This window comes from Botryllus schlosseri, chromosome 2, assembly GCF_051294905.1.
Source record: "Botryllus schlosseri isolate E-star chromosome 2, Bs_hap1, whole genome shotgun sequence".
NCBI classification, from domain to species: Eukaryota; Metazoa; Chordata; class Ascidiacea; order Stolidobranchia; family Styelidae; genus Botryllus; species Botryllus schlosseri.
In genome coordinates this window covers 15,870,860-15,942,948 of record NC_137237.1, presented here as the reverse complement: position 1 = coordinate 15,942,948, position 72,089 = coordinate 15,870,860, and the positions used below count along the sequence as shown (strand labels likewise).

General features: G+C 39.8%; 2 long non-coding RNA genes across 2 annotated transcripts; one reads left to right on the top strand and one right to left on the bottom strand.

Annotated features, from left to right (window-relative positions):
• The first annotated feature begins 26,575 nt into the window (after nucleotides 1–26,575).
• On the top strand, nucleotides 26,576–29,101 carry LOC145433819 (uncharacterized). Its single transcript, XR_013913196.1, has 3 exons — nucleotides 26,576–26,746; nucleotides 27,128–27,235; nucleotides 28,408–29,101. It is a non-coding gene; the product is annotated as an uncharacterized LOC145433819 (long non-coding RNA).
• Nucleotides 29,102–43,457: 14,356 nt separating this feature from the next.
• On the bottom strand, nucleotides 43,458–58,748 carry LOC145433820 (uncharacterized). Its single transcript, XR_013913197.1, has 3 exons — nucleotides 58,558–58,748; nucleotides 49,936–50,049; nucleotides 43,458–44,495 (listed from the first exon to the last, which is right to left on the bottom strand). It is a non-coding gene; the product is annotated as an uncharacterized LOC145433820 (long non-coding RNA).
• Nucleotides 58,749–72,089: the final 13,341 nt, after the last annotated feature.

Genomic DNA, 72,089 nt, shown 5'->3' with positions numbered 1-72,089 from the left:
TATTAATTGGAGGTGATCCATAGCCTCCACAGCCTAAATTAATTTGGGGGCCCTAAGCAAAATGAGTATACAGAAGTGTTCCATAACAATTGTAGGCTACTATTTATTAAATTTGTATCGTTATTAAGTTGAAGGATTTTGGTTACGACGATCCGTTAATAAAGAAATGTAACGCCGTGCGTCGATCGAAACGTATGCAGCATCAAACCGGTAAGTGTTTAGTGTTAAGACGCCACGGAGTTATTTGAAGTGATAGTTACAATATTATCATTGCTAATACTAATATCAGATTACGCATCAACTCGGCTCCAGCCACACCAATGGTTCTCGACCTCATTTACTGACTTGTAGCACGGCCCACTGTTAAGCTTTCAGAAGACACTGTTTAGGCGAATCACGTGGTTAGTTGGAGCCTAGATAAACCTCCGACACTTCAGTAGGAATTCTGTAGTCGACCCCTGTGGGACTCGAACGCGCAACCCATTGGCGTTTCAGCTGTGGATCATATCACTACGCTATCTCGCCACACATATTGCATTAAGCAATGAGTTTACAAAAAATACATTTAACTTCGTTTGTCAACGGATCACAAAGACCGATACCGGAGAAAATATAATGTATTGAGACGTTGTATACAACTTTCACCTACGCACCTGCGTATATAGTGAGCATGAGCGATACAAATAATTGAAGGTAGAAATGAAGATAAAAAATAGTAGACTATATGTTCGTATACAAATATATAATGTGCATGATGGAGATTGCGCATTCCGATGTGACATCGTTTGTCGTATGTAGGTGAATAAATGGATATAATATTAACCAAAACTAACGATTTTTTTTAATCGCAGATTCGACATGAAATATAACATCTTATCTCATCAAGACTGATTGAGAATATTCTTCGGATAACTTACTGGTGTGAATACTCTCAATGACTTATTTCGTAACCACCGTCCATTAATATTCGCGCATGCAGTGGCATCGTCAGGAGGCGCAATTTGAAGAAAGGCGATGTGCATGCATGTATTTACATAATAAACTTCAGAAAAATCACGCATAAGTTGACAGAGATTTATTTAAAAATATTCATCTCTTCATCCGAAATGTCATCTTATGCACAACAGCTGCCGTATTATATATTGCATCAACAACTATTAAATATTATATGTATTTCAGGCGTGTCTTGCCAGATAATGAATGAACTATTTATTCCTTTCCCAACGACGTTTGTCAACTGCCAAGCATGTCATGATCATACGTCACGGTACAAACGGTATGAAAAGTAATGGCCTACTTCGTTCTGGTTTGTTTCATTATGATCAAAATGAAAACGTGTCGAAACGAATTGCAATGGTCTTTCACTCAGTGTGGAAGGGAAGTTAAATTATTAGCAAGTATCCATACATATGCCTACTATCATGAATAATGTTGTCAATGGAATTAACCTACATGAGATAGAACTTCATACATATACATTAAACATATGTAGGTTTACATTAATAAATTCACATACGAGACGCCCATTGATAGGGTTGCCTTTAAAACGAACGGTGTTTTAAAATACTTTGTTAAAAACATGTCTTAAACAACCGCCTTTAAAAAAAGTTGTGTTTCCAACGCTATCTTCTTATCCCATAATTGTATAAATACGTTCGAAAAAACATCTAGTATGAGCTCACGAACGATGTGCACCCAATAAAGTCGACGTATACGATGTGGGGTGGCTGGATCTGTCCAAATCGTTGTCGGATCAACAATTATAGCATTTAGATATATAGATCATTGGTACTGATGATGAAGACCTCCGACCGTAAAAATGCTGCATAGCGATGTATAGTCCTGGTTAACGATATTTTGGTCTGTTTATGACAGTGGTAGGAAGCCTTCTTCGTTGAAGGAGCCATATATATTGGGGGTGACCATATTTTGGAATCGGGAAAGGACGACCAGGGCCTACGATATTCGTATGCCCCGGGAGGACACTTTTTCAAAATTTTCAAACTCAGAATACCGCTGGAAAATCCTGAAAAAGTGGTAAATTTCTACCACTTGGTAGTCGGTTGACTAAAAAAAAGGTCATCTTTCTCGCTCGGTGCCCAAAATACAGTTTTTGCCTTCATATTGTTGGTCGGTGAGGTCAACTTTTGCTCAGCTCCCGAGATACCCGCCGGAGCGTCTCTTCGGTGTTGATTTACGGCATCTCAGTCGAATTTTGCTATAAGTTTGACCAAAATTCCTAAAAAAGAGGACAAAATTTCAAAAAGGAGGACATTTGGGCGTCCTCGGAGGACATTTTCAAAAACCCGAAAAAGGAGGACAAATCCTCCCAAAGGAGGACGTATCGTAACCCTAATATATATCCAATATTTTCAATTGCCAATATCAATCCAATATGGCGTCACAATTAAGGACTCATTTCGTCGTGGCTAAAAAAAACAGCAATAAAAAACCTGCTTTAAACAAGGGCCATGTCTTAAATATGCTTGTATTAAAATAATTTTTGTATGAAATGCAACCGTACCCATTGACATTGTATGTTGTATCAACGACGAAGGCAGTGGCTCCCAAAGTGGGCGCATCGCCCCCTGTGGGCGTTGGCGACCTTGATGGGGTACTAGCTACATATTCGGAGCTCAGAGGCGTTGGCAGTAAATGTCGGCGCTAATATGGACTGCGAAATTGTTTGAGAAAATAGGAAAATAAATAGGAGTCGATTCAGACTCTAGTCAAGATTTTTTGTGACTCCCTTTGACTCTACTCACTTTCTTTAATACGGAAGAGACTCGATTCTATTTGATTGAATTTCTGTATTTACCCATGTGGCTCAAGACTATAGGCGGCTAAAACAGGTTCATTGAAACATCGTTGCAACATTCATTATAACGAAGAATAGTAAAGTTACATTTTTGGTATTTTGTCTATCATGCACTGGCACTTGAACAATAGGGCGGGAAACTGCTGATAGCGAGCGAAATTTGTTTATTTTGTATGCTAGGCAAGCGATATCACCCGAGCAGATTTGCGAAAAGTGGTTTGAACATGACTTGAAGGTGAAACTGAACAGTGGACACAATGACTTTACTGGGTCATAAATTGAAAATGACTCGACCTGACTCGAGTCAAAACTAAAAAAAGTGAGGTTAATTTGTAACTAGGAGCCTTTTTGGTACTTGGTTACAAATCTGGTTGGAAAACATGTCCGATTATAATTATAATAATTATTGCTGACATACGTGGAAGTATGTCTTCATAAAATCTCAAATTTGATAGAAATGTGCTGAATTATACAAGTATTTTATCAATTGCTCAGCATTCGAGTGCAGGCGGATGACATCATCCAGCGGACTGCATGTCTGACATTTCCGATTTAAAATATATATGCTAATAATATACTTGATAGATATTTTCGAGTCAGCCGAAGTCTAGCTGAAGATAGTCGTAACTCGTAAGCACTGAAGACTAACTGAACATAGTTGCTCATCTGTAGGCCTACGCATCTGCTGCACATTGTTCAGTGATTGCAGCTTGCAGTTTGTAAATCCCTTTAGCGATTGCACTAACGGCATGTTTGTAACTCAAACATGAGTCGTCAGCATCACCTCTCCTGTACAGCCATTTGGATATAACCGAACGCGTTTTTAAATCGTCAACGTTTGATAAAATATTCTGGCTATACTTTTTTCTCGTTTATCAAGTCCTAGCCTCATGGTGGTACATCAGCCGTCTGGATTTATTAGGTCTTTGTTTCCAGTATTGTTATTTATTTATACATGTTCATGATATGCGGTCCAGCAGCACTTTAATATGATGAAGTTCATCAATGACGCATCCAACTAAACGGTGACTTGACGTGCGTTTCTGTACAGAAGACGAGGGAGAAGATACTGCACACTGTGGAAATTACAAACTTGGTTAATCCTTATTACCTGTAAAGTTATTAAACGATATACGATATACATATGTTATGGTGCCACCACATCTATTTCAGATACTACTCCTGTGAAACTATAGTATAGGCCAGTGGTTCTCAACCGGGAGTCCGCGAAGCATTTTCAGGGGGTCCGCGAAGCCTCTAAATTTACAAAATAGAAAATAGTTGATAACCTAATTTGTATTTTTTAAACGAGTAAACTAGCTTAATTACTAGTAAAAATACAGAACCCACATCAACAGAGTGGCCGTCGGAGTGGAAATATCCTATTGTGCAGACTCATTTAATTGCTTAATTACCAATAGCCTATTGGGACATATTTTTAATTTTATAGGGATATTTTGTAGGGGATTGTGGAAAAAATGAAAGGTTCGTTTAGTAAGGTCAATCAAGGTGACTTGGAAATGTTTACAAAAATCCATTTTCTCCTTTGTTATACATAACCATTTTCCATGATAACTTCAAGATGAGCTGCTTGATAGAAATGACCAGGCTTGACGTTATATGTTCATTCCAAAAATTGTTTGTCAATTTCGGTGAGATATCTGTTGCGATCATACCCAAATGTGTCGTCGGAAGCGTTAACCGTTATTACAATCACCACCACTTATCATTGTGGAAATGGATTTTTGGCACCCGTTCATATCAAATTGAAGGCGCGGATTTTCAAGAAACGACCACGTATTTCATGAAATGCAGTTGCAAAATTCACTTTGAAACAATATAAGTCAACCCAATTGCTATACATAAATAGTATGATGTTATTTTCAAGAAAAGTCATTTTATTGCTGTTTATCACTAGCCTATAGGATCTTTTGCACAAGACAGAGGACGATGGCGCGATATTTAGCTAAATTTGAAGTAAAAGTTCTGGGGTCCGCGGGGCCCGTGACGGTAAAAAAGGGGTCTGCGAAGACAAAAAGGTTGAGAACCACTGGTATAGGCCATCTCCACTATAATCAAAACTTCGCCTTTCGATGTCCCATTAGATATGTAGGGTTTCATGGGTATCCAACGTACTTCCTGATGATTATTATTAGAGACTCCAGTACGATTTACTACAAGTCAAGGTTAAATATATACAATACAGGAACCGAAACAGCCAGATGCAAGTACAAGGTATATCGGCTATATTGCCGCATGTAAATGGGACAATGCCTGGTTAGGGGAGATGTGGTACCATTGAATCAAAAATTTCATAATGATCTCTGTCCGCAAATCTTGAGCCGTTAACAGCAGATCGTTTGCTGGCATAAAACTTTGATACAAGCTCTACTTACCGCTGATAGACATACGTGAATATACGCCCTTGCAAAACATATTTATAAATATTTAAAATTATCAACGGTCTCCTACCCGGTGGCTCCAAAGGCACAAGACCTGGGGATCTATATGACTGGCACTAAAAAAACTCGGATGCTCCAGCTTTTCTTGCTGTGAAATATCATCTAAGATGCTGCAAGCCCAAGTAGAATTTTGGTCGCAACCGTCAAAAAATATATTATGTAATAAATGAAATGTTGCCGTAAAATCATCATGTTTCGATTTAGGGGAAAAATTCCAGATTTGAGTGTAGACTACATACCATGTTGCCTCTAATTGTTGACGTGTCTGCGCACACTCCCCAACTCACTGCGTGGACCCAGTCAGCGGACAACAGTGCGTAACGACTAAAAAAATGGTCATCACTTCGGATTTTTCGTGCGCAGAGACCGCGTCAGCACTGCGCATTTGCGCCCTTGCTCAGCTTAGAGGGAACATTGTCTACATATAAATTGCACGCAAGTCGATATTTGACTCCCAAAGAGTTCGTTATAGCGATAAAACATCGCGGGTAGTTATTACAGACAGAGTCTCTATATGTGGTCGCATTTCAGTTGTGGCATGATTAGTTAGTCCAACTATTTCGCTTGATTTGGCCATGGTATCATCGGCTTCACTCTATAAATTTTGTAACTGAATTGAAAAAAGTCCACCCATGGACGGTATTGAATAAAAAATATGTGTCGTTATATAGCAGGGGTGGGCAAACCTGCTTCAAGAGAGAGCCGCATATCCAAAATCTTAGCTTTGAAAGAGTCACAACTAGGGTTGCATTTAAAACAAACGGGGTTTTAAAACACTTTTTTTAAAAACATGTTTAAACCAGGGGTGTCTCTGTATTAATCGTAGCGCATACCCAACCCGGCGCTAACGCCAAATTATGACTAAAACAAAAGGACCATAGAAATATGGCAGCTTAGATCGTAGTTAGAGCAACTATTTTAAAGGTTTATAACTGTATTGCAGCGCCAATCATCGTACTTTTGTTAACTCTATTGTTTGTTACTAGAAGAGTTGACTCGAGTCAACTTCGGAAATCGATTAACTCTACGCGACTGGAGTCAAATGTGCAATGACTCGAAATGACTAACGACCCGATCCCAACACTGGAGAGAACCAACTACTCGCGGAGCAGAGATATCTAATGCAGCATAGTATCAAAGTATGTTGACCGGGTACATCATTTCGATACCTTTACAACGGCGGTTCTCAAACTGGGGGCGTGAAAGCACTTTAAAGAGCGCGAGGCTGCCAGGGCGAAATGATCTTTGCTGAACTGGAAATGAGCTTATTTGTGGTGTAAATTTCAATTTTGAACAATGGCAGTATAATCCAAATTATTTTACAATTTTAAATGTCATAATTGTGACGTACCGTCCATACCCCGATGCTGGATTTTGACGTGACCTTGCATTGATCAGATAATATCTATTATTTGAGAGTAACTGCTAATGAATGCTTGTAACTGTTACCTTTTTTTATGCTCTGTAAGTCAAGCATCTGTGCAGAGTGCGTATAGAAAATCGTAAAGATATGGAGGAATAAGATATTACCTTGGAAGGTTATATGCAGAGGTGGTCAGTGTGGTCAGAAGTGCGGTTATGATTTCAGACATTTTCTAGATCTACTTTACAGTTTCAGTTTTTTAAGCAACACTAGGCATAGAATAATTACTTTTTTACTAACTTGTAACATACTAGGCCTACTTCTAATTTTACTTGAATACCGACGATGACTAGTTTGATCACCTCTGGTCTTATGCCATGTTTGATATGCCTTTTGAATCTACGAAAAATTATGAATCGGACTCCAGTTCGGTTCCGGACACAAATAGAACAATACGTCCCAAATCCACCCAGGATCCGATAGGATCCGACAAAATCCGGCACATCACTCCCTGCAAGTACCCCGTTTGTATCGGGAAGAGTGCAAATCCGACTCCGATCCGGTTCCGGACTTACCAGCAAAGGTATGAATCCGGATCCAGCCCAATATAACGAAATCCGCCGGTTATACAGTCCATGGAGTATCCATGCTCGCTACACATTGAGATGTTTACACCTTTCGCGATTTGAGGTTCCATACGAGTCCATGAAGCAGTGACTCGGGTTGGTACCGAAGCACTGCAACTTGGTATTCGACTACAGAAGCATGACAAGGTTGGGGTGGCAGGAAAGTGTGGAAACAATATTTATCGTTGATTTCCTATAGCAGTGATTCGCAAACTAACCTGATTAGGAACTATACTCTCTAAATCTGTGAATGAAAGCAAGTTCAGGCAATCTGAACATCTGGGATCAAAATTATCTCAATAGCACCTTACTATCACTAGAAGAAGCAGTAAAAAATAAATTCAACACAAAACTGAGATGAACCTTGTGTCGTCAAAAATTGTACCTATATAATCTCAAGATATTTGCTTAAAATATAACTATCCTCAATTTGTGGATAAAACGATGATTAATTGATTAGTGTTCGTCAGTGATTCATGCTTGGTCGGGAAAGGGCTGGAGCGAGATCATTGGAAATGCGTTTTGCGCTCTGCCAACAGTGGAATAGTGCGATACAACCGTCTATGATATCATCATCATTGGTTTATTAGCAATTTTATCAGTTCAATACACCACAAAAAATGCGATACAATGAATAGACAGGAAGATGTCGAAGCGACTTGGATTTGTCAATGGAATCGGACACCCACCTTGGCCTAGGCGTAGTAAAGAGGAGGCATGCACACTGAATGAAAGTAAAGAATACAGTATAGAAAAAGAAAGCGACAAGAAATAGGGCGGCATGTCATGAGAAGCGAGATCGATAGGTCAGTCGTGGTCCGGTAATCTTGAGGATGGACTGTATTTATTTAGTAGTAATTGCTTGTATTTCGACTTGAATGTGGACATGCTCGTCGACTGTCGGATGGCCGGCGGGATACTGTTCCACACATCAGGTCCGGCATATTTGATGGAGCGATGATCTTTTCGGTCGATCATATGATATTTGGACGACGTGGACGCGCGTGTGTTGTACTTGTGCGCTTTTGATTCAGAGGTAAAGAAGTCATTGAAATATTCGGGGCAACGACCGCAGTGAAACTGATACATAAACTTGGCGATTTCTAGTTTCCGCATATCTTCTATGTTTAGGACGCCGAATCTCTTCAGCAGCGACTTATTGAATGGGCAGCCAGGCCCCTTTGGGGCCCTAGCTATGATTCGGAGCACTTTATGCTGTAGTTTCTGCAGTGGCTTGAGTGCAGTTTTACTGGTAGCCCCCCAACAGAGGATGCCATAATGTAACTTCGATTGGATTAAGGATTTAAAGAGTATCAGGAGAACCCATGCTGGCATGAAGCGCCAAAGGCTGTAGAACAGGACGCACTTCGGTGATAATTTAGTTTCTAGGGACTGAATATGACTCTTCCAGGACATGTTCGAGTCCAGTAAAACTCCGAGATATTTGGCATTATCTGTGTTGGAAACGGGCTGACCAGCGATATTAACGGTTAGGTTATTTTTTGAATTGACTGTCAGCAATTGCGATTTCGAGGCGTTTATGCAAAGGTTGTTCTGGGCCGTCCACTCATGGACTTTGGGCATTTGGTCACCAGTCAGGGCATCCAGCTCTGCCGTCGAAGATGCGGAAGAGAGGAGGTGAGTATCATCAGCGAACAGTGTGGTGTTCAATGAGGAGGTTTCAAAAATGTCTTTTACATATAAGGTTAAAAGGACCGGTCCAAGTACTGAGCCCTGGGGCACACCACAGGTCACCGGGTGAGGAGAGGACAAGGTGTCTGAGATCGCAACCATTTGTTGGCGTCCAGTGATATTTATGCTGTGTCGTGCGATATTATTCCTGAGCTCGCAATGCTATCTCTGGAGATTTATTGGGAAGCCGCCACGATAAACCGGAGGATTGAGGAACATTGCAGGTCTACCTGATGCAATGTTGAGCTATGTATATATATTTCGTACTTGTACGTACGTACTTGGGCGTACATAAATTTAGTCAGGGGCAATTAACGAACCCAGGGTTCACAATCCATAATTTGATTGAAGTGAATGTGGAAAAACGACGCAATGGCAATCTGCTGTTATGGTGTTTCCGAAAACAACTTTTTCCCTCGTATGTTTTACACATACGCACACATACAATATATATTCTATATCAGTGATTCCCAAGCGCGGCCCCCAGCTAGCCTTCTTGCGGGCCCCAAACAATATTAAGAAATCGAGTTACGACAAAAACTTAAATTTATATTTATAAAGTACACTAGCTTGGCTTGGAGTCGGGAGTTTTTAATTAATATTGCTGGAAAGTCTTGAGTAGACTGCTGTCGTTACGTCCAGTTAAACGAGCAGTAGCTATAGATATAGGTAAAGACAGGACTATAACTGCCGCTCGCCAAACTCCCAATGAAGAGGGGGCGAGCTCGAACGGGGCTCAAAATTATTTCGTGAAATAGCATAAATTAGAGTATTTTTTGGAAAATTTAGCATCTTTTTCAATTTTTATTTTCTGTAGGCGTGATTTCATGCTGCCAAATATCTTCATTTTTGGGTACTCATCATCCCCAAGAAAAAATGCGCAAGATTTATAGAAATGGGCATTGGGCATATCGGCGTTAGCCTTTACCGCGCCACCACGCACCAAGCGAGAAAACCTTGGCCGAACAGGACTGCCCTTATGTTGACCGAAAACGTCGTTAGATAGCCTATACGAAATACTGTCTTGGCAATCTTACCCTCACGAGACAAATACCATCCCGCAGGGAAAAATCATATTCCAGTGAGGAAATACCAATTTGAAATCTTGTGCGTCTCTTAGTTTAAAAGCCTACGTTTGGGCGATTTTATATTTTTTCCTACGTTTGTGCGATTTTATATTTTTTGATATAGCAGACAGGAGGTCACGAAATAACATGTTACGGAATTATACTAATGGGCCCTACAGTTTCCAAGACACCTCACTCAGCTCTACCGGTAAATCTGATTACCGTAATTTTCCGAATATAGTGCGCCCCCATGTATAATACGCATCCTTAAAATGGCGTGTAAATTCTGGGGAAAAGCCTGTACCCATAGTACGCACCCTGCATTCGCAGTACATGAATAGTCGTGTTTTAGTATACGATGTTGTTCTGTTTTGCGATGTCACTGTCGAACTATCATGACATAACCATCGCTAATCATAATACAATTAACGACATTGTCTCTAAACGAGAATAGATAGTAGCCTAAGCCTGCGAGGCCGGCGACGCGATAGTTCAGGCTAGCGACACACGACATCTTGCGCACGAGGCCTATTACAATTACAGATGCGATTGCTTAGGCCAGTGGTTCTTAACCTTTTTTCGTCCAGCGCCCCCTTTCAAAAATTATTGTGCTCCAGCGCCCCCCTCAACTTCATATTGTAAGGAATGTAATAAAGACAGTGAGTAAGAGGGAGGGCCGTAACAGCACTTCGTCAACCCCCGTAAAAACGATTGCCTTGCGCACCCATAGCGTGATAAACCGAACTTCTGAGGGCTTCGCCCCCACGAACCCCATATCGTGATTTTGGTGGTCAGCAAAGTTTGTGTGGCCTGGTCGCCCTAGGTACCAAAATTTGCTATAATGCATGGTAATTGCATATTTTCCATAATGCATGGTAATTACATTTATAAGTCGCTATAAACTTTTTATCCTCTCAGCCCACGTAATCAGATTTACCAGTAACACTGAGTGAGCTGTTCTATAGGAAAATAAGGGGCACGTAATTAATAATTAAACATATTCGGGCGTTCCCGCAGGTACAAATATTCGTTACCAGGGCCGTAACAGCACGTCGTCAGCCCCCCTCCCCAAACATAAAACGTTGGTCCTGGGCCCCCATCGGGTGATAAACCAAACTTCCGGGGGACTTCGCTCCCAGACCCCCATTAGGCTGTCCGCTAGTTGCTGATAGCCTATTAGGTATCTACATTGGGTGTCCATTTACTGAGGGAGCTATTCTCGCCTAGTCGCGCGAAGTGCGAAAAATTTCACTAATTAATGATTGAATTGGTCAATATCATCGGGAATTGCATGTAAATTGAGATCAATTTTTATCCTCTCTTTGCTCACGTAAACACATTTACCGGTAGAGCTGAGTTAGGTGCAATGGTCCCTCTAAGCTGCGCACGTGGGCAGTGCTGACACGGTCTCTGCGCACAGAAAATCTACGTTGCGCACAACAAATCCGGAGTTATTACCTTTTTTTAGTCGTTACGCACTGTTGTCCAAGGGTCAGCGCAGTGAGTTGTTGAGTGTGCGCAGACTCATCAAAACTTAAAGCGAACATTGTGAAGTTTCTTGGAAACTGTAGGGCCCGTTACCAATAATTAAACATATTCGGGCGGGCGAACCCGTTGGTATGACCTCGTTGCATGATGTTATTTCGTGACCCCCTGTCTGCAATATCAAAAAATATAGAATCGCTCAACGGGGATATCGCCCAACAGAAATGTCCCTGTCGCCCAATCGTACTAAACTAAAAGACGCACACGATTTCAGATTGGTATTTCTTCACTGACATATAATTTTTCCCTGCCAGATGGAATTCGTCTTCTGGGGTTCAGATTGCCAAGACAGGAACATTCGGTGTCAGTCATTTAGGCGCCCATGGACAATTAAACCTATATGTATTTTGAAGGCTATATGTAACGAAGTTTTCGGTGTGAATTTGCTCCGAATACTCATTTAGGATATGTCCTATCACCTAATCATCTACTGCGAAGCCATTTTTCTCCAGCGCCCCCCATACCGCCCCCCTGAGCCCAGCGCCCCCCATATCGCCCCCTGAGCGTTTCCGCCCCCCTTCAACATCGCCAGCGCCCCCTGGGGGGCGCTGGGGGCAAGGTTAAGAACCACTGGCTTAGGCCAACGGTTGCGTCGGGCGCACCAGTCCTGTTGGATATGCGACTGATTACGCAAGCGATTATATCTTGCGCACATGTGTATGCGATTGTTAAGGCCTGTCGTTGACGCAGTGAATCAGCAAGGATTGCTTCACACGCTTGTAGCAACCAGCGACCTAATTTCGCTCGCGTACAAACGGCAAACTAACTCAGCAAGAGATCGCCTGCAGTGCAGACGACTCTCGTTAATTGGCAACACGCTTTTTGTTAATTGGCAGCGCGCTTCTATATTTGGCAGCGCGTTACACTCTGTAATATGAGTTACGGGGCACGATGGCTAGAGGTGATGCGTGATTGGAAACAAACATGAAGAAAGGTGTGATTTCAAGTTTTTGATCGAGGGAGATTAAATCAAGGCTTGCTGTACCCATGTATAATACGCACCCCCCTATTTTAGGGCGAAAAATCGGCGAAATTTGCGCATTATACATGGAAAATTACGGTACGTGAGCAGCGAGGACAAGAATTTGATAGCAATATATATGCAATTCCCGATCATATTGACAGATTTTATCATGAATTATCGAAAATATTTGCGCCTCGCGCTGGCTCAATTAACAGTACAACTAGTTTCGTGGCAAAAGCGAACAATGTGATAGGGATAAGTTTATCAGGGAGCCCAAGACCCAATTTACTATTTTTGAGGGGGGGGGTGGGCTGACCAAGTGCTTATTCGTTCCTGCCAACGGGTATATACGCCCGAAGATGTTTAATTATTATTGAGGGGCCCTACCTTTTCAAACACACTTCCCTCGGCTCTACCTGTAAAACTGATTACGTGAGCAGAGAGAGGATAAAAATTGATGACAATATATATGCAATTCCCGATCATATTGACCGATTCAATCAGGAATTACAGAAAATTTTCGTGCTTCGCGCGTCTAGGCGATAAAACCTGACTCACTAAATCGCCCCGAAAGCGGCATAATTAGTAGTCCTATAGCTCACGACCGAAGCGTCCGCATAATTTGCAAATTGCGCATAATAAAATGCAAATTGAAATCTCGCCAGGGCAATGAAACTACTCCGAAATAGTCTCCAAAGGTCGACTCATCTGAACAATGGGAGCACAGCAACACAATGACCATAACAATGGCCAATGGCGTCAAGTGATTGATCGGAACAATGCCAATTATCATATTTTGATGACATTTTGGGTCCGTTTAATTGCCCTGGTATTCGTGCGGCCCCGATCGTGCTCTGAAATTCTAAATTTGGCCCTGACACCGAAAAAGTTTGGGAACCACTGCTCTATATAAATACTGTACACGTATCATTACAGAAAACTAGTTCTGGATATAAGCATTGTGACATCACCAGTTCGTGTTGACATGAACCTTGCAGTACCTTTCAGGGGTTCATATCATAACACCCCTTGAAAACATCGTCTCGAATTCTCATAATAATTACCGTAGGTAGCAATATACTGGTATACCAGCGTAAAACACACAATACTTTGATACTTGACATTTACGGTGACTTCACAACACAAACGCTTTGGTATGTACTGATCGTCATGTTATCGATTAATATCTTTATTGTTGATCGCGTCGATTACCTAGATTACCTGAATCAGCCACCCTCAGTATCCAGTGGCTCAGCCCAGTCAGTGGCTGTAGTAAACATAGAGACTACCTCTACGAAACGTATCGGTAGAGGTGGCGAGGTATAGCGTAGTGGATGACACTAGTCTACAACTTTCGAAAAAAAACTTTGCTTCAAAACTTTTAATGATTGGTTTAGACCAGTGCCTTTCAACCTTTTTGAGGTTCATTCGCACTGTTTTTGTAAAATTAATTTCATTCGCACAAATTAACCGAAAATTGTTACACTAAAAGAAGATGAAGATACAACATTTATTTGTTCGGATAAGCAACAAATTGGCTACTATGTAGCTCAAGCTATCAAGTGTCTCATAAAAAGGCAACTTTTTTGCTCGTTTTGAATTCAACTATTTCACTAAAGCCCTCTTGCACAAGAACGTCTACTAGTGCTTGGATGGCCAGGTCTTAAAATCTGTTCTGCACTCCTATCCAAAATACAGCGTATTTTTCGCGAGTGAAAAATGCTTGCTGGATGAAATCGTTTTGAGAGCTGTCGAAAAATCCAGGTGGCTCCAGTATGTCCAAAGGGTGAAAAACTCACATGTTTGTGTTGAGGCTTTTGCCTTCTGTGTTGGAAAATAAGGTCCAAAACGATCAAGGAGAGTAGGCACATTAGAGCTCGCTACCTTATGATACGTTGATCTAACTTTGTATTCTTTTTTTAGATTTCCCATTTTCTGTCTCGCGAGTATTTAAGAAGAGTAAATAAACTCACGATACTGTGTATTATGCTCATTATCTCAATCTAACTTGAGACTTCATAGCAGTTTAACAACGTTAAAGCAGCTTTTTAGATTACCACCAAAATCTGAGTTTTGTGGCATCTCGCGACCCCAGCCTCACCCATTAAAAGGATTTTATTGTTAAAATAACCGTATAGCATACTACGATTTTACGGAAATAGGCTACAGAGCGCGCACACCAAATTCTATCCAGCACAGCGCTCTACAATACCTGTCTGACGCACGCGATTTCAAATTGGGATGAATTAAATTCCTCTGCGTGTCGCAGTTGTCCTACTGTCAACTCAGATTGCTAGAACGGGACTATGCCGTGCCGACAACGGATCATATCCATATCGAAAGGATTGACCATCCAGGATCGGTCATTTTTTGGCCAAGGTTTTGTCGACGTTTTTGTTTTGGCACCGCATTTTATCAGCGGTTTGTTGATCAAAATTTTACCTCTTAATGCAAACCAACGCAGCAGAAAGAGTTGATCTCGAAATGAATGCGTCCCCAGTCCCTACATTAGTTCATCCCAACGGTCTTCGACCATGTTTTCTAGAAAAACCAGTCGGACAAATCTTATTATGAATTCTCAAGATAAAGCCGTATTTTCTGCGTGTCTCACTTATTGTCTACAGTATCCAACACCGTGATCTTAGATATGTAAATACTATCGCAAGATTTTTCGCAATAAATCCAACAAATATTACATACATATTAACAGATAGCTCTGGCACCGTGCCGACCCAATATTTTACCCTTTGCGGTCCATACTTTAACAACCCTTGAAGGGGTAAAAATTTGCGTTACAGTGAATTGCAAATGCGAGTCTGTAATGATGGTATTTACTACTATCCTCGTGCCTCGCGCTGAAAGAACAGTTATTATGAAAATATGATGATTGTTTAGCAAAAGAAACCAGAAAGTCAGTTTGACGTCATTTTCCAGCCTGTCGCAGGCTCAGACGGGCTGATATACTGTATGTCTGCCACTACACCAGCTTCCAAAGCAGGCTTTTGGTTACGTAATAATAATAATTATATTGCGAAAATATTAATTCACTACTGCTTGTGAGAGCTACGATTAGTGGTATGTCGTAAGTTAAACAAGTTTTTATAATTGTGTAGAAACTACAACAGTTACACTGCCCTTGAATTTCCTATTAGGTTTACTTGAATTATTCCACGTCATAAAAATTACCAATTATTATTCACGGGAAAAATTACCAATTATTATTCACGATTCTCGTTCGCACTCATCCGGGATTTTCATTCGCACCATTCGCACCACCTTCGTCATTCGCACTGCAAGTTTTTTCATTCGCACAAGTACGAACCGTCACACGGGTTGAAAAGCACTGGTTTAGACTAATTTAAGGTTGCTGAGTTCGATTCTGTCCTCAAAATTTCCCTATCACGTCAGATTTTTTCGTTATGTATTTTTCTCATTTTTCTCAAATTTCGACGTTCGTTAGTGACATTACGGTCAGCGTACAACAGCAACAGATCAAATATTGTTATTGAAATCATCTATAATGATGAAACCTGGTTGTTGTAGAAGAGAGTAACTGAGTTTTCGGTGAACTTGAATCCAGTGGTTCTCTATCTTCTTTCGATCAGGACCTCTTTTCGAACCATAAATTTATATGTGGATGCAATTATTTTTAGTCAGTAGCAGTTAAAAGATTGTGATTAGTAGCTCCGTACCTAATTTAGCTCCCAACGTTATTTATCTTCGTACATCTGTCCTGCAGATTTAATCGGTCAATGCATTTTGTGACAGCACACTGCTCTTTTGTAAAACGTAAAAGTTTGCAAACAATAAATATTGTATTGTTGGTATATTATGTAGAAGAGAATTTTTCACTCTGGTACATGACCCAAATATGTGGCACTTTAAGATTGTTTTGAAACAATAAAAGAAACAGGATGCCTGCTTTTCCAAAGAAAAAAGTGCTAATTCTTCCCCTCCAGTTTCCATATGCTGACACATTTTATCGGAATCAACGAAAGCTGTTTCTGAACTATTTTTCTTTTGGTATATTGCCAAGATATAAAGCGCTTCTTTTGCATCGTCTATTATAGACAAACAAATGAATACAGACTGCTTATTAGCGGGCAACTCGAAACGGCGGACCGCGGAACAGCGGAACATGTAATACTAAACGGCGAACCGAGCGGAACTGCGGACCGAGCGGACCATACGAAAATAGCTCAATACTAAACGGCGGAACGAGCGGACCGCGGAACTAGCGGAACTTGCAATACTAAACGGCGGACCGAGCGGAACTGCGGACCGAGCGGACCATAACAAAATAGCTCAATACTAAACGGCGGAACGAGCGGACCGCGGAACTAGCGGAACTTGCAATACTAAACGGCGGACCGAGCGGAACTGCGGACTGAGCGAACTACTACAAAGACCACAATGTAAACAGCGGACCGCTGATCAGGCGCAACTCGCAAATATCGCAATACTCCAATTTCTCGAAGGGTGCCTTTCATTTTGGCAATGAGGCGCAACATAGTGACATCTTGTTTAGGGTAACTATGGGGTGTCTTTAAGTGTGGCAACGCAGTACCAACACACATATCCAAACATACCCCAGACTTGATGTCCAGGTTGCAATGCAGTACGAACACACCTCAAACATACCTCAGACATGATGTCCGGGTTGCAACACAGTACCAACACACTCCAAACATACCCCAGACATGATGTCCTGGTTGCAATGCGGTACTCTGCTAACACAGCACCAGAGGTGGCCAGTAACGAAGTACTTCTACTATTTTGAAGTACTCAAGTAGTTTTCCTCTACTTCTGGTACTTACTCAAGTAGATCAGATTTTTCTACTTCTACTTCGTAATATTTTGTGATCTACTTACTTACTTTTCGCTATTTTCAGTCTGGCAAGTAGAAGTAGTTTAATCCGCCAATACGAAAGATACCCTGAGGAATTTCGGGGCTATTTTCACGGAGTAACAACATTTAATATTCATAAAAGTCAAGTAAAGCCCAGAAATTTTGTTGTGCTTCACGCACAGTAGTTATGGAGTGACAAATATGTTTTCACGAAAGTATCAGTGAATATAATTTAGGTACCGGATTGCTTGGTTCCGCTCAAACCGCATTGTCGCCCATATCTAATATTTCATCACAGTAAATATGGCCCACCATAACGTTTGGAACTACCGTTTCGCAATCTAGCAATTACCTATCATATCGTAATCTAGCAGCCCATGACGTGTCCTGCTGATCTGGGAAATCCGACTTTTTTTTAACGTTACAGCTGTTTTAGCAGATCACCTTTGAAACTTTATGGACAAAAGACATGAAATATATATTTTCCGCTTTTTAGAAGTGGTATTTGTATTTCACTTTCAATTCCGAGTATCATACTTTGAGTTCTAATTACTTTCAATTCTTTTGTCTGCAGAACATACATGTTGAAGCATAAAAGCAAGTGTAGTAAATGTGATAGTAATATGTAAAACTACTAAAATTAATCACGAAATTCAATAGTGAATCTTAAAATAATTCGCGCTTCGCGCGGCAATGCCTGCAGTCCATAACACCAGTGACCACTCGCGATTCGGGGGCGTATTATAGCAAGCCTATATGATTAAATTGATTTGTCCGGAGTCTACCAGTTCACCTATAGTTAATTACGACTATGCTCGGGAATGCGGCCGCGTAGGCTACATAAATAGTTGAAATGCGGCCGTGAATGGCAAAAAGGTTGGCTACCCCTAGCCTACGTGGAAGGGATCTAGTCGTAAAGCATTGGGATTCTTACCTAACCAAATTCCGTTTTAATATATTTGACCACAACAATTCAAAATGGATCCACTACAGAAATCATATACTGCACCTTAAAATGGGCGGTTTATTATCTGCCTCGCCGCTTTCGACAGCTCAACGCGGTGGAAACATTTTTGACCGCCCTCGGCGCGCGTGACTTATGTAGGTGGTACGCGAGCACTGCATAAAGCCTCGAAATAGTATAATTTTTGAAATGTGTATGGCAAAACTGCCTAAGTATGAAAGTATGGAAAAAATTCCATACCATACTTCCATGCTATGCCATACCATACCATATTATACCCTGAATATGCGTTAAGTGCTGGTTTTGGTTTCTATGGAATGCCAACAATCTTTTAATTCAGGGTTCACCAACACCCGGCCCGCAAGGTCATACTCATAATTTTGGTCCGCGACATGATTTGAAGTTTCGTAAGGAACGCTCAGTAAAGCATCTTGAAATGATTTGAAATTGATTTCGGTTTAAACATATTGAAGTTGCTTCGGCGGTGGTACCATCATTCTATGGAGGAGCAATTTTCGGATATGAATTGGTATATTACCTTGACGTGCAATAGCCCGCCATTGCCAAGACCGAGACGCGTGAGAAACGACTCCTGGCTCACCAAAAGACCCAACTGTACGAGAAGATAAATTTCCAGCTAGTGACGTGTCCAGCTAACCCCAATATCAAGTCTTTAGTCCAGGAGTGACCAATCTGCGGCAGTAGATGGAAAATATTGCGGCCGTTGACACTTAATTCAATTAGGATGTGTTGGCGGCCGTCAATCTGCAAATTGGATTTCCGAATCGACTTCCTAATAAATGAGAGGTTTCATTGTTCTTGAATTTTTTTTTTCGATTTACGTGCGGCTTTTCGGTTTTAATATAGTAGTGTCCTTTGCAATCTGAGCCCCACAGTACAGATGCGAACGACAGATGGAAATGATGCGCCCCATAAAGAAATGCCAATTTGTAATCACGTTCTCTTCATCACGAAAGAAATTTGTTACTGGTAAGCCTACGTTTGGGCGAATCCAATATACATCCAGTATCTTCATATGAGATCAAGAAATAACATCATGCAACAAAGGGGACAATAACAATTGTTCCGCCGAAAGATGCAGCACGGCATTAATAATTTCCCTAAAATTCCGAAGACACCCCCTGCGTCGTCTCTGCCGGTGAATCTGATCACATGGGCTGTGAAAGGATAAATATTTCATAGTAATATGTGAAACTATACTAATATGCCTATTAATGACGAAATTCACTCATGAGCAATGTTCCCTCTAAGCTGCGCACGTGCGCAAATGCGCGGTGCTTACGCGATCTCTGCGCACAGAAAATCTAAGTTGCGCACAAAAAATCCGAAGTGATGACTTTTTTTTAGTCGTTGTCCAAGTGCCTGCGCAGTGAGTTGATCAGTGTGCGCAAACTCTTTAAAAATTAGAGGGAACATTGCTCATGAATATGATAAAGTTTTCTGGCTTGGGACGACTGCTCAAGGAATTCCTGTGCCTGTTCATAACATGACTACTCACAATTTCGGTGCTCATAGCAAGCCAATATGAGTAAATAGATTAGTCGGGAGTTCACCCCCAATGGACATGGACAGTTTAACGTGGGTATTTGGCCTCCAGTTCGGTCATTACGAGTATGCACAGGACGGAATGCGGCCGCAGGCTACATAAGTAATCGAAATGTGACCGTGAATATTAGAAAGTTTGTCCACCCCTGTTTTAGTTGCTGAATAGTTTGTCAGGTATCGTGCGCAGCTCCTAGTTCAAAGTTGAATGAAATTGGTGATCGTGATATTTTTTGTTGTATTTGTATTTCTTCAATAAAATGTTATTTCTATTGTGGTAACTATATGCCCGCCGCCTATCTTAGATAGCACAGCGTTGTACTGACGTAGAGTTATCAAAACGGGGTTGTTAAACTGCTTTGCCTATTTTTTTTGTTTTGTTATCTGGACATTGAAGTCATGAGGCCCGCGGCGTCTACGAATTTTGAAAAATGACTCGCGCCCCATTTTGAGTTGGCGACCCCTTTTCTAATTGATACGATAGCAAGTTGAGTTATAAATAAATAAAAATATGTGAATACTGATATTAATCTGAAATGTGGTGGCTGGTCGTCAATAGAACTACCTCAATTTTTAGCAGACCTGGGCATTGCGCGGTACACGAAGAGTTGTTTGGAATTAAAGGCGGTTAATATAAAGGTGGACTATCGCTAAAGTCGATTGGCGTGTTCATCAGGATTTAAAATCCCGGATTAAGGAAATCGGTTGATCGCAGCGCAAAAGGTTACTTTTAATTTCATGATTTAACAAACCGTAACAAACTATATTAGTTATCTACAAACACATCGTACACTGCGTCACATTCTTACGGGTAAATATTTCCGATAATGACCGTGTCGTTTGTCTCCAGGTAATAGCTTCACTAAACAGTCAGACAATCGATCAACGAACTATGTAGGCTACCCACCATTGCAGAGCGATATATCCATCAATATTCTATAATCCATTTCGTCGCTGTATATTACTGATTAAGTACGACTTTCATTACGCGACGATGGTCATTCTACCTATAATAGCCGCAGTATCTTTATCAGCAGTCTGTCGTTTCATTCAATAAATTGACAACCGACAGCCAAAAATCGCGCTTTCGCATTATGATACAATAGATAACACCACTTAATTTAAAACTCGGGACACCTCTAGTTATTACCGCGCGAAACCTTATCCAACTTTATTGGTCGCGGTCAGCAGTTTTTAATCGCACGATTAGAATTCTTCCGGATCAGCCAACTTTATGATCTCCGCCTCATATGCGTCCCGATTAGCAGTTATTAATCACATGATTGGTATTCTCCGGGATCATCTAACTTTATGATCTCCGCCCCAAAATATACTTATTAATGTTAGTGTGTGAGCATAAACTATAGTATAAATAAACTGATCCGCAAACGTGTTTACTTTGAAGTCCAGTTTATAAATGTACCGTGATTACGTAACCTGCGTACGTCGTGTGAGTAATCCTGATTCATCATAAAGTCAATATAGCAAATTATGCCGTAATAATTAAATTTAAACGTCACTGTTTCCATATTCAAGTTCAAATCTTGTTTGTTGCCAGGTCTGTGCTTTAAACTGTAACGTCATAGGTTTCTAAATCCTAATTCGTAAAATAATGCAATCACTGCACTGCACGTGATTGGCGGCCATCCTCACTCACAGACGATGCCATACCGTACAACAGTGGTCGGGAACCTTTTTCGTCCAAAGAGCCATATTGGCCCGATTTTTTCCATTTTAACTCCCAAAGAGCCATACATGTTAATCCTCTGTTACGTCACAATTGAAAGTTCGTGATGTCATCTTAGAACTTATATAAACTCGATCACAACATGGGATTCGTCGTGTGTGCCTCATTTTTTCTGCAAAAACTCGTACTAATCATGCTGGTAACCTTATTCGAGCATGCGAAACTTGAGTTACGAGAACGTAGCTTCGTCGTGAATCGTGATGCTCCTTTTAAATGCGACAACCCATGATCACAATCGTAAGTGGACCCAAACATGATCACTACAGAAGTATATTCCCAATGTAAGGTGTGATACATCAGTGACATGGGTTCAGGGGAGGCAAGCGAGGCAGTTCATCAGCTGTCGCCAGGATTTTGTTTGAAATTGTGAAAATTTCAATTACTATTGGTATTTTCTATCGATGTTAGTGAATGACTAAATTTTGAACATTATCCTCCCAAAAGTAGGCGATTTGCATATTTATTATTCGAAAATACAGCCCGATGAGAGAGGTCAGGCACAAACGCGTGAATTTTGCCATTGATACCGCAATTCTTCGTAAATAGCTTAGAATTTATATTAACTGATATGAACTGAATGTAACTGTCGCACTGATTCCGAAAATCTATATACTGATCAACTTCTCACTTCTCATGGTGTTACAAAGCGACTTACCAATCACGAACGTGGGTAGCTATGGCGTTGTTTGTTATTGTGAATGTCACTTCCACAGCAGTTCATTTCGCGCCGTAGATTAGCTGATCTTGGATGACGGTGCGTTTATATTTGATAGCTGCGTTGTCATTTATGGGCATCGCCATGTCTGCTATAGCCTACTCTTTGACCAATCAACGTTTCGTGCAATCCAAGATTTCGAGTCGGGTACATCGAATTCACGAGTGATATTGGTCGCTGGCGAGACAGTAACTTAAATTTGGGGATTTTGGAAAGAGCTGTCCGAGCCACTAAACCTGAAGACGGCATTGTCTTTACCTCTCAAAGACATGTTTATACTGCCACGAGAATAAATATTCTGGCCGTGATGGAAATTTACCAACAAGTCTCTGCCTGCAATATAGATCAATTCAGTACAACAATAAATATTTGGCAAATAGCCATATCTTATACCCAAAAGAGCCATAGGTTCCCGACCACTGTCGTACAATGAAAGATGAAACTGAAGATCGATATTTCTGCGAGATTTGGAGCACTATATCTTTCTTTACTTAAGTTAGCCGTGAACCGGTCTTTTTTAGTTCATGGTTAGTACCAAGAAGGTCTCTGTGTTCAAGGAATGTAATTTGCGTCGGAATTATCATGCTGTTAATACATACACTCGGCCGACGCGGACCTGCCAGCGAAGCTAGCAAAACAGCAAGGATATTATACCAAGCCACGCGGAGCAAGGGAGCAGCCTAATAATAACGCATCTACTTAGCAACATGTGTTAACAATGTAATTCACCGCTTTCACTATCATAAAGGGGGGCGTGTCTAAAAAAAAGTTGAGAACCACTGCTCTAAACTATTCTGCCCCAACAATTTAGTCGTCTCAGTGTGCAATGTACTATGACGCAAACGGCGCTCTGTGTAATTCCTCATCGTTCGAGCATCAACACAAACTTTGGCATTTTAGGGGAGTTCATAACGTCGTCACACTTCATTGATTTTATGACATCAGACGAGGAATACAAGGTGAAGAGAGGTTTAGGCTGTCTGCAGAGGGCTGGATAACCAAAGAATTGAAATGAAGAAGGAATACTGCGATGTTCCTGGTAGTGATAGGCCTACTAAGTAACATGGTCTGCCAGGCTGAGCTCGTGAGCATGGGTCTGATCAAGCCACGACTTTATCTGATAATATCCATTTTCGCATGCATAGCAAATATTGTTTCTTTTTTCATCATTGTATTTTTCATTCGTTCGGTCATATCTCATTTTGGTCGCACAATAAAATTTGCATTAAAAGGGGGTCGGTCGCGAACTGGAAAAGGTTGAGAAGCACTGGCCAAGACGATGATGCCAAAACTAATCTGAAACGGCTCCAGCCAAACAATTCTCAGTCCCATTATCATTCACAAATTCCCCAACAGCATCCAGCGGAAAATTATCCGCTTTCATACAAGTATTACAATTCGTAAGACGCTTATTCTGAACCTCGAGGGATTTGAGAGTCATCGGCAGACCCTGGATCACTGACTTCACTTGTCATAACACATGCTTATCAGCTTCGTTCCCAGAATCAGTATAGTAGCTAATTGTGCTCGCGTCATTATCATTTTCAAAAGAGCGAAGCTCCTTCTGGGCGGGGCATGAAAGGCTCTGACATTTCTTTTTCGGTACCAGGACTAGAACTCATCACATAGAGATTTTTCAAGAGGGTGCTGGCAGCAACGTTGTGTCCTGCATCTCAATAAAACTGCGAGTACCATCGGTGCCAGTTATTTTCAGGTCAGGCGTGTAGCAGCAGAAATCGTGCAAAGGGCAGATATAATTTTCTAATTTGCGGAAAGTTCTACGTAAATTAAACCGTGTCATCAACAATTGTGCAGGGTACTTGAAGTAAACATTTTCGCAATCCATATCGATGCCCTTCGCGACCCATGTTTTGGACGGAAAAGCATTTGATTATATTAAGAAAGTTGCACTATGAAAAACTGAAAATACCTTGACATAAAGATTACCATATGCCAGCAAACAGAAATTCAGTTTCCATATCACGTTCAAGCAGTACCAGTACTGCGGTTTAAATTTTGTATGCATGTCATTGTTTCTCCGGCACTAGGAAGTTACAGGGAACCGGTATTTGTTTTCCGAGAACTATCGACGAGACCGCGCTCAGCACGCATCGCGTTTTGTTCATTGCTCAAGCCACATGGCGACTGATGTACCGCGAAGCTGTTTATTGGTGTGTATTGAATTTCCCTACCAAAGGTCTTAGGTCTCCAGTTCTCACACAACAAGTGTTGACTGCACTTCAAATGGTGTGACTCCCACCTATAATTTCGAAAACGGGTATTACATTTCTATGGCTTCAATTTGGGTTCACTGACGCCAGTACAAGATAGTGAACTAAAAATTTGAAATACGAGGATGGGGTTACTGGTAGCGTTTACTTTACCAGTGATAATCCATAGTGGAATTCAAAAGCCGACCGATAAACCTGAAGAAGGGGTTCACAATCAATTGAATTTCGGTGGCGCATGGTCAATGCTATATTGAATAGCTGGGGTTTTATGGCATCAAGCATCTTTTGATCATGCTATGTCTAGTCCACGGTGAAGTTTTTGATTTGACGATTATAGTGACACGCTCACACCTGCAGCTGATTTGATCTGAGTAGGCCTAACTGAAAATTATCTCCTAGCGATAAACATCGGATGATACTCAGCATATGCATTGTCGGGAGGAAGATTATAGCAATGTCTGTTATCTAAGTATGCCAATGACTATGTTTCGGTATTTTCATAACGATACAGCTGTTCAAACAACAGACACATGTTTAATGAGTGCGAGAGAATTTTTTCCGTCGGGGATGTGTTGACAGGAAACTGCCGAACGAGCAGAGGATCAAACTCTTACGCTATATTATGAGGCATCCTTGGCATTTAATTGGAATAAAGGGTCCGAGTTCACCTGAAAATAAAACTGACCTTTCAACTTCTATTGCCGTGGATTTAAATCAAAGAGAAAACGCAATTGTCCGTGACGCACAAGGCCGGAAACATAAACGTCGCCACTTAATAATAATAATATTATTAATATTCTGTAGATTCTTTCAGCTCATTAACCTATTTTTCGGGAATTTCAAATTGGGATTCAAATGTAGAAGATGCAAAATAATAACCGCTTATATTTTCGAATTGTATTGGTGCAGTCTGAGTTCAACTACTTGTCCCCATATCTTCATTATATGTTTACCATCAGCAAAGTCTGCTATAAGGATTTTTATTTTCAGAAAATGCAAAATATTATCTGCTGATATTCGCTGACTCTATCGGTCAAAATTGTGTTGAAATAATCGATCTTTTCATCATCTACGCCAGGTCTATTGTGAATATTAAATTTGATTATATGACAAGTTGCCGACTTTAGAACCAGGAGATAACATTTAACCGAAAGGTATCCTGATATAAAATAGATGTGGCGTACTTGATCACCCTTATTCACCTGATCGTGTCATGCTTCAAAATATTAAATCGATTGCTATTTGATCATACCCATTCAAACAAATATTTAGCATATGTCAATTGTGCTTATCTACTTACTTAATATCGCATTTATATCAGTGCTATTTTCACCGTAGCAAGGGAAACGGTTCTTCTTTTGATGTTAACTCTCTGTATCCGAGTGAAAGAGATGCTTAATCGTTCGATGGATTTAACTACAAATGGAATTGTGGGATGCATATATGAAACTATTTTTGTTACATAATACGAAGCTATTTGTAAAATGGCGAAGAGCGAAAAAGGTGGAAACACGTTGAGCTCATATAGCATGAAAGGCAACGTATAACCGTAGTCACACCACCAGATATTACGACGTAGCTGTCAGAAATTCAGACCCAATCATTTTAGCCTGGGGTTGAAATCAGAGAGGTATCGTTGTAACAATTTTCCGATGTATAAGTGGGGGGAGACCTGTAGAACACCAGGGCCCAATGCTTGATAAATTTTCAGTTGGAAACACCCTTGAAATACGGCGCAACCTTTCTGCTACCAGCATGGTGAATGTTTGAAGTCAATTTTAAAGGGGTGAATCTATTTAGAATATTCCATTTTTCGCCGCTACGCTACACCAGATAATTCCAACGTTCATAAAATAGCAAAGATAAGGCAAGTACATGATATATTTAGATATGTCTAGTATCTAGTCGTCATTATAATTACTATTTTGCATAACAGTTACGGTGTTGAAATTTTGGATATTGTTGAAAATGTTATTGTACCATCGTACAGGTGTAGTGTTTTTTATTTTAATCTGATCCTCTCACGACCCTCACTCTAAAACAATGAAGATGGCATTCGTCTGTTTAGCGGTGTCTTTATTGGTATTACGTCATGTCCTGGATGATGTAGGTGCCAGCTCATTTAGTACAAGACAAAACGGTAAGAATATAAGCTACCTATGTACGATTGGAATTTCAGTTGAAATGGTCTTTTCATTGCTCGGGGTAATTTGAGCTATAGACCCATACTCAAATTCCCGATAGTATTGGCTGACTAGAATTCATACTTCGTCGAAAGACGGATAACTGGTTCCGAAATGATGCAGTCCTGTAATATTCTTAACATTCTAAGCTCGGTCAACTATAATGTATTAACCTGATTCTGAACAGAAGCAACGGCCTTCAAATAATTCGCGAATATATCAAAATACCAAATGATGCATATCTGTTTATCTATTTTTTTTGTCGATCAGAAATGATACCCAACGCAGGTGTAAATAGGTAGATATGTCGTTTATTGTTTAATCCATTTTTTGTTTAGTCATGCACGCTTTTCGTTTGATAAAAAGTGCATGCCAGGCCAACTACTGTCGCCGCGCGCGCAATCGGAAAGATTGCCTTGTATTTCAAACGAGGCGCGAACGGAAAAGTAAGAGAATATTATTTTATCGTGGGCTCTTGTACGAAGATGAACTCATTGCTTTGTAATTTATGCTATAACTATATAGGAATGATGCGACACCAGTTGTTCTAACTGCTGCTGTTTTCTTTTCTCTCGTGAAATATGGCGATATATCCATATTGGGACATGTGAATGGCATATAAACTATATGGAAGATGAGCTTGCTTCATTCATAGATTTTCAGAAATTCATGCTTGCGATCGCTTATGCGGGGCATCAACATATTATTCATAACATAATAACGGAGTGGAAATTCGCAGTTCAGTTGTTCTCAACCGTTTTGTCCCGCAGACCCGTTTTAGTCCGTCAAGGCCCATCCCCGACCTTGGGTTGTAGGTTGAATTTACCGCAAATATCATGTTGCCTCCATCTATCTTATGCAAATATTAACTGCAAGCTAGAGTAAACGGCAAAAATTGTGATTTCGATGACAGCAAAATCATATACTGTGTGGAATTGTGGATATGTACGCCAATAAAGATAATCGACCAGATAAAGAGGTTTCAACCCGTTGGGCGGATTAGGAATATACTTGCAAAAGTTACTATTCTTGATTTATTCTATTCCAGTGGTTCTCAAACTTTTTCAAACACGACACCTTTGTGATAGTGAAAAATTTCGCGCCCCCTTATCGTCACATCACAAAATGTAACCAGAATGCTGGCAATCCCAGCGGAGAGTTTGATTGCATGGAAGGTTATGACTGTTGATGAGAGAATTCTCAAATGTGAAATTGGGACTATACACAGAGCAATAAGAATATTAACCGCAGCTTCGCGCCCCACATCAGACGCTTTCACGCCCTCCCCAGTTTGAAAACCACTGATCTATTTCATCTCTTTAACTTTTCCTCAACTTCCAACAATTCATCTTTATATCGCAGAATGTTTATTTCAATAGGCCTATGCATCATTCCGTTGGCTGAATGGCTTATTAAAAATTGAAATGAGTTTGCAGAGTACGATAGTTTAGCTCTGACGGCCATCCATTGATGTGATACTTGAAGTTGGGAGCAGTCACTTCTGGTTGGGAACCGCTGAACTAAATGATAACTAGATTGACAGTATTCTAGGTTGTTCGTAGGCTACTGCATACTGTTTATGGCGATTGCTGTAATACAATTCAGTATTCTTTCACAGTTTGCCGCGTATGCTGCTCTTTGTTCTGTTGGAACAAGCATTCGAAGTCACTCTTCAATACTTTGTCGTGACATCTTTCGACTACGATGGAGTCATATAGCGGAACTACACAGCGCCAGCATTAATGAATGCAGTATAATACGTATAATTGTATATATATAAATAATTCTTTGAGCCTATCCTCTGTGGAGATCTCGCTATACCTTGTAACTACTATCTGGTTGACGTGATAACATCTTCAAATTGTGCGAAAGTCATGTCATTGGTTGTATTGTGTTACTGACTGAAAATGCTTCCAGAGGCTAGCTTTTACACTTATCATTCAATACAAAAGATTTGAGTAGTAATCGGTAGACAGATATGACTCGTTAAGCACATCACAATACTACGTTTTACAGCTGTAATTCGACACTTTCATTCGATTTTTGTGCAGAATCTACAGGTATAAAAAGGAATGCTGTCAAATCAATATGTGAGAATTCCTCGTGAGCGCCCTGTTCACGAATCACAAATTATTTCCACGATGTATGCACAGTGCACACTTGCATACGTATATTACGAAAAATATTGGTCAGACTAGTCCAGATTGAAAACCAATGTCTGCTCACGTTATACGTATATATTTCTCACTTTTGCTTAACAATAATAGCGTACTATCGATTTTAGGCAATAAAACGGCGTCAATCATTCTAAACCTCGACGTACATAGTTACCTATCGCCGTAGTTATGTTTTTTAGATCTCCGAGAATTTCGGTAACAACGTCAACGGCATAGTAGAATACGGACATGTGATCTGTTGGTATCAGGGCAGCTGTAAACCCGGTTAATAAGAGAAACAACAATATGCTTTGGGAATCCGTATTGAAGACAGGATTTCGGGCTGTTAGCAACAATACTACATACCCGGCGTGACAGCGAGCGCTTTTAAAAACCGAACCCATTACGTCACTGTGACACCTCGCTCTATATGACGGAACGAGGAAACTCTATAGCAGTGGTTCTCAACCGGGGGTCCGCGGACCCCTGGCGGACTGCGAAGCATTTTCAGAGGGCCAGCGAAACCTCTAAATTATTCAAAATGACCGAGAATTAATTTGTAAGCAAGCACATCAACAGAATGGCCGTATGAGATTAAAAATCTCAGTGTGTAAAATCATTTAAATTGCCAAATTGCCAATAGTCTACTGACACAAACATATTGATGTTTAAAAATGTTTTGTTGAGGTTTGTTAAAACAGTTTTTTTTCTAGTCAGTCTAAAAAAAGCGATTAAAACCTCATCACGGATTCTATTTTCTCCTGTGATATACATAACAACTATTCCAGAAAATTTTGAAGATGAGCTGCTATATAAAAATGCCTAGTCTGGAAGTGATAACTTCATTGAAAAATCTGTTTTCCAATTTTGGCGCCATATTTGTTGCGGCCGTGCTCAAAGGTGTGGTCGGAAGCGTCAAGCGTTAATATTATACATTCGCCGCCACCCACTTCTGTGAAAATAGATTTTCAGCTCTCGTTCATTTCGAATCGAACGCGTGAATTTTCAAGACAGGACCACATATTTCAAGAAATAAGAAATTCAGCTGCAGAATCTTTTTCGAAATAATAAAAGTCCACCCATATTTCTAAATATAGTATAATAATATTTTCACTAATGGTCATCTCGTTGCTGTTTAACACTAGCCTTCAATTTATATTTGCAAAAGATAGATGACGGTTGCACGATAATTGAGCTAAATTTGAACTAAAACTTGAGGGGGTCCGCGAAGACAAAAAGGTTGAGAACCACTGCTCAGTAGTCTATGGCAGGGTTTTCAAACTCATATATGCTCGCGGGCCAATTTCCTAGTTTTTGATGGCGCCGCGAACCGCAGCACCAATGATTGGGGATTCAATATATTTCCAAGTATGGCTTATTTGACGGGACCTTGTAGACTGACATTCGGCACAAATTAGGAAAATACGATTTACTATTGTGAATTCACGCCTGGCACGAAAAAATAATATTTTTAAACATTTGAAAAAAATTGTTGTTGTAGATTACTTGGCATTGTTCTGTCAAAATAAGTAGTTACAGACACCACGCGACTGTACAAATGAATCGTGACACCGTAAAAGCTGTCGCGTTATAATTTGACAGCTACAGCGGAAATTTGAAGTGCACATTTATAGCTATGGATTATTTAAAAAATTAACAAAGTGTGACGTGATATCAAAGCATTGGAGCAGTATTATACAGCCTAATCCGGGTTACGGGCATTCTCCTGATAACTATAGGTAATTGACCATATCATTACCAAAGTCAAATTAAATCAGCGTTAGATTTACCTTCGAATATTGGAACAGATCAACAGCAACAACTTGAATATACTGAATAATATGCCATAGCAATATAAATGTCCGATCGTCGTAGTATCTATTGCTGTTACAGCTAAATGGAGCGTAGGCTACCACTACTTTACTCGCCACCTTTAATAGGCGATAATCACATGGATAAAGAGACCTAAGATTATACAGGAAATAAGTAACTACACAGCAAGGGGATGACAAAATGCAAATGGTTGTCATACCGACCTGCTGAGACAGCTAAATACGCTACGCCACTTAAGCTACGGCCTTTTGATACATTACTATTTCCGATAACAGTGTGATAGTTTGTTGAGTGCGTGGCTGTACCAAGTCACGGCGATCGGGTCATAAGTCCTTCTCCAATTGTAACGTTTGACAGGACTCAACTAGAGTCATTCTTATTTTATCACCCATTCATTTCGAGTTCGAGCTCGAGTAATTCTGCAAAACGTCGCAAAACGTCCCAAGTACAAATCACAATTTTCAGTCACGAATTTATCAACGGGTCATTGCTCTATCATCATGAACAGATAATGTGACGTGATCGCTGATCTTCCATCGCGTAGTAACTTTTGAAAGTGATATGATAGCGAAGTCTGATGAGGAGTTTCAAGTTTTTTAATAGTTTTAAAGCGAATGTTAAGCTCTTCAATATAAAAAAAAACAGATATGCGGCGGTTAAATATTGTCGAATACTTCGAAATCCAAAATGGCGACGTGGGCCGCACAAAATGATCTCGCGGACCGAATGCGGCCCGCGGGTTGCGTGCATGGGACCCCTGGTCTATGGTGTTACACTTCAGTTATGGTCTTTATGTTACATCTATCGAAATTTCAACTACGATTTGGTGAAGGAATTATAGCTAAGAACGAAAGGGAAACCGACCTTTTTATGCGATGCGATGAACATATGTGCCGATATGAAATATAAATATATATGTATATATACTGGCCTACATCGTTCATAATGGACAATGGCTGGAGAAAAAATTCTAGCGACGGAGAATCATTCCCCTGATATTGTTCCTTTTTCAACTCAGGTTATATGCGATTATTTTAACACAAATACTAGACAAACCAAAAAGTAACCACATCCAGATCACGGTAAAGCAAAGCTGACCACATATTTCGCAAGTATATTATTTTGTGTGAGTGATGATCCCATTATTTGTAAATCGTATAATCGGAGATAAACAAACGGTTAGCGGCTGTCACCTTACATACCTCTGATACTTATTACTAGAGTCATAAAGATATAAGTTGGGATTTTTAAAATCAATATTGACTCGACTTTTGTACTTATCTTTCGATATCTGCTTTTTGCGAAATCCATTGAAATAAAATCAATTACGGCTTATATGTATGTCTAGATTTCATTATTCGTCTTTTGAAACTCGTTGACAGGTATTTGGAGAAGGCACTAAATCCTCATGCGAGATCTTCGGAAAGTGCTGTTGCCGTCGTTGTACCATAACTAATATGATTGGCTATATTGGCATGTTATATTTAAATAACCACCGATAAATATATCGCTGCAGAATTAAAAAGGCGTATCCGCACATACTTGAATTTTCATATACAGTTTCACGAAATTGCTTCGATCAACTATTACTGTTCCTAAATTTGCAATTCTATGTATTTGTAGTTTGGCGTTCATGCATGTGGCTGCATAAATCCCAGCACAAGCCTTCCCCATTTATATATATCACGGACAAAACTTATAGGTTTCTCATAAACTTGATGCTCGTAACACATTTGCGGGCAATATTTCCGATTTGGAAATTGCAGTACAATATTTTGTCAGAGAATGCACTCTTGATGGTACAGAAGTTCGATATATATGAGAATAATATATTCATATTTTAGTAAAGGTGAATAGTTTCGGCTGTCACTGGACAGGGGTAATCGTCAACATATACGAAAGAATTGATAATTAGGCCCACATTGTATATCAACGATCGTATCTCCGAATATGACGTCACCGACATCAAAACCAGATGTTTGTACTATTTTTAGATTATATACGACCTCCTTCTACAGTAAACTATAGTAAAATGCTTGTCAGAAATTCCGTCAAAATCCATGACCTCGATACCATAGTGCAGGGCCGGCCAACCCGTGGCCCGCGGGCCACATGTGGCCCGCGAGAAGGTTTTGAGTGGCCCGCGAGGTAATTTCCGAAATTTCTAATATCATCAAAAATGGATTGCACAGATTTTGAACTTGTAAGGCCAACCAAAAATTTGATTAGTCTGGCCGCAACACTTGAGATGTTATGGCTAAAATATCAGTTCCGACGCATTGACAGATCCATTGGCCATTCACATATTGGTATATATCTTCTTACACTACAATAAAGCAGAATAATTTGCGATAGATGTATCAAAGGTAAAAAATTTCTACAAGCTTAGCGCAATATGTTGTCACTCGATTGCTTGTTTTTAATATTGTTGCCATTTTGTGAAAATGGAAGAACACCTAATGTATCAGATTGAGTCTAACTATATTCGCGATTACGAGACAAAGTGTCGTTCACCTTGCGTTTGCGCTCGCGGTAAGACCGTAGACTTTGAAACCTAGGCACGAAATGCTTGACCCATCTTGGTCGCAGCTTTTGCTATCGATATGTGCATGCGCCGAATATCCCAGTCCTCGCAAACTTAGCCGAGCGATATACAGCAGGCCCGCAATATAATCAAATGACAACATTATTGATCTATGAAATTCAAAAATTTTTCGCGCTTCGCGCGGATAGTGGCCCGCGCAGAAGTTCGTAAATCGAATGTGGCCCTTTGGCCAAAAAGGTTGGCCAGCCCTGCCATAGTGTGTCGATGAGTGGGTGGTACCTTTTGTGGAAATCCTCAGTTGCCGTTCGAAGGCGACTTACCGCGACCATAAACCAAAAGTAGTAAGCCGATGGAACTGAAAATATAACTCTTTTGTTCGATGTTACTTATTGTGTCTCGTTTATGACTCGCATAATGATGGACTTAACTTCGTTAGGGAAATAATGTGTGTGTTCGTTAATCATATCTATAGTTGGTAGTTGGTAGTGATGAAATCGCCCGTAGAGTAGTGCTTCCCAAACATTTTCTACTCGTTTTATACAGCGTTTGTGAACCAACTAAACTGTATCTAAGCATAATAGCGTTTCAAACTCGACAACAATTGATTGTAACTCTTCTTCCCGTGGTATAGATACTGCATTCTGCAATACTACAGCATAAAAGTCGTCAGTTTCCTCCATACGTGGTTTATCAAAAACGAAAGACGAATTCAGTGAATAAGGATCGGAGACGTCCGTACAGCCTGATATTTCGCATATAGGAAATACGTTCTGCTATAGTTAGAGTAAGCGATATACCCTTATCCAAACCAGCAATCATCTGCTACGTTTTGTGGAATTGAGTCTAGAATATTCTGCGATCGGTCGTAATATATGATTTATGGACATTCGAAATTTCGAATTGCAACCCTCCTATCGCTTTGTAACGCGCCACCCGGTTACGGTTTTGATGCATAACACTCGGCTATACATGTGCACAATTCCGTGATAAGAATAAGGTTTATATATTGATCTCAAGTGGAATCTGAATTTAATAGTAACTGATCGACACAAAAGTAACGCGTGGTGACTTATAAAATCGCAGCCTGATCAATGGAAGAGTCATAGAATATGGGACATATGACGTTGGCCTATTTTAGTTCGACAGCTTATAGTGCCCAGTATTTCTCGAACCGCCGAATCGTCTCGATTACCACTTGAGAGACTGTCAGTCACCACGGTTTGGGAACCACTGCAGTAGAGGAAAGGCGGCCTGTGTATAGAGATACCCCCAGGAGTTGAGTTAGTTTTATGTAATTTTTTATAGATGATATCTCCACATTGCTGTTAGCAGTGCGTAACCACACATAGTGTTACATGTCATGAACCTCTGTTGTGATTCCCAAATAATCTCGCGTATAATTTACGTTCCGCCTTCGATGATGAGGCACTGAGGCAGCCTACGACGGTGACATATGAGACAAAGAAATTGGTATAGAATTGGTGCATCAGGGCTGTTTAAATAAATAATAATTTCATCCTAAGTAAGTAGAATATAGCCGCCGAAATATTTCCACACATCAGAGATATAATAATATCTGAGAGGTTATGGCAACTGCGAAAGTATGAAAAACGTATCAAATATGGTATGGAAGAATGTTGCTATGGTATGGAAAATTGTGAGCATGGTTTGGAACGATCGAGTCCGGTTTGGAGCATGGAAATTTCCGATTCCATACCATGTCATACCATACCACGTAACATGTTACAAACTATAGTATCATTGAATGCAACAGACCACACTGAATAACACGTGACTATCACGCACCTAGGTCCTAGGGCTGCATTTAAAACAAACACAGCTTTTTTTAACGCTGTATAATTAGGCCATAATAGTGCAAATACTTTCGAAAAATGTAGTATGAGCCTATGAACGATTTGCACCCAATATATAGTTGACGTATACCATGTGGAGTGGCTGGAACCCTCGCAATCGTCGTCGATGCCACAGTTATAGTAAGTATTGTGCTCTGATGATTATGAACGCTAATAGTCAAAATGCTGCATAACGATGTAGTCCTGGTTAAAGATATTATTGGTCTGTTTATGACAGTGGGCTGTAGCCCTTTTCGTCGAAAGGGCCATATTTACTATAAGAATGGTGTGAACCTGAACTTAATGTTCGACTTCTGTGTGTGAACCCCAGAAACTTAGGGCTTCACGTTCTCAAACGAACTTTGGTAGGTTCTGCACTGTGAACCTTTTTCATATATCACAATTTTTCACGTCATAATAACATCTTTGGTTGAAATTGTAGGCATCTCAACTTCGGGCCATTCTATGCATGGCGCTGGCAGCATAAAAAAATCAACACTGTAAACGGTTATGCACCTTTCCTATATCTTAAAAATTTTACTTGTTTTGTTACAAAAGTTAGCTCGAAACATCCAGTTAGTGACTCTCTGCTGTGACCCGCAATCACACAACATCAAGAGCGAAATACACTAGCCTACATGTAGGGAGTAAGTGAATGATGCTTATTCAACCAATCAATGAAATGTATATAAAGAATACATCGTTGTCTAATGTAAAAGATATATATAGCGGGTTCCATCTTGATTTGATATGTCTTTCGTATCTTGAAAACCAAATCCGTGCCATTGGGGTGTTGGCCAATGTATAGGTTTACCATATATGTCCTCTTTTAAGAGGATTTGTCGTCTTTTTTGACTTTTTTGAAAGTGTCATCGGAGGACGCCCAAATGTTCACTTTTCTGAGAATTTGTTCTCTTTTTTTGAAAATCTTGGTTTAATATATGTGAAAATTCAACTGAGATACAGGAAATCAGTATTCAAGTAACCGTACGGCGGATCTTTCGGGTATTGAGCCAGAAAGACGACCTATATTTTGTTTTGTTTCGTATTTCGGTAGTCGAGTCGGAAAGATGACCATTTTTTTAGTCAACCAACTACAAACTCGGAATAAATTTACCAATTTTTCCAGATTTTACTCCGGTATTGTAAGTCTAAAAAGTGTCCTCTTTTCAAATTTCCAAAATATGGTAACTCTACTACTGTATAACTTGTTAATGGGGTAATAGAGTATAGTCATTAGAAGTATAGAAACTATAGAAACCCGTTTCACACTCCGCTCAATATCAATGTAACAATAGTCAGACTCCGAATACATTGCCCGGTTTGGCCTGGACCAGCAGGGTGACCAACCTTTTCAGCCGACTGGCCACATCTGATTGACGAACTCAGGGATATATAGAATATATAGAGTTCTATATATCCCTGGACAAACTATTGCGCGTTGGACTTAAATGTTCCGATGCAATTTTGTGCTGAAACGTCATCAAAATGTCACGGGGTGAGTCGAAATAAAGCAAAGAAGAAATATCCCGACATCCCAATTTTATACTCGATGAAATACTCCAAACCACACAATACTTCAGTGAAGTGTGAAAGTCGAAACTATTAGCGAATGGAGGGGTATTCACACCGAAAATGTGGTACACGAAAACCGAACATAACTCAGAAATATATATCGCGGTTATAAATCCTCCTGCCTACCTCCGTACCTTCTTAACTTCATTTTTATTCAAATATTGTGTGTTGTTTATACTCTGGTGTAAATCTGATGTAGGTCTTTGTATCGTGTACCACGGGTGTGTATTCACACCCGTATATCTTGAGTGGTACACGGGTGTGAATATGCACTCTTTTCGCTGAGAGTGTAAGCTTCCCTCGCCATGTGATCTGGTTCTTTACCGTGCATGGACATTACCCAGAATGGTCCTTTCCGAGAATAGCCAATGCCGAGAATCTAACTCACTCGGGCGGACGTTATCGAGAAATTTATATCTTAGAATCGACACAGAATTGGCAACGCCGTGATACACATACGCACGACCTGTACATATGCATAACATGCCTGCATTGCATACATTACATTCTCGGTAATGTCCATTCTCGGTGGTGTCCATTCTCGGCAATGTCCATTCTCTGTGGTGTTCATTCTCAGTAATGGCATTCTCGGTATTGGTTTTCTCGGTATTGATCGGACATCTTTGTATCCTCTTTAACGAGTGGCTACGAAGTTGAGAGAATTCATAAGTCAATTCAATTGGTGCAATCGGGAGCGAACTTCCTCGATTTGATCCTTTTCAACTATCGCGGACTTTGATCAGCCATGTATTGTGACGCTATCTCAGTAACATCCATCAATTACACTGGTAAACACGCATTTTGAGGCCAAGAAGGTTTCAACGGTTTTAAGATATTTTTAGGTCGCTGAATCCAAAAATGGCATTAGTTTTTTTGATTTGTGTCGATTTTTTTGAAAATATTCCATATTTTTGGTTGGAAAAGTACTAAAAATACGCAAATTCTGACATAGGTAAATGCTCTTTGTATATTATACGGATCTTTGTATACTTCGGTTTTAGGGCATTCTTATGTCGCGGAATCTGACAATGACATTAGTTTTTGCGAATAGACTCTTTGAGATATTCCACATTTTTGTTTGGAAAAGTGCTCAAAATACGCAAATTTTGTATCACTTTATATGCTGCAACTTCGATGAGTTCACATTTGTCTCTTCAAGTGTGTGCATACAGTATTGTTCTATTTCTGAAGCGATATCGTTGAAGACGCAATCGTTAACACAGAGAACCCTCCATACGCGAGTCCAGTTTTATGTGAAAATCAAGCAAAAATTTTAAAAATTAGGCGATACTATAGCATAAACAACATATTTCTGTAAATCAATAACAGGTGCCGTCAAAGCCCAAACAGTACGTTCAGTAACGCTCAAAGTTCAGTTAGTATGCTCTCAAAGTGAGGCACAGATCGCCGAGAAGATTCTAAATCTGCGTAATTCGAAGTATTTTTCTCACGACGATTAAATAAAATAATTATTGAATAAATATATAAATAATATCAATATCTCAAAACTCAGATCCAATTCAGAGAAACGCATGTCATTTTCGGACTCAGCAGCCCGAACATACCTAGAAGCCAATAAAATATCGTTGGCATTCAAAAAAGTTTTTTCTTTGTTGGTCCAGTGTTATAAATTAAACTTGGCACGAAATTAAACTGTTACTAGGATGAAATTGGCTGAACTTTCGTACATTTTTCCCCGATCGCCCACTTTGGGAACCACTGAACTAAATAATAGGTAGGCCTATATTAAAGGAAGCGTATGTTCCGTCAAACTCTTGGTGGATAATGGGCAGAGGACCCGTACATTTGTATTGTGGGACAATACTAGCAATTGCTGCGTGGTTTAGTCAAGAAATTGTTGTTGAGAAATAATTGGGAGGTAGGCTAAGTATGAACAGGTAAATACAGCTTTCAAAACAGCGTGGACAAAGATTGTGCTGTGCACTCTGCATTCACTGATAATACAGGTAAACCAGCATGCCTCGCATGTTAAGCTTCGTTTAATAGTTACATCATGACCTGAAAGGCAATTTTATTTCGATGCTTAACAAGACACATTCCCAACAATCCCCTACTTAAGTGGAGGAATAGACTTAATGAGTTTAAATCTTCCCCAAATGCCCTTCATGCAGCAATACAACTTTCAGCAAGGAATCCACCACAACAACTGAAGCCGCAATAATTTTTAAGTCATGGCATCGTTCGAAAGTTTTACTAACACTCGTGGAAGCCGCTCCGCAAGAATTTGACGTCATATAGGCTAGGTGTAACCTCAAACTCCTTGTAGCCCAGGTTTATACTCAGCAGTATTACCACAAAACAGTATAATCATTATTTGAGAGCCTACATTTCATCGTGAGTAAGTCTATCTGCATTTTTGAGTTACGGCTCTTTTATAACTATAAGTTTTGAGACATACGGCTTAAGCATGGAACAGTTCTGGCCGGCCCGGTTCTATGCTAATGAGAGTCAAACGATAGCAACGTAGATGAATGAGTAAAACTATGTAATTCTTACAATTGTTTTTATTTGCAACAGGTGGAACCTTGCCATATGGGTGTTGTCCATTTGCCAGTTGACGTTGCTATAACTGGTCATGGGAGTCACAGATTTCCACAAGTTGGTGTTGGTAACCAGTTGTGTTACGCGTAGGTTCCAATACGGCATATGCGGACCTTTTTATCAATAGCTATTTCTGTTGACACGTAGAAAGTTGGTTACGCCACTGCCTTCTTAGTAAGAAGTTCTTACTACACTACTACGACACTAACAATCCCACGTGAGGAAATCTATATTAAATGATAGTCCGGCAGAAGTCACGGCTTATGAAGCATGTAAATGTGATAAGTGAGATAAATTGATAAGCTCGCGCTCTCACATAACGCCGTTGTCCGACTCAAATAAATCCATGGACACAAGTTAGGAAACACTGGCCTGCAATTATATGTGGTATTTGTGAAGTCCTGCGAACAAATGCAAATCAACTTGACGACATGTCAAAATCTTATAGAGTGCAGTGCAAAGAGTGAACGATGCAATCGGAATATTATTCATCTTACAACCTGTAACGTTTTCCTAACACTCGTTGTCAATAAGTGATGCATTGTACGTGTGAACACAACGATATGCGACTCGGTAGCCTTTGAACCAGTTTACTAATCGTAGATCACACTTTAAAATAACGTTTGAAGCAGAGTTGGATCAATTGTAATTTGTAATGTAATTGAATGTAATTGATTACATATTTCAATGTAATTGTAATGTAATTCTAATTGAAGCATTTTTATTTTGTGTAATTGTAATTGTAATTGTAATTGTAATTTGACAAAAATTTTGCTCAATTACAATTTCAATTACATTAAATTGCTATTGAGACCTGACAAGCACAACATAAAATAATTGACTTATAATGCATTCTCTTTAAATGTCGACAAGGAATTTGGTGGATCCATTCGAGGAAGCCCTTGACTGCGCCCTTGCGGGCGAAGTTTTTTATTTTTACCGCTATGCTGGCCTCGGCTGCCATTGTATACAATTATTAGATTACTAACCAACGGATGGATTCGCAATACGTGACTCACGATTGAATACGCCGAGAAGGGAACTGCTGAGCCGGCTAAAAGCAGCAGAATTGATAGTCCCATAGCTAACGATCCAAGCGTCGAAATTTGATATGTATGGTCCTAATCGAAAGCTAGTGTCGCACTGATTCCGCAATAAAAGTATATTTCCAGGCAATGGTACCATCCCAAAATAGTCGTGAAAGTCTGGGAATCGGCATTGTTCCAGTGTTGGGATGACTCGAGTCATGACTTGACTCGAGTCACCTTTTTCATATGACTTGACTTGACTCGAGTCACTTTGCTAAAATGGCTTGACTTGACTTGACACGGCGTATCAGAAATGTGGATTGACTCGTGACTCGGAGCAAAATTCACGAGTCAATTTCGAGTCATCATGCAATCGATGTTAATAATATTCATTGTATCTTGCATACGTTCGGATTGTTGGCGAAACGCTGGTGTAACCCATGAGAGCGACCAATCATTCAATGATCGTGCGTTTTACTGAGCCTCCATTGTTCCCTCACAAATAAATTGATCGCAAACGAAATGACCGAAGCTTACAGCTTACGTTGTCGTAAACTAGTACAGTAAAGTAATTTAATCGCAAAATGTATATTTCTGTTCTCTGTTCGTAACTTAACCAAGCCTCCTGTTTTATTGAAATTGAATTCCAATATAATTTATACAGCCCTCAACCATCGGCGCAGGCTGGAATTGTATCATATTAATTTGTAAATGGGTAATGTATTGCATCTTATCAACTCGTTTCTCTATATTGGCTGGTAACTATAATCAGAGGCCATGCAATTATACTTACGTAGTTATGCATTTCTACGTATATGTGAGTAATAAACCGCCTTCTTCCGTTTATATTTAACTCTATATTCTTTCATAGGTTCAGAATCAATAACCACTCAATCTGTATTTCAGACAGCTAGCAAAATGCAATGACGTAAGCATGCCTCATACTTCCAAAAGGCAACTTGACTTGAATTGTGACTTGACTCGTGACTTGACTTGACTTGACTCGACTTGAATCGAGTCACCTCCAAAATTCGAGTGACTTGACTTGACTCGAGTCACCTTCGAAAATCGATTGACTTGACTTGACTCGAGTCAAAATGTGCAATGACTCGTGACTCGAAGGTAATGACTTGATCCCAACACTGCATTGTTCTGAACAATCGCTGGGAGTAATTGGTCATTGTTGTGGTCATGCTGCTGCGACGCTCTCACTTTTCAGAACAGTCGGCCTTAAACGGCTATTTTGGAGCAGTTACATTGCCCAGACGAGATTTTAATTTGTATTTTCGGAATTAGTGCATCAATAGCTTACGATAAAGACCAGATGCATCAAATTTGGACGCTTGAATCGCCAGCTCTAGGACTACAAAGTTTGCTGCTTTTAGCCGGCTCTGCAGTACGTTTGTCGGTGCATTCATCCGTGACTCACATCTTGCGCATCTATCCGTGGGTTGGCAATCTACAATACGATTTCAGATCACGATATTGCATCGTTACTTCGTCTGGCTAACTAACCAGACCACCGGATATTATATAACGTCTTATCTGACAAAGCACGGTTTTGTTTCCACCACTCATCCTAATTCCTACGTCCCTCGATAAAAATAATATTATTTCTTTAATTATATACTATATACGCAAATCCAACCCGTGCATGATTATAATACTTTTTTCAACGACATACTGCATACTGGAATAGTTCGAAAACGTTTTTCTTTTATTAATTACCGGGTATTTGCGTATCATGAATGAAACATGAATACTTGAATTGTTGTTAATTACGACGCTACGGTTGTCAAGGAGCACGGTTGAATTTATGATTATTCAATTACATGTTCAACAGCAGCAATTGTAATTGTAATTGTAATGTAATTGAACCGTGCAAGGAGTAATTGTAATTGTAATTTGATATTTTTAGCATGGAGTAATTGTAATTGTAATGTAATTGAAACATGCATGAAAGTAATTGTTATTGTAATTGTACTGAAATAATGTAATTGATCCAACTCTGGTTTGAAGAGATTATTAATTTTATAGGTCGGGATTGATAACGTATTCGTTACATATTTTCCCAGAGACCCGTCGTGAGAGCGTACCGATGATAATTAGGTTCATTCTGTCTTTATCACGTTCAATATCGACGACATAAATACGTCGTTCACTCATTACGCTACGCTACGCATACATGCCAATGTTGGGATCAAGTCACTACCTTCGAGTCACAAGTCATCTCGAGTCATTGCACATTTTGAAGCGAGTCAAGTCAAGTCATTCGATTTTTGGAGGTGACTCGAGTCAAGTCTTGTCAAGTCAAGTCAAGTCATGAGTCAAGTCACAATTCAAGTTACGTTGTCTTTTCAGAACTACGAGGCACGATTAATTAAGTCATTGCATTTGGCTGGCTGTTTGAAATTCAGATTCAGTCGTCATTTATTTTCAACCGAGTGATAAATATAGAGTTAAATTCACAAGCAAAAGAACGTTGTATAGCTCACGAATGCGTAGTACTGCTAAACTACGTAACTGTTGTATACCATCAGTCTTTAATTATCCGCCAAAATAGAGAATAGAAAGCAAATAGAACAATTGAGGTTCAGTAAAACGCAAAATCATTAAATGAATGAGATTAGTCCCTCTCACAGGTCATGCCTCGAGTCCTTCCAACACCGATACATGCCCCATGTAATAGAATTGTTTCCATCACTTAACCACAATTGCCCTAATCGCGGCTGGTTAAAACAGTCAATCAACTAATTTCGTGACTAGGGTCAAACTGTCAATGAAAGAGATATCATCAGCTTTGAACGGCAACCGCTAACAAGCGCAAGAAATCCGATACAGAAATGTGATCGCGAACAGTGACGTCCAACGACCGTTGACCTTTCTTATGCTCCTCATGATCACGTTATCATCCTAGCACTACCAAAAATATCCTTCCTTCTTTTGGGTTTGAATACCATGATTTCCTATCACCACGCGACAAGCGTCTTCAGCGAGACGTGCATATCTGGGTTGCCACATGGTGATGATCGTTAATTATGACAGAATATCGAAGTCTTGACTTTGATGCCTTATCCGTGAAGCATATATTATATAACGAAATGCAATGCACCAAGATGTTTTTGATATCGGGTGTAGGGTTTATCACACTTCCCAACTGTTTTAGCAACACCAGAATTCAGAATGCTGCCAATGAGCTGAAACACAGTTCGAATGTTATTAATTTCTACGCGAGAACTAACCGATCTGTTTCGCGCTGGCTTTCTCGTCTATTTCTCTTGCCTCTTGTAAACCATAACGGGCATACCATTGCTGTTTAACAATCATCCATCAACCCCAATTTACAAAACACAACGCTATACTATATATCAGCTAATTGCAGAGTGAATCATGTGTCTTTAAACTGTTCCATACGCCAAGCGACGGTTGATTTATGATTTGTATGAGTAAAATTGAAATGCAAGTCATTTAGTGTTTCTCATTATCACTGCGGCTTGTTTGCGACTGACAGAACAGTTTCGAGTCGGCATTGCAGTTTCAAACGAGATCAGAGATGTAGATGTTTCGTATCTGCGTTGCTGTACTGGGAAATCATGCAGTATGAGGCGAAAACCTACATATGCGTTAGTCGAATAATAACGTCATGTCTTTAATGTCGCTTTGACGCACGAATCGAAATTGTGTGTCTGTAAACTGTAACTACTGACGTCGTTGATTCGTTAGCAGTGAAAGAAAATAGTAAACACTTGAAGAAAATGGTGCATAAAATAGCTAGCGCGGATATAGCTAAACAATCATCGACAGCATTTCGCAATCGTGCTAAACTGACGTGTGGTCGAGGTACATTTGTGTACTGTTACAAAATCAGGGGTAGCGGAAACGACTTTGTACATAATGGCAATAGTGTGCCAGTGCTTGGATTTCAAATGCATCAGAGAAAATGTTTGCTTTATCATCGGTTGAAAATGGCCGCTCGAGACTTGTGGAACTTCATTTTCCAATGCATGCCATCTATTCCAGGTGTCTCCGTCAATGTTCGTTTTGGTGCGCGGTTTGTAATTGTCTTTATGAGTCGACCTTCTTCTTCCTGACGGCGAATATGGAATACCAGTCATCGTTGAAACAGAAATTCGTTCTCCAGCAGACGCGGCAATCTGAAGTAATGACATCAGATTATAAGTCTTGATAGAACAGAGTGGTCTGATGAAGGCATCGACAACATCACAGATTAATGTGCATTATCAAAAACAATCGTGTGCAGGGACTAGGCCGGAGCATTGATCGGAACCGGATTTGATATCCGGTCGGATTTTCTCATTTTTGGCTGACGATATTTTTACATTTGAAGTAGCTAAATTTATGCATCAATATTTTTCAAATGAATTGCCTCCTGTGTTTAATGATTTCTTCGTCCTTGCTCAAACTGTTCACTCACACAATACCAGATTTTCTTCCCAGGGCAACATCTATTTTCATCGACCCACCAGTAGCCTCACAAAGAAATCGATCGACTATGCCGGTCCTGTCATATGGAATGCTATACCCTCTTCAATACGGGACCTCCCATACCACTCCTTCAAAAAGGAATTATTCAGTCACCTCATCTCCCATTACCAATGATCCGCTTGTCTCCCACCAAATTTGTAGTTTCTTTAGTATTTTATTTTTATGCTGAGCTGAATTGATTGATCCCAACCAATGCATCCAAATTTATAACACAATATCTGTATTTGTTAATGCAGGGTGTGATCAGACTAGTTGACCCTACCCAGAGTCATATCGGTCACACCCTGTCCTATACCGTAAGTTCATTTATTGTTGTTGCATGTGCCAATGATGTTTTCTTTACGGTTGGACAAATCAATAAATCTCTCTCTCTCTCTCTCTCTCTCTCTCTCGGTTCAAAGCCAGATCAGTGTTTTTTCTGATACGGTCGGAGACGGATCGGAACCGAATCAGGACATTTACTAAGAATATGACAGCCTTACTAGGGTTGCATTTAAAAGAAATGGCTGTTTAAAACACTTTGTTTAAAACATGTTTTAAACAGCGTTTTAAAAAAGGCCTTTTTAAGAAAAACTGTGTCTTTTAAGTTGTATAATTATTAGGGATGGTGTGAACGTGAGGTTCACGTTCGCGTTCTGTGTGTGAACCTTGGAAATTTAGAGGTTCGCGTTCACAACAGAACCTTGGTAGGTTCTGCACTGTGAACCTTTTTTTCATATATTGCAATTTTCACTTTATTATAATAAATCTTTGGTTCTAATTTATTGCATTTCGACTGCGGGCCACTCTATGCATGGCGCTGGCAGCATTAAAAATCAACACTAAACGAGCATGCACCTTGAAAATCTCAAAAGTTTTACTTGTTTTGTGACAAAAGTTTGCTCAAAATATCCAGCTTTCCGTTTGTGAATATTTAGTGACTCTCTGCTGTGAGCTTGACCCGCAATCACACAACATCACGAGCGAAATACGTAGTCAGCGAAGGATGCTTATTCAACCAATCAATAAGATTGATATCATTTTCTGATGTAAAAATTCGAGAAGGCGTACGGGGTCAATCTTGACTTCATATCTTTACTGCATCATCAAAACCAAATCCGTGCGATTGAGGAGTTGGCTACTGTTGTATAACTTCTTAATGAGGTAATATTGGTAGCAAGTATAGAAATCCATTTTACACTCTGCTCAATATCAATGTAACAATACTCGACACCGAATACATTGTCCGGTCTGGCCTGGACCGTTAAGGGATAAGTGTATATTCCCTGGTAAGTCCTCGTCGAAATTGTTGGCAAAGCGACGAAAGATATTGATTTTATGGGAGTATTATATCCTTTGATTGCCTTAGTTGATACATTTAGCGACGTTTAAAACGCCAATATGTAGGCTACTTCAGAATTGTTGCATTATGTGGTCCAAGTCGTCGCTAGGTATCGTGTACATCAATATAGGCTATCACTTCATTGTAAGATAGGTTAGGTACTTGCAATATGACGTCACGTGACGTCATGAGGTTCACGTTCGTGTTCACACAGAACCTTTTAAAAAGGTTCGCGTTCACACGAACCTGAACCTTTCAGAGGTTCACACCATCCCTAATAATTATGCCATAACCGGGTAAATACTTTCCAAAACATGTTGTATATGAGCATACGGACGACGATTACCACCCGTTATATCCGAGTTATGCGATATGGGACGGTCGGAACCCTCGAAATACTCGGTTCAACATCTGTAGTAAGTAGATATAGATCATTGGTAAGGAGTGAATGTTCTGATGATGATGACCGCCGACCGTAAAAACGCTGCAAGACGATGTAGTCCTGGTTTAAGATATTTTTGGTCCGTATAAGACAAGGGTTGGAAGCCTATTTCATCAAAGGAGTTACATTTACCCTGTATTTTCAATTGTGAATATCAATCCACTATGACGTCACAATTGAATATGCGTGACGTCATGGCTTTGAAAAGAACAAACAAAACAATAAAAAACATGTTTTAAACAAGGGCCTCGTTTGAAACGTATTTGTTTTAAATCGACTTTTTTTTAAGCACAACCCTAAGCCTTACTCTCTTCGACCCTCGAATCAACAGTTAAAGCGAAACGTTTATGGAAACAAACAACATGCCAAGTCTCAGTTGACATGATTACTTCAGATGAGAGTTGGGTTCGATCATTTAGTTTTTAATTTCCTGTTTGCATTGTTTCAATCAATATTCAGTACCACCCTGTAGGTAGATGATTATTATCGGAGTTTTTCGTACCGGATCACATTTCATTAATATTTTATCAAATCGATTCCTTTCTTCGTGGTTGGTACCGAAGTAGATATTGGAAAGGGTGTAAATCCCGAAAGCCATTTGCATCTATTAACAAATTACTACATTATGCCTTTTCGTTGCGGATTTTTCATATTTAACCTCTGAATGCCCTAGATCAGTGGTTCTTAACCTTTTTTCGTCCAGCGCCCCCTTTCAAAAATTATCGTGCTCCAGCGCCCCCCAACTTCATATTGTGAGGAATGTAATGAAGACAATGAGTAAGAGGGAGGTCCGTAACAGCACTTCGTCGACCCCCCCTATAAACGATTGCCTTGCGAACCAATAGCGTGATAAACCAAACTTCTGAGGGCTTCGCCCCCACGAACCCCATAGCGTGATTTCGATGGTCAGCAAAGTTTGTGTGGCCTGCTAGCCCTAGGTACCAAAATCTTCTATAATGCATGAATGAATAGGTGGTAATTCATATATATATGTCGCTATAAACTTTTTATCCTCTCAGCCCACGTAATCAGATTTACCAGTAGCGCTGAGTGAGCTGTTGTATAGGAAAATAAAGGGCCCGTAAGTAATAATTAAACATATTCGGGCGTGCCCGTAGGAAAAATTATTCGTTACCAGGGCCGTAACAGCACTTCGTCAGCCCCCCCCCCAAACAAAAAACGTTGGCCCTGGGCCCCCATCGGGTGATAAACCAAACTTCCGGGGGACTTCACCCCCAGACCCCCATTCGGCTGTCCGCTATTTGCTGATACTAGGTATCTACATTGGGTGTCCAACTGTCCATTTACTGAGCCAGCTACTCTCGCCTAGACGCGCGAAGCGCGGAAAATTTCACTAATTAATGATTGAAATTGGTCAATATGATCGGGAATTGCATGAATATTGAGATCAATTTTTATCCTCTCTCTGCTCACGTAAACAGATTTACCGGTAGAGCTGAGTGATGTGTTTTTGAAATGGTAGGACCCCTCAGTAATAATTATACATCTTCGGGCGTATACCCGTTGGCAGAAACGAAACGTCACTTCGTCGGGCCCCCGGAAAAACTTGGGTCTTGGGCTCCCATAAGGTGATAAACCGACCGCCCCCATCGCGTTGTTCGCTTTTGCCACGGAATCAGTTGTACTGTTTAGCGAGCCAGTGCGAAGCGCAAAAACTTTCGATAATTCATGCTAAGATCGGTCAGTAAGACCGGGGATTGCAAATATATTGCTATCAATTTCTTGTCCTCTCTGCTCACGTTACCAGATTCACCGGTAGAGCTGAGTGAGATGCAATGTTCCCTCAAAGCTGCGCACGTGCGCAGTGCTGACACCGTCTCTGCGCACAGAAAATCTACGTTGCTAACAACAAATCCGAAGTTATGACATTTTTTTAGTCGTTACGCACTGTTGTCCAAGGGTCAGCGCAGTGAGTTGTTGAGTGTGCGCAGACTCATCAAAACTCGAAGCGAACATTGTGAGGTGTCTTGGAAACTGTAGGGCCCGTAACTAATAATATATTAGTTAATATAACATAGGCATACCATACGTCCTCTTGTCCTCTTTTTTGACTTTTTTGAAAGTGTCCTCGTAGGACGCCCTTTTGTCCTCTTTTTTGAGATTTTGCCCTCTTTTTTGAAATTTTAGGTAAGATTTAGAGCAAATTGCGAGTTATATGCCGTAAATTAGCACAGAAGTGACGCTCCGGCTGGTATTTCGGAGTGAAAAACGGTGATTTGAGCGCTGAGCGAAAAGACGATTTTTTTTTAGTCAACCACCTGGCAATGTGGAGAGAAAAACGGTAATTTGAGCTCTGAGAGCAGATAAGATGACCTTTTTTTTTTTTTTTTTTTTAGTCAACCGATCACAAAGTTGGAAATATTAACCGGTTTTCGCGAATTTTACTCCGGTTTTGCAAGTTGCAAATTTCTGAAAAAGTGTCCTCTTTTTTGATTTCCAAAATATGGTAAGCCTAATATAACATATTCGGGCGGGCGAACCCGTTAATATGACTTCGTTGCATGATGCTATTTCGTGACCTCCTGTCTGCAATATCAAAAAATATAGAATCGCCCAACAGGGATATCGCCCAACAGGAATATCCCTGTCGCCCAATCGTACTAAACTAAGAGACACACACGATTTCAAATTGGTATTTCTCCACTGGCATATAATTTTTCCCCGCCAGATGGAATTCGTGTTCTGGGGTTCAGATTGCCAAGACAGGAACATTCGGTGCAAGTCATTTAGGCGCCCATGGACAATTAAACCTATATGTACTTTTAAGGCTATATATAACGAAGTTTTCGGTGTTAATTTGCTCTGAATACTCATTAAGGATATGTCCTATCACCACATCATCTACTGCGAAGCCATTTTTCTCCAGCGCCCCCCATACCGCCCCCCTGAGCCCAGCGCCCCTCATATCGCCCCCTGAGCGTTTCCGCCCCCCTTCAAAATCGCCAGCGCCCCCTGGGGGGCGCTGGGAGCAAGGTTAAGAACCACTGCCCTAGATAATAAATCTAGGCCTATCAGATATGAATATGTGTGCCGTCATTCCCAGTGTCCTTTGCGTCGAAAGACTGATTCCGAGAACCAATTTTGTTTACTGATTTGTACGCCTACTTGCGTGATCTGATTCACATACACGGTGTTGTGTCTCCACGCAAACATCTATTCATGGCAAATCAGCGTCAAAATGTAATGACAATGAACCTATTCAATTTGAATATTCAACGACATGTATGAATGGGGAGTAGGGGCAATTGCTTAAGACCAAGATGATCTACTCCGACAACTTGGTTAAAGTGGATATTGGTCCTACATTTCCGAGATCTCCTCCCCATGAATTTCTGATGGCAATGATGCAGATGAGATGTTGTCTTGCAATATGGCGGACAAATCCGCGTCAACAGGGCGTATCTTGATCGTGCCCGACCTGCAGAAAATAAGATGGAAAACTGTATTATTGTATGTACGATGATCCATTAAATAACTGGAGTCAAATCACACCACAATAATATCAGTACGGGGATTTTTGAAGTTACAGATCGAATAGCGGTTAGGGTACGCAATACTGTTACTAACCCGCGTGCACGTACTCCCATCGTAGCCTACAGTACATAGTATAGGAAAATATTGTGGGCATTGGATTTTTCGTTGACTACAATTTGATCAGTTCTTAAATAAATGGTATTAGAATTAACATTACATCGTCACGTCGTCACGTTTTCAGAACAAAATTTCACGAAAACTTGAGTTCAATCGGTCACCAAACTTTTCAAGGATGTTCAAGGATGATACGGATTGATGCGGTGCTATAAAATATAATATTCTCCGTATGAATTGGAATCTCACTAAGTTTAGGGTTACCATATTTCGGAATCCGGAAACAATGACATTTTTTAGAAATGACAAAAGTCAGAGTACAGGAATAGAAGTGGCGAGATAGCGTAGTGGTTTAATCTACAGCTACAACACCGATTGGTCGTGGGTTCGAGTCCGACTAAGGTCAACTCCAGAATTCTTACTTAGGTGTTGGAGATTTATCTAGGCTCCTTATCCGCGTAAGCGGTGTTTTACAAAAGTCAAAAAGTGGGCCGTGCCGCAAGTCGGCAGCTACGGAATCAAAAATAACGAACATGAGCCAGGTGCAAACGACCATTGTAGTCGACAAACATCATGAATACCTCAAACAACAACCGGACTAGAAAACTGCTGATTCTGAAATTTGTACTGGAAAGCCTGATGTGATGCCAAAAAAGGTCATCTTTTCGACTTGACTACCGATTTACCCACTTTTTAGCAGGTGGATGTCTGATTTCAAAGAATACTCCAAGTCGTTTAGACACCTTCCTATCTCTTCACGGTATCGCAGTCTTCTGGTGTAACGAAATGATGAAATTGTTAATAATAAATTGATAAGTAGTGGGAAAACACAGTCTTCCTGGATATATACAAATAGGGATTACATGCGTTGTAGTGTACCGTAGCAATACCCAGTAGGCCAATTAATGACAGTGTTTACGAGCAGGATGTGACTAATGCTGCAGTTTTGTTACGGGATTTGACAGCATTTATCAAATTCGTGAAACGATTCAAGTAAAGTTTAACTCAATGCGGAGGTCCTAACCTTGCTGTATATGTCGTGCGAGTCGTCTTGTGTAGCGCGTACTCGGTAAACGGGTAAAGGCTTGTAAAAACAACACGCACACATATTTATTGGGATTATCCTGGTCGCTGTCGGCCAGTATTACAAAATTATTAGTGCGGTATCGCTAAAGTGACGGTGCGAGTTTACTAACAACGCATTACTGACAGCGTTATTCTGCTGCTATCAGGCACTGCGTGTAAATGATCCGTAAACAGTGCAGATAATTTGGAGTTAGCTTATCGAAACTATCGAAATCTGTCTACACGTTATATAGCTATACAAGACTGCGGTAAATGCATATCCTTCAGTCTATCTATATAATTCAATTAACCACTTTAATAATAATTGAATCCGGTTGCAACGTGATGTGTTATGTTCCCTTCGCCTTCGTATTTCAATGGACAACCGCTCAGTATCTCGGTATCCGCGGTACATGAAATGGATTGTGGTAGTGTTATAATGTATTGAAGTAGCGCACTCATCGCGTTGTAAGCGGCACGAAGCATATCGCAAGAGTTATGCAGTTGCGGTGGGCATCGCTCATGGTCGATAGAATGCGTTCCGCAATGAAGATGGAAACAAAAGCGATGATATTCCCAGTGTCAGTCAAGCTGAACATTGGTAGGTATAGCGAGGATAAGTGAAAGCAATACCATATTCAATAAAGCGGACATATATATGATAATATATGTGATGTTCCTTTGTATCTAATATCTAATTCAATCCAGTGATTGTATTTATGAACGCGAATGGACATGGACATTGGACAATGATCATGATGACCAAATCAAATAAGCGGTCGGTTAAGCGAAGTCATTTCTGTGTTTGATATATTATTCAACCATCTCCCACATGTCGATAAACAGAAACAAATGCTGTTGTGGTTGCGTTCTTTGATGAACACATACTTTCTTTATGTGTTAATAAGTGATCATATGGAAGAAATCTTGAAAGATCCCACTTGCTAAAGTGACAAAATTTAATCCTTAATTCGATATCGGAATTTTTGCATGTAAACGCATCACAGCAGCAGACAAGTGACTTTTATACTGCATCAATGCAATCAATCGCAAAATCTAGCAGTCGTTAATTACGATTAAGATTGCATTGAAGGTATTCGCGACTATTTACCTAGGCTCCTCCTCGCCACCTCATCCGCGGCAGCGGTGTCTTACAAAAGCCTAGAGGTGGGCCGTGCTATAAGTCGGCAGTTACGGAAAAATAAGAAGAATATCGGCCTGGTGTAAATGACCATAGTAGTCGGCAAACACCATGAATACCCCAAAACAAACAAACCTCTACATCTATTCTGCTTACTTGAACTTGATCGTTGAGTGCATATTCGAATACAAGATAACGATTGAGACGAGGCTGCATCGTTCTTAAACTGTTTCTAAATCATGATTCGATTCGATTATATCTCAACAGGTCATAATATACTCACAACGCATCTTAGTCGCTGATTATAATTATTTATTGCTCCCTATGAATTTTCGTTTAATGTACGACCCATGCATGCTAAAATGATGCAAATGGGTGGTTGGGGCAAGTTCAGATTGCAGTGAAGGAAAAATAACAATTCGTGCCCGATTAAAGTAGAACCATGGATAGGATGACACGGCATAACAAACACGAATTCCGGCATGGAAACTTAACACACGGTACTTAGCTATCTAAATATTGTGAGTCATCGTCACAAAAAAAACAGGTATGGCAGTAAATTCTTAGTTCTTACCGACTGGGGTTCTTACCGAAGCGTAATCGAAGAGCATGACAAAAAGTTGTGATGTAACAACAAGCATCGAGGTTCACAAATCCGACGATTCTACCGTTAACATCTATCCATACCTCGCACAATTATGTATTCATATTATATCACAGTACTGTGAGGTCAGTAAACGTCCCTGTATTTAAAGTAATCGATTATGCAAAATAATCGATCACGATCATGATTACTTCGTAAAAAGTAATCAATCGAATATGATTACGATTACTTGAAAATGATGTAATCGCCGTAATCGATTGCGATTACAAGTCCCGGTTACCGCATGTCTGCTCAGTATACGGTCGTTCAGTGGATGATAACAATGTCCTTCGCTATTATTTATACCTAAATCTCTTTTTGTTTCGGTGCTTTGAAGACTATAAACCATGAAACATACCAAGGCACTATCGTAACGCAGGTTGCATTTTGTGTCACAAATACAAATATATGACCCTAGTGCGGCCATGTAGCATAGAATTTTCCTTTAGAGTTAAGCTAATTGAACACGGGTTTAATGGTACGTTTATGGGCGATGATCGGTATGAAATTTCACACAGCCATGTATGGTGGTTGAAATCAAGTACAAGCTATTCTCTCCATTTAACCAGCGGTGTATAGGCAATATCGAGGCCAAGGCTGTCGAACTCAATTTGGGTCGCTGGTCGGATTGCCGATTACGAACATGACCAATCGTGCCAAAATGTTACTCATAAACTATTATTGTTTTCAGTGGAATACTTTATCAAGCTTATAAATAATATATAAGAATGTCGCTCACTGCGACTCTAGCAACATCTTCATTCGAAAACAAATATATAATTGGTGAAAGATTCAATACAGTTATAATCCAAATGACTGGTGCGAGCGAGTCACAACGATTGAAGTTGGTAAATTTTTATGCTCCATTGGTTTAGGTCCGTGCTCGAAAAGCTATGGCTCTTTTGATGATATAATATGGCTCTTTGATAAATTCCTAATCTTCCACTTAGTTCGCATCTTGTTTATCAACATTGAGGGAATTTGTTTGTAAATTTTCATAACGACAAGAATTATTATGCCTGTGGTAGCTAAAACAACGTCTTTGTCTGGTCAAAAAGTGGCATACCAATAGGGCCTTTTAGGGGCTCGAAACTTCCAACGGAAATAAAATTAAAAATATGAAGCTCGCAAAAGGTTCCCGAAGCATGTAACTACGCTGAAGTGTCAAACGCTCAACTGTCGTTTTTCACTGTGTCGGATGCTCAAATGTTACGCAACGGGCATGATTAGCGGGGGAGTTGTATGTATATCATGAGTCGGTGTATATGCCGCAAAAACATCAAGGACAAAAATAAACTACGTCCTTTCCTTTCCTTTAAACAACACAAAAAATATGGCGAACACAACGAATCCCATCTAGAGTTGCCTTTCATTTTATGCTTAAATAAGGTCACGGATGTTAAATTGTGACGTAATAGTTAACATCGATGTATGTATGGCTCTTTGGGAATTACAATTGAAAATTTCGGGTATATATGGCACTTTTGTCGAAATCCCCTGGTTTAGGTGATGATGCGGCGTTGGCCCTAAGGATGCGTAGTGGGACATTTTATGGATATAACCGACAAAAGAGCTATATGAGGCAGGGGACATTTTTTAAAGCTATAGATAGGTATAGCAATTCCACCACAGATAGGTAAAACCATACATTTGAGCACTATATGTAACTTTATTTAGCGGTTTATCATTAACGGTTACACTCAACTTGCTTCGCAGGCCGGATGGAAACGTTCCGCAGTATATGTAAGACCCCTAATCTCCACTCACGCTGCGCATCGCGATTGTCCACTGTACTCAAAGAAATGATCTGATGTCTAGTGCGATAATTTAGATCAAGGGTCGGCAACCTACGGCCCGCGGGCCGGATCCGGCCCGCCAAGCGAAATCGTCCGGCCCGCGATATAATAATTAGTTATCACAAGAATACGGCCCGCCGCTTCAAAATGAGTTTCAATCTGCAGTGCAGCGCTGCATGAAAAAAATGCGGCATTGCTACGATATAATAGTAGCCTACATCGTATTAGTCTAATGTTACGCCATAAAACGAAGGTGGTTGAAGTAGGAGATGGAGATAGACTAGATTGGATCAGTGCTTATCAATCGGGTGTATCTCGCAACCGAAGGTGTTCCATACTTTTTTAAGGGGTTAATCACTCTAACGGGGTGTGACAATAAAGGTCTTCTTCCTTTGCTTCAAAAAACGCTTGGAGCATCTCAGACGGAATGACGGAATCTCAAACTATTCAATTATAGATAACTAGCCTCCGTATGTTAGTTAGCCTGTCTATAGTTTGATTTTCCAGAAGGCATTGTGTGCCAAGACAAAAAACCTGAATAGTGTTTTGGCCACAATGGTGAAAACTGTTAATATAATTTTTGTCCCATAAACTGAATCAGTTACGCCAGATATTACTAGAAGCAGAGAATCAATATGGCGATGTCATGTAGGCCTATATCTGTCATGTTCGCTCATTGAGTCGAGCAGCTATGCTTACACGAGTGTATGAACTGAGAAATTAAATAGCAACTTTCCTCGAAAATACAAATATCGCCGACTCATAATCTTGTAATCGAAAATGGGTATCTCATCTTGCTTTTCTGGTACATTTAACGTCACATCTGAACAAATTGAACTTGCAACTTCAGGGGGAAAACAACTACATACATGAGATGTTGAGGCGCATTCAAAACAAATCTGTGACTCTGGAAATGTCAACAGTACAAAGAAAGTTATGCTCACTTTCCTATACTGGAGGATAGAAAACCTAGTACCAACACTACATTTGTAACTGTGATACGAAATTTAACTACCGTACTGAATATTCACCCGCTTTTCCGACATTCCTTCTCTACAAAATGAATTCTGACTATTCGGTACTCTGTTTAATGTGGACGCCAATACCATTGCCTGAGAATTTCAAATAAGCCTTTCTGAAATGCGATGCAGTTGAATTGAATGACAAATTTCATACAAAGAGCATATCGCTGCATGACTTTGACAAAGAGTACGCTCTTGAAATTGGTCTTTATCCCAGCTTGACCAGTAATGCAAAAGAAATTGCATCGATTTTTGGAAGCACGAACGCACGTGAACAAATAGTTTTGAACAATGAAATTCACGAAGAGCAAGCTAAGATCACGTATTTCGGACGTCCATTTTGAATAGGGTCTGATTCTTGTTTCATCTGACTTGTTACCAGAAGTTGAAAACCTTTCAAAAAGCAAGCTGCGTCAATTGTCACAATTACTCTGTGTCGTTGAAGTGTAAATACATGTGTCTTCGGATTGGTATGATTGAGATTGCAGCAATGTAGGATAATATACCGAAGTGAGCGTAAAATATAGTACTAAGAAAAAATCCGGCCCGCCAAAAGGTTGTACATCCGAAATTTGGCCCGCGACTAGCAAAAGGTTGCCGACCCCTGATTTAGATATATCGTGAGTGATGACTTCAATTTATTCCATACGTACTAACGGTACCACATCAACATCGTGCCGTATCGTTGCGGCGCATCAAAAATATCACATCGGCATATTCAACATCAAAATCGCGCTTTAGTAGGTAAGCCCAAATAACTCCTCGGTAAGTAATAAGAGGGCTGAGCATAGTTGGAGCTTTTAAATGAATGTATTGGTTGTAGCCTCTGCGTAATATGTTTCCCTTCTCCCGCCAGAAAATGGTGGTTCCATACGAGAAATAAATGCGTATAGCTAATACAGCCGACTTTGAGCCTGAAAACCGGTGGCTATAGTCTTTACCGCCCACGACTCCCCGCTCTAATAGATATGAAATTGTGCGAACCAATGACGTCATACTGCGAAGTGCAAACACCATACGTCTGTGACTCACGCAAAACCTATAATAACTTGATGGAGTCGCGAGTTATTGTAACATGCGAAAAATGACCGATCCGAAATGTAAAAATGCATATTTGAAAATATCATACTTTTGGGAGCCCACTGTGTAGACCAGTGGTTCCCAACCTTTTTCGAATCATCGTCCCCTTATCCAGCTCGACACAAATTTTCGCACCCCAATATTTTGGATCCGAAAATACGGAAAATCTATTCACCCAACTCTGATCGCTGGTGAATTGGCAAAAAAGGTCATTTTCCGAGTATAGATGCTCAGGAAACCGGTTGAGTTGAGTTGACCATTTTTTAGTCAACTTTCGTGTCATATGCAGAATAAGTCGTGTTCACGTATTTTTCTTGACCCAATCAGTAAAATATATCTCACAGGTCGTTTTAACATTTTCGCTTCACAACCGCCCCTTAGGTCATCCCCTTTAGTATTTTGGCCCCCTTGTTTCTCGAAATCGCCCACTGGGGCGATACCGCCCACGTTGGGAACCGCTGGCAACTGAGTGGCCGCGTGGCGTCGTGGCGAGATAGCGTGTATTTGTATGATCCACAGCTGCAACACCATCGGGTTCGAGTGCGACAGAGGTTGATACCAATATTCCTATTTAGGTCTTGGCGGTTTATCTAGGCTGCTCCTCGTCATCTTATCCGAGTAAGTGGTGTCTTAAATAGCCTAGAAGTAGGCCGTGCTAAAATCCGACAGATACGGAATCATAATAAAGAATATCGGCCTGGTGTAAATGACCATTGTAGTCGAAAAACATCATGAATATCACAACACAAACGAATAAAAACTGTGGCCTAAATGGTACCATGTGAATGTGAACGATAACATACAAGATTGCTTTGACTTGTAAGTTGTATAACCTAATAACTTTTCAGTATCAGTGCGAAATGACTCTCGTGAAATATTCTACCAGATGCCAGCAAAATATTACGAACTACATTTCTCTCTTGCAAACACCGTTGTTTTGCCAACGCGAATCACCAAATGAAGTTAGGATTACGAGCAAAATGATATTAAATGGTTAGTACTATCCCTGATACATATAAATGTCAGTTATTAAATCTGATCAATCGCGTGTCATCGTTATGTATAATCTGTATTTGCCATAGACAGCTTACATATCACATTCGGGCTATGCACCCGTCCTGCATAGGTCGTCGGCAAAACATTTGTATAATTAGAGCTTAGCATGTGAACAGAGATACTTCAGAAATAATTAGGAAACATTCGGAATCGTCTTTTCCAATTGTTAGCACGTTGGCGAAACTAAAGGTATGATAACGATCCCCGCACGTTTCTGTTATATACCGCAAGTTAGTACCGTATTGTGCGAAAAATATCGTCTATGATTTCTTCCTAAAATCGAAAAGTACCGTACCACTACCCAGGCCCATAAATCACCATAGAGGTCGATAATTGGTAACCGACACCTAGTGAGCATGATCAATGAGCCATGAACATATAGTATCACAGTCCAACTATATCTCAAACATCCTACATCACCTGAGTCGTATATTGTCATCACGAATACCTTTGATGGCAAATAGTAGTTCATTAAACAAGTATAATACATGACGCTCCACTATATTAGATACATGATATACATAAGAGCACCTACCTTCTGACTGCAGTACCGCGATTCCCAAGAATACAATAGTTAACACCATTACAAGGTTTAGCATCCTCATGTCGACTGTCCGTTGGCTTTCGATTGTGAAACGATTCAATGATTAATATAATTTGTCTGAATCCCGAGTAAAAACGAAATACTGTAACTTTCTGCAAGTAAGTGGAAATATACTCAATATATATCATATTAATGGAAACTACTTAGTGATAGAAGTGCCATCGAACAAGATTGTAAATTGTGATAATACGTCCTACCGCAGCTATCTGCTGTACCGCGATCAGTAGAGCTAGATTAAAATATGTAGGTGAGATGACTACCGTCATTCGCATACCTTTACTCTTGTGGTTCGACAGGAGTTTGGAACCTCTAATCTCAGTTTATGTTCCAATCGATACAAACTGTTAATACATATGCTCTTTTAGAGAATACATCCGTTTATCGATATTTAAAATCTTAATCCCAGATCGTCTGGACTATAAATTCCATATCACGTGCGTCTGCTTGGCGATTTTCCGTGAGCTAATTAAATTACCTGAAAGATCCAATCACATGTACGAACGACCCGTAACCTTGCAACACCGCTTATTTTGGGCTCCCTGGCCCATTGCTATCCTATTCGTGTTGGTGGCATGGTAATAAATACGAAACAGTTTCAACCAATATTTACTTTACATTCTCATCCACCTTTCCGTGTGAAAGTCTTGCATCCTCATTGCTCTTACCATTGGACGTATACTAGCTCTTTTAAACTACGCACAATCAATATGCCCGGTGATTCACAACAATTTTTAACCTAAACACGAGAGAAAAACAAATCCTAGCATATAAGACGCCCTTCGTCAATTGAACAACTAACAGGATACATATTATTGAATGGCGCGTATCACAAGTTGAATAATGAATGTTCAACATTTTAGAAGAACAACAAAGTTGCGCACAATACATATATGGTTCGTCGGGAAGGGATATAAATACTATCACTGATAGAAAGGAAACTATATGTTTGAGGCATCGACCAGTTACATATTGTTGTATTCACGAACGGAATTGTAGCTGAGATCACGATCGGTGGCATTTTCAATTCAAACCGGCTCTGTATTATTCCGTAACTCACATCATTATAGCTTGTTAATATCGCAGAGAGAGACTACGCGACACGATCATCTTGTAGCCTACTTGTCGTATATAGTTACATCTGAGCTCCTCATTGCTGACCTCACTCAAATGTGGTACATTTAGGAGCCAAGTCTGTCAGTAAGCCGAGCTAAAAGTCTGCGGAAGAGAACCTGGATCGAACATATGGAGCGACCTTTTTTAAAGTTAATGATGTCTAATCATGGCGTAGTAATTCATATATTTCGTGAGTTTGCAATAAATATATACGATCTCCTAGTTAACAAGTGAGCACTCTACTGCCTATGTACCGTATTTCGGTCCTCAAGGTATTTGGCAAATTCCAGCAGCATATATCGCTCATGTCCGTATACATTTCGCAGCTTGAACATTATAAAGCGTATTTTTAAACTTCGGTTCAGGAGTAAAGTATTCGATCACTTAATTGGCGATCGGAATCTTTATATATAGGAAAGTTTCGCGGCGTTTTCCCAATTACTTTGAACTGTCAGTTCTGATCTCGTTTTCTATACTCCTACTATAACGTTTCTATACTAGCATGTTTTTGGATCTTGTTAATTGCTTGAATCGTATATATAAATACCCTTGTCTTGTCTTATTGGAATTCACTGACTTGTATCGTTATGGCAGCATACTGATGACCTGGTAGGGCACTAGCAAGCCGCTTTCACTATAGTACAATCCTACTTACAAAACGCACCTAATCGCTGACAGAAATAACGTTGGGAGCGATAGGTCGAAACTGGTGTCTATACTCCAACCATAAAAACATATACGCACTCCTACGTCAACAGCTTGCTATATATATCATGAACGGATGACATCCTTGTCCGTGGAAAACGGGCTGCATTTCCTCTTCGTATTTCCAATCGCCTGATTTCGAAACAGAAAGCACACAAGTATAGAAGGGTGGATGCAATGAATTGTGTAAAACGATATGTCACCGATGTCTGGATGATACTCGAAATCTAAACCTTGCCGGAGGCACACATCTGATTGTTTTAGCTACTTTTCTGCGTTCTATTTTGAATCATTATCGGTGAGAACATGTGGACAGATGTGATATGGCGGAATCCTTCTGGTTACCTACATTTATATATATGATCTCCTGAAACCGGTGCGTGAAATGCTGGTGAGTTCAGCTGCGGTCTATTTTCAATTGACATATTAGTTCGTGACCTTGGTTAAAAACTAAGTCCTGAAAAACCTTCGTTGATGTATTCTCATTCGGTACGATGATGTTATTCGCCTTAACGGTCGAAAAATATATGTCTGATCCTCAAACCCTCACTTTCTTTAGTTCGTTTCCGCCTCGTTGATATCTTAAAGGAGATTTAGGTAATATATTTAACGAAACGTTGAAAGGAATCGGATATCTCATCCGTTAAGCTATGTGCATTTGCGGAAGAACACCCACTACATAATTGTCATAATTCACTGTATTTAAGTGCGGCTATGGTATGACTATCAGCAAGTGGTATTAACCAAGCCCATTAAATAGCAGTGATAAATGTGAATGGAACTATTCGTATGCACTATATACACGGTTGTTATCGCAAATCCGCATTTCGTGGTTTAGCATGCATGGGCGACTGCAGTTATGGGGGTGCAAGGTAAATTCTTCTGACTCCCAAGTTTTCATAACTGCAAAAATAATAAATATTTCGTCGTATAACTATACGCTGGCGAGCTAGACGAACAGTTGCGTTGTCTACGCATGGTTTGGACATTCCAATCACTTTCACACTTTATTTGCTACTTTTTTCAAATCTTTCCCCACAAAACCCAAATCAAACAATGTGCAACTAATGAATTCGCGCATTAGTGGCGTTTCCTAATTCTTGGAAGAAGCAGTTGATTACTTCCTATCACTATTTTTATTTTTTAACCATGTCAATAACTGCAAGAATTGCATTAACTTCGTGCGCGCACACATACACAGCAACCTGACAGTAAGACATACCAAAATAGTTGACTGTTGTTCACGTGCGATATATTCTGTCTCTTTTACCTTCACGCCTTGCCTGTATTGCGTATGGGTTAGCACTTCTTAGATATGGTACCGCTGAGGATTATTCTTGTTCAGCGAAATATCATCACAATCCGCTGCTAGTTTTGTCTAAGGAGCTTAAGACTCTATCATAATATTTATACCTAGCAGGGTTTATTATTTTCAGGTATATTAATATTGACATATTTTCCAAGTATAGTTGGCCGTAGTCTGGATCGGTAAATTCAGGGACAGACTAAACTATCATATTTGTGCTGCGAATTGCACATCGAATTACCTTACATTCTATATAGTTATATTATATACAGGGCCGAAACAGTACTTCACTAGGTCCCAAAAAATGTTGGTAATCCCCCCCCCCCCCCTTACGGATATTTCTCGCAGGACTAATTCGCGCCAATGAACAATGGAGATTTTCACCTAAGGTTTTATTTGGTAATTCGCAGATTGGCCAGAACTTCAGAAGTCTTGGTGTGTCGTGGAGCGGTGATGACCGTCGTTGAAATGCCATTTTATTTTCTAAGTATAATGAGTATTTTTTTCTCGGACGCTGAGGGTACCCATATTAAAATGTGGAATGTAGGGATAGCAAACTGCGCATAGCACGTGGAAAATGTTGGAGTTGTTGGAAATCTCCCACAAAATACTCTGTAATTTATGTTGATTTGAGAAATAATTTTGGGCCCTTCGAGCTTGCCCCCCCCAATTATGGGATTTGGGGTTCGGGAGGTACAATCCTGAAGATATGTCATGACATCAAAGCAGTCGGACTATGTGCTTTTTACAATTTTAATCGCATTTGCATTCACGTGTACTTCCATTTAGTGCAGTTTTCTGTTGATTACGTCAATGATTGCATAGAAGGCCTACTGGCGTGAACGAATTGATCTTTCATGTTGGTCAATGAGTGTATAGAAACATTTATATCAGATTCATTGCACTGTTACTCGTAAATAGTTTGACATCTACTGCATGATGTCGATAAATGAGAATTCTGCGGAAACATTTTAATAATTTCTACCCATCTCTTTCGTGAATGAGAGGGTCGCCACATCACATATTGGTAATGTTAATGATCCATTGCATTGACTGCTTAACTAACGTAACAATACAACACCTCCATGGTGGACAGGAGAAACATTGTGACCGCGTAAAACCATCACAATTCATTTATTCTCGAAGAATAAATTCCGATGTGGTCAGGAATTCGAGTGGCTATTGCTAACTTCGTATCAATTATCTTTACACAGTGGATATGTGGTAGGTATGGTATGAGAGTACTGTTCACGCTCGCTTACATCGTGTGAACCTCGATATTTCGTGTTCGCAAATGAACCTTGGTAAGTTCTACGTCGTGAAGATTATTTTGAAATAGCAGTATTTTATAGGGGTCGTGGACATATGAGCATTAGGGTTGTTCAAAAAAAACTTTTTTTTCCAAATCTCACTCGCCTAATGACTAAATCGTCAGGTTGTCCAAGAAAACGATGCACACCAAATTTGACTCAATTCCAACCAGTAACGGCCGTGCAATCTTGAATTGAAATTTTTAAATTATTATTAAAAATAAAAAAAATTAAAATTCTCAAATTTTTCTGTCAACCCCATGAAATTGTTGAGCTCTCTCCAAAGACGATGCAAAACAAATTTGAGTCAATTCCGACTTGTAGAAGTGGAGTTATTCGAGTTTTTCGTTGATGATTCTCGGATTATCCTTGATCCGCGGATTATCAAAGAAAAACTCGAATAACTCCACTTCTACAAGTCGGAATTGACTCAAATTTCTTTTGCATCGTCTTTGGAGAGAGCTCAACAATTTCATGGGGTTGACAGAAAAATTTGAGAATTTTAATTTTTTTATTTTTATTAATAATTTAAAAATTTCAATTCAAGATTGCACGGCCGTTACTGGTTGGAATTGAGTCAAATTTGGTGTGCATCGTTTTCTTGGACAACCTGACGATTTAGTCACTAGGCGAGTGAGATTTGGAAAAAAAAGTTTTTTTTGAACAACCCTAATGAGCATGCGACATAATGGGATGCGACACTTCAGCATGTGGGTAAAATTTGGGGTTATGGCTGGGTATGGTTTAGATCAGAGGTCTCAAACTCGAATGTGCTCGCGGGCCAATTTCACATTTTTGATGACGCCGCGGGCCGCAGCATCAATAATAGGGATATTCAATGTACAATTTCCAAGTAAGCCTTAGGTGACAGGACCTTGCAGGCAGGCATTCCACAAACATCGTGGAAATGCAATTTGCCATTGTACTATTCACGTTTGACACGAAAAAAAATCACATTTTTAATATTTGAATAAAATTGTTTTTGTGCCGGGCATGATTTTGTTAATTAATGAGTAATAGACACCATACGAGAGGAGGCATCATAACATTGTAAAACTGTCGGGTTATAATATTGCAGCTATTGGACCTTTGACGTGCCACAATTTTATGTAGAATATTTTAAAATCTACAGACGATTGATCTGATATCAGAGCATTTGAGCGGTGCAGCCTAATCCTGGTTTTGATATAGACGTGATAAGTATAGCTTTATAGGCTATTGTTACTGTCATTGCCAAAGTCAAATTAAATCAGCGTCAGATTTTGCCTTCGATAATCATTATTGAACCATAGTAATAGCATTGCTTCTTAACCTTTTTAGAAATCGTACCCCTTGTGCTTCCAATAAGATTTCTCGTAGCTCCTGTCCATTTTCAACACAATTTCTGATGGTACCTATATAATAAAATCAGGAAGCCCATTCACATAACATCACGCGCAGCGCGAAGACTATTCTTCAGTTGAATAAATTGGCCAAGAAAATATTTTACGGGATATAGGCCTAATTCCACAATGGATCTAATACACCCTGATGTGGTGCTTCGTACCCCGGTGGGGTCTACGGACCTTGGTTAGAACCCCTGGAGTAGAAATATCCAATCGGAGAATAATTTATTGGTTTTACAGCTGTAGAGCGTACTACTACCTTACTCGCCACCGATAATAACATGGATAAAAAGAACAATAAATAACACCCAGCATCGTAACCAACTATATACGTCACGGGGGTGACCGAATACCGATGGTGGCCATATTGATCTGATTAGATAGCTATATACCCTACGCAACACAAGCTACGACCCTTTAAGATATTACCATTCCCCTTGAAAGTTTCATAGATTGTTGCGTTCGTAGGATTACCAAGTCACCGCTCCGAGTCGCTAGTCATTCTCTGATTTCAACGTTTGATCCGACTCAACTCGAGTCATTTTTATTTAATCACATGGTCAATCCGAAATCGAGTAATTTTACTAGACGGTCGCACCAAACCACATCACAATTTTCAGTCATGAATCATCAACGGGCCATATTTTATCATCATGAACTAGAAATGTGACGTAATAGCTGATCTTCTACCGCATGGTAGCTTTTAAAAGTGACGTGATAGTGAAGTTTGTTGAGATTTCGTTGCGGGCCGCATGTGGCCCGCGGCGGCTTCATGTTTGAGACCTCTGGTTTAGATTGAGGATTATATTATGAGATTTTATAACTATAGCTACTTCTGCTCCTACAGAGAACGAATCTACCTAACACACGCACGATTCGGTTTTTCCAAGTACAGCACCAAAAGTAATAAACTTGCTGGAGTGGCCAATGTAAAATCCGATAGTCATTCCCGTTTTGACTCTTTCTAGTGTTTAGCAGTTGAAACATTTCAAAATGCGTTGGCCTTGAGGTCGGGCTATCGTGCCACGAATGAAATAAAAATATGGTATAGTAAGAATATAACATATCATTATCGTGGTGAAATATAATAGGAAAACGTTTATGAATATTTTAAATGCGTTTCTTGAGCCTTTCGCGGGCCGCACAAAACCCACGCCTGGGTTAGGATTAGGTTTGGGGTTGGGATATATATAAGGGCTGATTTTGGTGTTAGGGTGGGTTTAGGGTAAGTTTTGGAGCTGTGAAACCACATGTCAACGTGACGCATGCTAAAGTGTCGAATGCCGATCCGTCCCTTTTCGCATGCTCATACGTCAGGCAACCATTTTATAGTAATATACCATTGTGATCGAAATTCCTTGAATTTTGAACGTCCGATCACTGTCTATATGACTAAGATTGGGCAAAAAAAGAAAAGGTAAACGAAACAAAAACAAACCTAGCATATAGTGGAAGATTTATTCTCGAGAATTTCGCTTGAAATATTACACTATAACTCAGGGGTCTCAAACACAAATGAGCTCGCGGGCCAATTTCCTAGTTTTGATGACGCCGTGGGCCGCAGCATCAATAATGAGGATATCCAATGTATTATTTCCAATTAGTACTTTTTTGACGGGACCTTGTAGACAGGCATTCCACAATCATCTTAGATATATAATTTTATATTGTAGTATTCACGCTTAAAAAGGACAAATTCATATTATCAAATATTTGAATAAAATTGTTTTTGTGGGGGTCACAATTTTTTTAATTAATGAGTTATAGACATCATAGGAGAGGATACATCATGCACCCTCTATGATTCCAATGAGATGTCTCGTTGCCCCTGACAATTTTCAACACAATTTATGATGGTACCTATATGAAAATCAGAAAGCCCATTCACATAAAATCGCGCATAGCGCCAATACTATTTTCCAGTTGAATAAATTGGCCAAGAAAATATTCCACAGCATATAGGCCTAATTCCACAATGCATCTCGTACACCCTGGTTAGGTGCTTCGTACCCCGATGGGGTCTACGTAGCCTGGTTAAGAACTCCTGGAACAGAAATGTCCAATCGGCAAAGAATTCATTGGTGTAACAGCTGTAGGGCGTACTAATACCTTTCTCGACACCGATAATAAAATGGATAAAGGGAACAAAAAGCACCCAACATGTAACCAACTGTATGTCACGGCGGTCACAGAATGCCAATGGTAACCATAAATACCTGATTAGATAGCTAGTAGCTACATATCCTACGCAACGCAAGCAACGATGTTTTGATATATTACTATTCCCCATGACAGTTTCATAGATTGTTTCGTCCGTAGGAATACCAAGTCACCGTTCCGAGTCGCAGATCCTTCTCTGATTTTACCGTTTGACCTGACTCAAGTCATTTTTATTAACTCACGCAGTCAATTCCAAATCGAGTAATTTTACGAGAAGGTCGCACCAAACCAAATTACAATCTTCAGTCACGAATCATCAAGGGTCATGTTTTATCATCATGAATTAGAAATGTGACGTTAGCAGATCTTCTACTACATAGTAGCTTTTAAAAGTGATGTGATTGTGAAATCTTTCGAGATTTCAGTGACTTTGATAGTAGTTTTAGAGTGAACTTTAAGATCTTGTATCTATATATGGCACTTGAATATATTGTTGAATACTAGAAATTCCAAAATGCCGTCGCGGGCTGCACAAAATCCTCTCGCGGGCCGCGTGTTTGAGACCTCTGCTATAACTATTGATAACTTCGTTTAGCCGATATCAGACGATATACCTCAGTAGCTTCCAACACTTATCCTACACCTATACTTACAAATGATTAAGTTCATTTGGTAACAAGAGCTTTCGGAGTATAGCTCCCTTATCGAGAGAGAGACAGTAACACTAGAATAGTAACGTTAGAATATTTCAAATTCAAACATTATGCCTCTATATTGCAGAAAAAAAACCTTTTGCGTTACAGAATTATGTGGACGTACGAATGTTATAAACAGTAAAATAAAAGTTAGTATTTAAATCTCAAACAGACTGTCGTGGTCCTGAAAATTAGATGGGATGGAGCGTTTATATACTGCTTACGGTTTTGAATAATATGACACCCTCTTTACCACAATGCTTGCTGCAATGATATCATGAGCTTTCTATTCCCCGCAGTGTGCCAAATTGGCCCTGGACTCAAACGATTTTCTGAGATGCTCAGTTATACTGGGTACGAATAATTGCCGAAGGTCAACCTCGAATCGTAATAAAATTTTACCAATAAGATATTTTCAGACGAGGATACCACATTTTCCTCCGTTAACATCGTCATGACTGTTACTCTCCGATGACATCACGAATCGCACTCTCATTAATTAATTAACGTACCCCAGTTATATATTTTACAGACTGCTGGCACAAAGACGAAAATGTGATCTGTTTTTCCAGTGACGTCACGTCGCGCCATATGGTCACGTGCACGTTCATGTTCACTACGAATCATTTGTAAAGGTTGTTTTCATGCGAACCAGAACCTTTTAGGGGTTCTCGCCATCCCTAGTACGTGTCGTTTATATCTAAGCAGTTACGGCACGTGCCAAGCTTCCACATTTATTCACCACTCGAAGATGTAGATGTCGTCAAAATTACAACATACGCAGTCAAGTACCCACCAGATATTGGTCAAGCCATGATAAGTGCATTTTCGGAATTGCAATATGCTGACTAGGGGAAATTCCACTTTTATAAAGGATTAATGCGTGACGAATTTGATTCAAGTATGGGCATTTATCATGACATGCGTAGCGCAATATGTCATTTCCAATATATATATATATTAGGCTTGAAACGTCGCTATATAAGAAGATTATATCCACGAAACGTATCCAGATACAGCTTAACGAATAAGTATATTTCTAATAGTAAAATGGGGATTAGTCACACTCCACCGACGATCTTACTCCAATAAAAATATCTTTCTGTTCACTCCGTGGCGGTTTTGCAACAGTGTCAACAGGCTACTTTTCGCTAAATAATGAGAAATGAAATATCCCGCAAACTATAACGCCACTTGTACGTTACAACAGTATTATACTTTGTTAAGTTGTTGCAAGTGTATATTATCTTAGGTTTTACATCATACTGCCGGTCGTAAACCTAAGTAGACTAATGAAAAGCTCTTGCGCTTGAATTTTTCATGACTATATGTACCACACAAGACCATATGATTGGAGTGCATTTTTTTAAAATTCGGCGTAATCTGGACATTTAATTGTCGCGCACACGTGAATTGAGATCACGAACTGCGGCGTGTCTGGTCTACAAGTATGAAGTTAATTGCCAGCCGTGCAGAGTTGATGCGCTGGAATGGTAAGCTGAAAGTTCCTGTTAACACCCACTAAGATATTAGGTCACTTGTTACAATGAATTTTATTGTCGAGCTCGTGCTCAGTCGCGTGTTGCTAAATGCGGCATCACGTCAACTACCTTGAGTAGCGAAATGACCTCAATCGCTTTTCCCGTTTGTCAAAAGGCGAGCAATGGTATGACCTTCTCCGCGATACGCTTTACTGATTTTTAACACACATGCATTCATGAAATTTGAAGACACTTATATCGCCATGGTGGAATCAAAGTGGTCTATGCCAATCTTTCAAATTATGAGTTTCCTTTATCAAATTGATAGAAAATGAAGTTTTTGTAATATTTTCATATTTTCGCCTCGTTTATCCTTGTTTCAATGACGACTTTACTTGAAGTTAATTTTCTCAAAATGTGTAAAATGGAGATAAGTCACTTTGATTTCACAGCGAAGTGATGCTCGGTTCTTCCTCGACACCATACCGGTATACAATCGATGCGGTATAAAATTTCTATAGTGTTGAAGATATTCACTTACTATGAACATTATATCGAATTTCGTATAGTTTGTATTTAGGTTGTTCTTCAAAACATGAGTATTAATAAGTCTTGAAGTGTTAAAACTTGATGGAGCCTGTTAGTCGAGTGGATTTCTTGTACTGTTTTAATTATGCTGCTGGTTCGAGTCAATTTGAGGTCAACGCCATCCGATCCGCACTAGAGGAGTCTTACGAAGAGCCTACAAGGACAGTGGGCTGTGCTATAAGTCAACAGCTCAGGAATCATAATAAGAAATATTTACCTGTTGTAAAACGGCCATAGGTCGAAATACCATAAATATTAAAACAATAAAAACAGCCTGCTCTGCGTCCTGGTAACGCCATGCGATGAGCAGTGATGGTGTGCTTTGAATTAGATTCTCGAATATCATTACTGTTTACCACCTTAAACCAAAATATCCTCATAATAATCTCATTATCTCCGGGAATTGACTGTGATTGAACGGGAACAAATTTTACCTTCGAAAATATTGATTGATAACGACCATGCCTCGACTCTCAACCGTAGTGCTTGACTCATTGGTGTTGTATCGAAATATTCAGGGCTCGTACACGGCACGTTCGAAATCTCACAATAACACGAATCCAGGAAGGTATACGGAAATTTCTAACGCATGTAGCACGTAGACACTAAAGGCCAGGTATGTGCTGATGCTAAGCTTGTCGCCATGTCGATAAATCAGGACATGCGGAAATCATCTGTTTCTGATTTTCCAGGCGCGATTATGATCAAGTATGTACGACAGTGGTATTTGACCTTTACTAACCTGCGAATCACTTACACTAATCTTCAAGCCTTCGCGGAACCCCAATTTTTCGTTGAGTCGTAAAAATAAAAAAGAATCTCCCAATCTACACAACTTATCACATATCTTATACATTAATGAAGATTACTAGTGATCAATATGAACAATGTGCATCAGCAGGATGTTGAAATAACAAACGAAAACCTCATATTTATTGCTAATCAGCGCGACTTCTGCTGTTCCCTTTCGGAATAACAGGTCAGAAGCGCGAGTCTTCATATTGGAGAGTGCATGTCATCATTAAGGCGATTTTATTTAAATGGCAAAATAAGTTAAAATTTAGTCAAAATTGTACCGTTAGGTCAAAAAATTGTCAAAATTGTTTACAAAGTCCAAATTTCTTTGCAACCTGCATTTCGTTTGTAGCGTAGATGTTTGCACTGTCGATGATTCATAGCCTTTACATATAGTCAAAAAAAAATTTACCTCTGCATTTCGTTTGTATCGTAGATTTTGCACTGTCGGCGAACTTATCGTTTGACATTTTACAGCTTGTGGCCTACTTTATAGGCCTACCGTGGTAGCCGGCCCCTTAATTGTCTGCTCATTAGGAATCATAAACGGTCAAATGAAACAAATAGGTTGGCATGGTGATATGGTCAACGTACCGCAATATCCTAACTGAGGCAAGGCAATGGTTCTTATATCAAGAAGCGCATGATGAAAAATTGTGATGAAGACAACATTGTCAGAATGAAGCAAGACCGTGAGTCACCATCAGTGTACGCACAACTTCAGTGTTGCCAGCCAACCACTGCTTCTGTTGAGCGTTCTTTCACCATTCTTGGCTAATAGCTACTTAGTAAGGATGTACACTAGGGCTCTTCAAAAATGATTTTTTTTCTCAAATCGTACTGGCTACTTGATAAAATTCTTAGGTTACCTAATTTAAGCCTACACACAAAATTTGGTTCAATTCCAGCCAGTAACCGCTTTGCTACAGGAGAAGAAAGTTTATATTTATTATATAAAAATAAACAATAAAAAATTTGAAAAATTTCTGTTCACCCCATGAAAGTGTTAGGCTGTCTATAGAAACGATGCTCACCAAATTTGGTTCAATTCCAACCAGTGGAAGCGGAGATATTGGCGTCGAAAAATTTGGATTTGAATAAAATAGTATTTACGGTGACCGATTCTTTGTTTATTTATTATAGTTGTGCTCACCGTAAATACTATTTTATTCGAATCCAAATTTTTCGACGGCAATAACTCCGCATCCACTGGTTGGAATTGAACCAAATTTGGTGAGGATCGTTTCTATAGACAGCCTAACACTTTCATGGGGTGAACAGAAAATTTTCAAATTTTGTATTATTTATTTTTATATAATAATTAGAAACTTTCTTCTCCTGTAGCAAAGCGGTTACTGACTGGAATTGAACCAAATTTTGTGTGTAGGCTTAAATTAGGTAACCTAACAATTTTATCAAGTAGCCAGTACGATTTGAGAAAAAAAGTCATTTTTGAAGAGCCCTAATGTACACTTTCTACCCGAGAATGTAGGAAAGTATCTTTCGTAGCACTACATCAAAATTATTTCTACCATAATGAGTGATGTAACTACTGGAATTCTACAGAGGTCCATATTTCAATAAAACAAAGTTTTTTCGTGTAAAAATTTGTCAGTTTTTAAGTCAAAACAATTTTTTGAGGCCAAGCTACTTCGTAACGACAGACGGTTCCAACCAGAAATGAAGATATGTAATACAATTCTAACATTATGTGGTGAAACACCTTATTTACATACATGAGGTCAAAACTTGGTCAAAATTAGGCTTTTTAAGATCAAAGATATGTCAATTTTTTTAAATTTATTTCCGGTTAAAATCTTCCGTTTTTTAGGTAAAAAATATTCCTGGTCATCTTATAGTTGGATCGAAACCCACCAGCATGATACCAATAACACATGCGCTTATAAATATCGGATATAGAATTG